We start from the raw sequence: 72089 nt of genomic DNA on the forward strand, positions 1-72089 counted from the left end.
CCGTAGATTTCTCAATATCTCTAAAAGGCACATAATTGGAGTTGCAATTCAAGATGTGTCACGTTTTCTTTATATGCCTTCAACTTGCAATTATTCACGTGATGCCCAGCGTGCGGGTGGCTGCTTGAGAAAGCTATTTTAGGCTTCCTTCTTTCCTACTCTTCACTCAAACCGCGTCGGCAGAAAGGCCTGTTATCTGCACTGTTATTCGCCAGAAGGTTTTCAACGGAGATCAGTTCAGCTGGGTGACACTTTCTCGCCCTTTCAAGTTGTAGTGTAACTTGTCCTGACGAGAAAACTACCAGTTTTGCCTATCTACATCGAGCTGAGAGTGAGATTTTAGATTTATTCACACTTCCTTTCATTACGAAGATGAATCACTCGATGCAGCGGCTGGTTGGCTTAAACAATGAGTTCCTGAGCATTTCAAAGTTTCGGGCCCTGCGTCAAGATCTGCGTGCGTCCGCAGGTAACTCGGAAGCGATAGGCGAGGAATGGTTCGTGCCACAGCGTTTTGCGTGCCACCGCAAACCGATATAAAAGCCCGGGGTGGTGGCACTGCACAATAGTTCCTTGTAGTTGTTCCCGCGTACCGACCGCAACAGAAATAGTTGGCCGCACCATTTAAATACGCGGTAAGGAAACGGCACCATATAGCTACTAGGAGGCCTGTGTCTTTTGTAAAGTAACAGCCGAGAGCTTATCGTACACAGGTGGAAACCAGGCCCGCTCCGCCACGGTTGCCGTCGGTCAACCGATGCACACTGACGCAAGCCTCAGCTTGAGTCGGGCTACGACGACCTTAGTAGGTACGCAAGTGGAACTCGACGGATCAAGGGGCCCACCCTCCACGCCAAAGCCGCCGATACAAGCCACCCCTGTCCTGTCACCACCGTCTCCTTCGTTCCATGTTGTTGGTGGCGCTCTGGAAGAATACGAGGAGCACAGCGGCGTCATCCCCGATACGAGGACATCGGAAATTCCCTGGTCCCCCGTGAGTGCTGCTATCTTTTTTTGCACTGACGCAGTCTAAATTTAACTGCACGCAGTTGGAGTGCGTCGCGAATTACGTTTAGGAGCACAGCATAGGAGCTTCGTCACAGTATTCATTCATTCTTGGTAAGGGATGAAGAACGGAAAAAGTGACCTCGACGCAAGCAGAAGCTAAAGCAGAAATTTCGAGACCGGCGCCAAATGCAACCCAACGTTTACTGTTATGAGGAAATTCGCCTTAAAGGAGAGCCAACTATAATATCGTCATAATGCCCGCAAGAACCTAGTTTTCTTTTTCACTCTTTTCGCACACGTGTGCACACACGCACATGCACACACACACACACCCACGCACATACACACGCGCACGCATGCACGCACGCACGCGCACACACAGGCACGCACACACGCACGCACACACGCGCACACACGCACACGCACGCACACCCACGCGCACACACACACGCACACACACACACACGCACGCACACACACACGCACACACACACACGCGCGCACACACACACACGCACGCACGCACACGCACATACAAACGCGCACACACGTACGCACGCACGCGCACACACACACACACGCACGCACACACACACACGCACGCACGTGCACACACACACACACACATGCTCGCACGCACACCACGAACAGCATCTAGCCTGTCGTACAGAAGAGTCTTCAGAGCTTGCCTTATATGTTTATTACTCAGTAATATCGCCAGAACTTGCTTACTAGAAAAATAACTCTAGCTGTAAAAAAACTCTTAATGAGGGTGAGGGAAGGTTGACAATGTGAGGGTGATGGTGAGAGAAGGGCAGCAAGTTTTCCGAAGGGAGGGTCAGGAAGGGCCGGATAAATTTTGCAAATGAGGGCGAGGGTGAATCAGCAAAGGCAAAAATGAGGGCATTTTTCCAGCTCTGAGGGCTATTAATGGCTCGTTTGCTGGTGGCAATAATGGTGGCCATGTTGATGTAATAACGGTCGCCCTAACCGGAGGGTGGCAACAACGAGAAAGGAGGAGGAGGAGGAGGCGGGTCACATCGACGTCACTCTTAACGCCACTAGAAAGCGGCATGGCAATGCACTCTGCTCAGTGATACCAACCGAGTGATGTCAAGTGTGACAGTCTAGTTTTTTTCCCTCATATCACCTCCTACCGCTTTGCCGACCCCCCGAAACACATGCAATGATTTCGTCTTTCAGAATTCGCCGATGGACCAACTACACCGGCTAGTCCAACACCGCGAACGCACATCTCTTGCCACTTCCCAGACCACAAGTCTAGCTGCATGGCTTCCAAGGAGTGGGAGAGCAGGGGTACCTAGAAGAACGACAAGTGGTCTTAAAAGCAAACCTGTGCGTGTCGCTCTTTAATTCTTTTCCGCAAAATATTGTGAAATGAAACTACCTCCACAGATGTCGCTGAGTCAAGTCTTTGACTGCAAAGAATTTGTAATTTATTTTGTTCTATGGACACTGGATACGCGCTAGACAGGCTCCTCTACGCGGCTTTCCTCTGGCGATAGGCCTTTTCGCATTCTTCATTCTACCAGCTCGAAGGACTCTTATCTTCAATGACCACCGAGTGGTGACCACTGATAACCGAGTGGCGGCTAACACGGAAATTAGTACGTGAGGACCCCGGTCAGATTTATCCGAGGGTAGAAGAGACGAGACGGCCTCACCTGGAAGTTTCTTGAACAGTGTAAAAAAATAAAACTTGTTGTTGGGGAAAGGAAATGACGCAGTATCTGTCTCACATCTCGGCGGACACCTGAACAGGGCCGAATGAGGATTGTAATGTTGTCAATCTTTTCTGCAGAACCAGCAGCCCTAAGCGGTCTGCACGCAAAGGTGAAACTGATTGGGTAGTGGTCACTTGATGAGACCACTGACATGTGGCCGGAGCTGAACGTTGGTTTCTTTACCAAAGCCACCAGCGTGGCGCACGAGCTTCGTGCCTCGTGCGCATCGCCTTGGGAGAGTGTGTGTGTGTAAATATTTTGATAGCTCTTTCAAATATTTTCATGCTTGCTTTTCGGAATGGTGGCCATTGACACCCGGAAACATCGTTTCCTGAAGACACGTTTCCATCCCACAATTCTTCAGGACTTGAAGATCACACCTCTTGCTCTAGGAAATACGTGACACCGGCATCGCCAGTTTTGACAACTGGATGGAACAGGAGGAGATGGAGGGCAAGAGGGCTGCCACGACTGCCAAGTGAGAGAGAGTGGGTGATAAAGTCTATATGTGGCATTCAAGCGCGGAAGTTCACCTCACCTGAAACCGTCGAGCAAAATTACGAGGGCACTTGGAACAATGCACTTGAATGCGAAAGCATTGTGACGACGTAGTTGAGAAGTTGATTAAAAATTCCTTTCTAATGACACACGCACCCAGCACCCAGTCGTAAGGAAACGCGCACACAATTTTCAGCTTAAGTCGCAAGAAACAATGCGCTTTTGTTGCCTATGGGTTGCATGCTCACCGCGCAATCTGAAGATTATTCTTTGAAATCCCTGGTCCTTCAGAAGTATATTTCTTAGCTGAGGACGTCAATATCTCAGTCTACTGCTGACGTCATAGCAGACAATGGTGATATCACTGTGCGGCTTTCGAACCGCTGATGCTGGTCAACGCGCCCAGTTTCGTTACCGGTGCGCGAAATTTCAGCGCTTTAAAATGTCATCACTCACGCTTGGAAAGTGGTAACCATCGCGACACTCAACCCACGAAAGAAGGATTTTTAGGCGTTAAACAAAACTACACAACAATCTAAAAAAAAACTGACACGCTAGCAGTGCTTGATAAACTTTGAAAATATATATTTGAGACGAACACGTATCTGCTCCTAAAACGGCAACGGCTATTGCTACTGAACCGTCCATGGCGCCACGTTAATTGCCGGCAGCGGACTTGTAACAATGGGTCGTGGAGGGAATTGCAGTGCATTGTCCGCCTCGTATACAAACACAAAATGCAACAACCAACAGCATTCTTGCTCTTCAAAAAAAAATCACACAATATATCCGCACAACATATTTTCGTAGTGCTTACCGCTGCTTGCCACTGAACGCCAAATTCGCTTAGCAAACCTTGATGTTAACCGAAGGTAGCGGAGGCTGCTCGTCCAGAAGGCGCACTGAAAAGCAGCGCGATACCAACAGCCTACTTTCTTCAAGGCAGGGCGGCTTTGAAGAGAACGCGTAATTCATGCAAATATATACACGGAACGCTAAGCCCCCCATTCAGAACACTCAATGTAGGGCTCTACAATCTGTCCGCTGGATGCTTCATATCAGCTTGTATTTTATCCTTGAAAAACTGTACTCACAAAAAGTCACAAGAGTATCCACTTTAAATGTTTGAAGGATCAGCGCAGAATAACTTCTTTCGGGCTGAAACGCTAGCCGTGTAAAGTCGCCTAAAATCCACTACAGTAAATGAAGACTGCGTCTCAAGAAACTGATAGACTACATAAACGAAAATCATGCAACTTTTGGAGAGGTCCTTCTGAGGAAGGGCTTCGAAAAAGGGCAATATTAGTCCAGGAATGTAAGCGGCGCATGAGGGAACCTACCCCAAGAAGCTATGCAAAGACGACATAAAGGCACAAACACTAGCTAAGGGATACCATGTAACCACGAGATCATGGCTAATGGTGAGTGCAGAGAGAGTTTTCTGAATAAAAGGCGCAAAGCTACCAGTCACATCCAAGCACTCACTCCTAAATGAATTGACTCAGGGCGTAGCATTTTTCAACTCCGAAGCGAGGACACAACACATCTAAGATTAATCGCACATACCGATATCTCCGATTCCCTTCCCCGCTCCCAACCTCAAACTGGCGCAGGAATATGTCGTGTATATACGTGGGAACAAAGCATCTGTAAACGTACTGGAGATTAGACGAAAACTATTCTATGCATTGCAGTTACAAAGTAGACGTGCTGATGTTTTTCGATATAAAAAAAACGATATGCGCCCACTAACATTCACTTGTCCAGCGGCGACGCCAAATCGCAGTATTCGATGGAGTATTCCGCTTTGTGGTAAGGGCAGTCGAAAGCGTTTGATAACTCTTCCATGTTGAGCAATGGGAGGAAACAGAACACTCTGGAGGCAAGGTTCTGTTGCTCGCTTCTCACGCTGCACGACAGAAGGCAGAAGCGCCGGAAGAACGTCTTAAGAGCCAAAACCCAATAACTGTCGTAGTTGGCGGCAGCCCGGCTTGGCTCGTATGCTGCTTTAAGCGCGTTGAAAGTACTTCGAACGCTTTGGGTCCAGATGTAGACGTCCCGAGGCTCCCACTTGCCAAGACGGTCGATGCTCACATTGAGGGCCGTGCGGCCAAGGACATCCAGGCACCCGTAAAAAGAGAAGAGGGCGAACCTTTCTTCCGGTGACCACACGGCCGACGCATTGATCGTAATCACTGCGCGCAGAAGAGCTCTTGCGAGCAGAACGCCAATGGTGCCCATGACATATTCCGGTGGAACGCCCTCCGCATACAAGACCGGCTCCTGGCGCATTGACGCTGGGGCGACGATGCTGTTGGACTGATCGTGATAGAGCACATCACTGCTCATAAGGAAAGCGTCGCCGATTTCGCGCTCATGAGGAGCCGAGGGTTCTTCCAGAAGGATCAGCTGCTGCCGCTTCTTCATTTGGAGGAAAAAACCCAGAAAGCTGCTAGTCTTGTACACTGCTCCGAGGTCAGCCTGGTCAAACGGAGTCTGCGAGTAGACGTTAAAAGGGTAAAGGGAGACACTCTGCAGAGTTTTGTCTGCTTTATGTCTCATGAACACTGCCATCCATGAGAACGCGCTTGGAATTGAGACGGAATCGAGCAACTTGGAGAATATCGGGTAGATGGCAGTGTCCCCGCTCGGTTCTCTGAAGAGCTGGTATGCGATGATACCCCTGGTGTTTCGCATGCCCGACTGAGTTGCCCTTAAGCATGAGGACACTATGCTTTCGGTGTCTTTAGAGCTGACTCGGCGCAGGTAGTCGAACCGAAATTCACCTAGCAGGATCTGGACGAATAAGTAGACCACTTCGTCTTTGCCGAGGACTCTGAAAAAGCTGAGCAGCAGTTGAATCAGGTCCACGCTGTCAATGGATATCATGGACTCTGTATTCACTTTGTGCTGTTGCGGCAGATCGGCATTTATAACGTCGCGCCATTCGTTAAGACGCATATCCGCAGTCAGGTGCCCCAGCATGGTAATGCTTTGGCGTTGCTCCCGACGTTCCCATGCCATGTATTTCCGCAACTTCTGCTCTATATCTAAGATGGCGGTGACATTAATGCGATGACCGAGCATACCTGGGACCTCACCCATCAGCTGTATCAAGTAGTTCTTCAGGGACAACGTGGGCTTTGCGTTCATCTTGCGCGACAACGTCTGTCCGCGCAAAAGTCGCAGAGATACAGCCTCGGGAAACTTGTTCAGGCTGATGTCCAGCACCGTTTGGATGCCTCGCGCCAGCGACAACTGCACGATGTACCTGAAAACTTGGGGAAAAGTGCTCATATTGAGTAACTTTCGGCCATAGTCGCGGAATGGGAGCAGGACCTCGCTCACAGACGCAGTTCCCATCCTCACGAAGCGCTCACAAGACTCGTAGAACTTGGCCACCTTGTAGATGGCGAATGAGACTGGCTTGGCACTGTTCATGCCACTCAGCGTGTAGTTGATATGTCGCATGAGTTCTCTTCTGTCGTAGCGAAGGAAAGTTACAGGATTTCTGCTGGATGCTGCAGTCTTCTGTTTCCAGCGGTGGCAGACGTGGCCGTAGAAGTCCGGACATGGGTCCGCGTGTGAGTTTATCAACAGGTCTAAGTCCCGGAAAGCCCGCTTGCAGGACTCGCTGGTGAAGTCGCCGATACGCGGGCCTTGGCGCGCTTGGCCGCCGTGCAAAAGCAGCAAGGCTACGATGCCGATAAAGCTTGCCGCTACGGCCAGGACGATCAGGCAAGTGATGGAATCGTCGCGGTTGAGCACAGTCTCGGTTATGGCCGAAATCTCCCGGATCATGGTGACTCCAACTGCGAAACACAAATGGCAGTAAACGGTAACTCATATGTACCAATGGGAGCCCGGTGCAGGAAAGAAATCACGCCTCAATTTTCAGCGCCTGAAAAATTTTATGGCTCTTTTTAGTGGCTGGAGGTCGTAGTACTTTTTGTGGAACATCAAGTTATGTTTCTTTTTCGGAGTGGCTTTTAAGAAAGTAGTCAAGGCAAGGGAAACGAAAGGCTCGTTATGACATACGTATCAAGAAAACAAATAGCCACCGGAATAAAGGAGCGTAGGGGAATAATAATTGGTTTTTTGGGGAAAGGAATTGGCGCAGTATCTGTCTCATATATCTTTGGACACCTGAACCGCGCCGTAAGGGAAGGGATAAAGGAGGGAGTGAAAGAAGAAAGGAAGAATAGGTGGCGTAGTGGAGGGCTCCGGATTAATTTCGACCACCTGGGGATCATTAACGTGCACTGAAATCGGACAGCACACGGGCGCCTTAGCGTTTTTCCTCCATAAAAATGCAGCCGCCGCGGTCGGGTTCGAACCCGGGCACTCCGGATCAGTAGTCGAGCGCCCTAACCACTGAGCCACCGCGGCGGGGCGGAGCGTAGGGGAATGTTTGTATTTTTTTCTTCATTTTATGTTGATCATTGGGAGATTAACAGTTTAATTATTCATCGCTCATATATCACTCATTAGAAAGCAGAAGGAAAACAGCAAGTCGGCGCCGGATGACCGGATATCGCGACCTCCGAAATTCACGTCCGATTGTTCACATTTTGCGGAGAAGCTGTCCTTCAGAGAGTATATGACATGTTTTGTTTGAGGTGGATCTTTTCGCTTCTAAATTTTTTTATTTCGGCAGACTATTTTTTTACAAAGCAGAGATCCAGTGTTGTACTTACAGTTACTTAGAGTTTACCTTTTCTGCAGTGAACCTACCAGTATATAAAAAAAATTGGTCGTTAACTGATGGTAAAGCATTTACAGCCTCACGGCTGTGTTGAAAGATTCAGAGAGAGCCGTCAGGGTTGCAAATTTAAGGGAGAGGCGGTGGTTGCTCACCGCTGTCGTTTCGTACACTTGCACTGAAGCCCGACCTGCTTGGCTCGAACCTCGTCCGAAATGGCAGCTCTAGGGTAGCCCCCTTTGACGAAGAATCCGTGGTCTGTGTGAACGCTCGTGTGTGTGTGTGTGTGTGTGTGTGTGTGTGTGTGTGTGTGTGTGTGTGTGTGTGTGTGTGTGTGTGTGTGTGTGTGTGTGTGTGTGTGTGTGTGTGTGTGTGTGTGTGTGTGTGTGTGTGTGTGTGTGTGTGTGTGTGTGTGTGTGTGTGTGTGTGTGTGTGTGTGTGTGTGTGTGTGTGTGTGTGTGTGTGTGTGTGTGTGTGTGTGTGTGTGTGTGTGTGTGTGTGTGTGTGTGTGTGTGTGTGTGTGTGTGTGTGTGTGTGTGTGTGTGTGTGTGTGTGTGTGTGTGTGTGTGTGTGTGTGTGTGTGTGTGTGTGTGTGTGTGTGTGTGTGTGTGTGTGTGTGTGTGTGTGTGTGTGTGTGTGTGTGTGTGTGTGTGTGTGTGTGTGTGTGTGTGTGTGTGTGTGTGTGTGTGTGTGTGTGTGTGTGTGTGTGTGTGTGTGTGTGTGTGTGTGTGTGTGTGTGTGTGTGTGTGTGTGTGTGTGTGTGTGTGTGTGTGTGTGTGTGTGTGTGTGTGTGTGTGTGTGTGTGTGTGTGTGTGTGTGTGTGTGTGTGTGTGTGTGTGTGTGTGTGTGTGTGTGTGTGTGTGTGTGTGTGTGTGTGTGTGTGTGTGTGTGTGTGTGTGTGTGTGTGTGTGTGTGTGTGTGTGTGTGTGTGTGTGTGTGTGTGTGTGTGTGTGTGTGTGTGTGTGTGTGTGTGTGTGTGTGTGTGTGTGTGTGTGTGTGTGTGTGTGTGTGTGTGTGTGTGTGTGTGTGTGTGTGTGTGTGAACGCGTTCACACAAACCACGGATTCTTCGAATTGAGAGGATTTTACAGATTTTATAAAACGCGCTAATGATACTGAAAAGCAGCGAAAACTTCTAGATGTTTTTTTAAGACGTTTAGTGAGTTTTTTTAGATATTCCCAATTAGCTGCTTCCTCGGTTTCCAGCCTGCATCGTTCATAAGAATCTTAGTTTTCCACAGAGTGAATTGCGTCGTAATCGCCATCAGCATTCAGTTATGTATGTAGTACTAATTATCGACAACAGTATTCAGTACGTTATCCAGGCTGACAGTCTTACACAGGTAGTCCGACGGACAGAACTTCCGTCGCAGAACTTTTCGGGATTCGCGTGGCATGCAAAAGGGACTCGATACATTCACCTCACGCTGGTGGAAAGTTTAGAAATTTCACTTCCTAACTTTATGCTTGTTACATCCAATTGAGTAGAACAAGTTTTAAAAGTGGGTGACAATTGGAAGATTTTTGTCACCTATTCATTCGGAAGAAATATGCCGTTAAATGTAGCAAACAAACTAAAAATATTTTACGTAGGCTTTCGAAGATAACTATGAGCATTTCTTTGCACTGGTTAGTTTGCTATGGGTGCAACGTGAAAAATGAGTGTGCCTTTCCGGTACCTTTTTGAAAATGCACTTCACAGAATAGAATTTATGGCCTATGCCGTGTGAAGCTCGCTTCTGTTGCTGCTTTATGACTATTCCTGCAACGTGCACTAACTGTCGAAGCCTATTTCAACTATGCGAGAGTTGAACCTCGTACACCACTCACATCGAACGGATGACCTTCTTCGGGTCGTTTCAGCGTTCACCGCCGCGTCACAGGAAGGTTGACCATCCTGGTTGAGCGAGACCTGCGAAGTATGCCAGGTAGTTCGAGGAATGATGAGGAGGCTTCGCGAGTACTGGTTTTGGACGATGTTTAACAGGGCACCCCGCTCGGTTGCTTGCGCAGTGTCCCGCGGGCTACTCGTTAGTGAAACGACCCTATGCGCGCGTTGCTTTGCATATACAGTACCCGTACATACACACAGCGGTCCCTTGTGGAGTACTTACTATAATCCATGATATACGGGTAAATTTAATGATGCTAAGAGTTTACTTACTTAAGAGATAATTTATTTGCCAGAGTTTACTGACATAAGATTTATTTTATTCGAGTGGCGAAACACGCATAAATTCAATGGCATTAGCATTATTGTCATTATTAGCGACCTACTGAGTTCGCCACAATTGATTCCACCAAGCTTTTCGTACTTTTATGCCCATTCCAGAGAAAATAATGCTAATTCGTACGTTTTACCTTCCTAACCTGGCCCTGACGGCAGCTCAGTGTCTACGGCGCTCGGCTGCTGACCGGCCATTCGTGCGTTCGATCCCGGCCGCGGCATTCGGATTTCGACGGGGGAGAAATTCCAGTGTTCCGGCTACTCTGTGATGTCAGTGCCCGTTAAATAACATCTGCTGGCAGAAATTTCTGGAGCCCTTCACTACGGCGTCCCTCGTAGCCTGAGTTGCTTTGGGATGTCAAACCCCCATAAACCATGCTTGAAGGAAGCGAAGAGTCATGGAAACCAAATAGCATAGGGGATGTTTTTTTATAGATTTTTGGTGTTGATCATTGGGAGAACATAGGTTAAATGTCTTAAATATAGGTGATAAGAAAAAGGGAAGAAAAAAAGCAGCCACATGCCACCGGTATAATCGGAATCCACGCCCTCCGAATTTCACACCAGGTGCTGTAGCAACTCAGCTACAGTGACGGCTTGCCAATCTTGTGCTTTAGGGGGTGTTTATGTGTAGTGTAACCGAAACTTGAGAGCGTTCACCAACTTCACCATCGATCCATTGCGCCGAACGCAGTACATCCTGTGTTACCGCCAGTGCCACGTAGGAAACTCATCGAATGGTGAGGGCGGAGGCTGTGCGGGAAACCTCTTATGCTACCTAAGATATCAAGGCCGCCAGAACCGAGAAACTCTATAGCAGACAAGGGAAAAGAAAAGAGAGCTTTGTTATGTCATACATGACGGAAGCCAACAGCCAGTTAAAGCAAGAAGTATACAAGATTTTTTTTTAATTTTTGTGTTTATCAATGCGATAATAATAGAGTAATTATGCTAAACGTTATAATTAGAAAAGAGATAAAACCCACAACTCCCGAAATTCGCTTCCTGTGCTCCGCAAACTGGTCTAGGACGACGGATCTTTTGCTTTCGGGGGTTTGATGTGTAGCGTGAGGAGTCAAAACACCCGCTGAGCTCCCATTAAAATGAAAAGTGCGTGCTTGGCTAATTAGGCGCCTGCAAAATGCAAAAACATTTGTCTGAGGCTGTAATATTTCAGGCAAACAGTAAATTTACTGAAAATGCAGCAGAGCCATTCCAGAGGTCGTGTTTAAATTTTACTTCCTCTTTCTAGGTTAATTCATCCTCACCTGTACACCTTTGCAGTAGGGCTGACTCGTGGCTACGTGTTACGACGAAACAAATCAATGGCCTATGGAAAGTTGGAAAGGCGTGCGCGGACGCCTTGCAAATCTTTTGCGGTTACGCTATGGAGTTCAGAGAACGTACGCCACCTGGCGCAGCACGTTGTTACGGTAAAGTTTAAGAAGGCTTCAAGGGCTTGCTCAGGGAAAGGACAGGAACCGTAGGAACAAAGTCAAGTGCCATCTCATTTTTGCTCACAAGACGCATATTCACTTAAGCACAGTCAACAGTCTTTACGCTTCCACAATGGTCAAATATAGCAGGAAAAAGGAAACCAGAGCTATGGCGGGCATTGTGAAGGTATGATGGTTGGCTGTATTTTAAAGGGAATTAGCTCCTATCAGCAAGCGATCGGTGGCGTTTGGCTCCGGTCTGGAAATTTTGGCTGGTATCCCGGTCATTTTTTTTTTGTTTGTCTCTTACCACTATTAAATGATTACGTATGACGACGCTGCTACTGATGCTGAGCACTAAAACGTGAGCCGTTCGCGACATACTCCAACTGCGTCCGCTTAGATTTAGACTCTGTCAGTGCGAAGAAGATGGAAGCACTCACAGGTGACCAGGGAATTTCCGATGTCGAGGTAGAGGGGATGACGCCGCCGGGTTCCTCGTGTTCTTCCAGGGCGCCGCCAACCACATGAAGCGAAGGAGACCGTTGCGACAGGGTTGGGGTGACTAGTGATGCCGGCGTTGGCGAGGAGGGCGGGCCCCTTGATGCGTCCAGGTCCCCTACCGAACATACTAAGGTCGTTGTGGCCTGACTGATGGTTGCACTCGGGTCTTGGTGGTCGCTCTCACCGATGGTATCCGTGGCGCTGCGGGCCTGCTTTCCGCCTCCGTCCGATGGGCTACCGGCTGCGGCATCATGAAACGAACAGTCGTCATGGTAATTATTTCGATGACCGTTTTCTGAGCGCCTATTTCAGCTGTGCAGTCAATTATTTCAATTGCTGTAAAGTATCGCACGCGTATAATTGCAAACAACTCTAATGCGACGTCTTCGCGTTGGGCTTTCATAACAGTTTTGCCTGCTGCACGTTACTGCGTAGAAGCGCAAAATGTTCCTCGCCTGTCACGTCCGTGTTACCTGGGAACGCATGAGGACCTCAACGCAGGGTTCGAGGCTCTGAACTCGTGCTCAGAAGCCCAGCGATAAAGCCAAACATACTTCAGTGAATGCTTCGCTTTCTATAAGATATAAGTTTGAATAATTATAAAATCTGATACTAAATGCATTATAGATATACCGAATCATCCTACGTTTTCCGGTCAACTCCCGAGGATGTGTTAACAATCTGTAACGTTAAACATGCCTATGCGGGTTGAAGCTATAGTACTTCCACAGATTTGAAACTTGTCGCTCATTTGGTCTCTGACGCAGCCATTCATTTGTTTTCGAATCGGAATTTGGCCTCCGTTTCGCAAGTTCGCAAACAACATCCCAATTTTCAGGAAAGGTGACAGAAATATAAATATTGCTAAGTGACGGCAAGGCGATGAAGGCAGAACATGAAGGCTGGTGATGGCATGATTTGAATGGCGCTGACAGGCTGGCACCAGTGCTCTCACACGCGCCCTGCACAGTTTGTTGCCTTCTAGACCGCCACCGGACCCGGGTCCATCGAGCGATAGACCGGATCATGAACTAGAATAATGACACGGACGATGAAACACAGCACATGGCGATGGGTGTGAAGAAAGAGATGAACAGAGAAGAGATGAAAGGCTTGCCATCACGATGAACGAGATGAGCATATGACGAGCGCAATAACTACCGATGAGATTTATTTTATTTTTTTCCTTTGGTAAAACCAATGAACATTTGCCAAACATTAGAAATCATTCCACAAATTTTGACTCGTTCAATTCTCAGTTTCGGTTCCGTTCTAAACCGCCTACGGACGTACCACTTCTTTCACAAGCTGACCATATCAGACTGTCTCTTGATACCGGTAATAATTTCCCAAAGGCGTTTCACGCTAATAATCACAGCATGCTATTTGTCAAACACGAAACATGTGGCATAACTGTTCGAGCATTAACGTTTCTGAAATGTTACTTATCCATTCAACAACAGAGGGTCATCTCGCTGGTGTCTGCTTTTTTTTTCATATTTGTATCGATGATGTTTTAGCTTATCCCATCGCGTTGTGTTTTATGATGTTGACGGCAGAATTATTTAATTGTACAATGCATCGATTGGCAACATAATATATAAATAAGTACATCACGCGAAGGTGTAATAAAGTAATGCCGCGATAAAAATTTAATATTATTGGTTAAATGATTAAGTTCATCGTTTTCAGGTCCGGTAAAAATATCTTACCTGTAAAGCCTGTTTCACGCCCAAATTGCGCGAATGGAATGCCCTCGACGCTTCGATTGTAATGCAGCCGAGAGTCCTCAAATTTTTGGAGCTTGCCGAGCTGACTACGTTGCCACAAAACTGACTAAATATTGTTCAAATGTTCGTGATATATACTGTGTTCTGTATTACTGATTACCCCGAATTTGTTTGTTCTTCTCTTGATTTAAGTACACCCATCCTTTTCATTGTACAACTGCTTACTGTTCTATAATTGTTTTATCTGGAAGTTGTGTATTTTTTGACATCCGTCCACCCCTGTAAAAACCCAGGTTGGGGTTGACAGTATGTTGAAATAAATAAATAAAAAATAAAAAATGCACTTTACTCTCTCGTGTTACCATGTGCACTTTTGTAGTATTCAACTTGACGCACATCTGAAATTTAATTCGAACATTAGTTATCTGAAGAAAAAAAAACTTTTTTATAAGCGCACTTATCAAGACGCGGGAATTTTTTTTTATAACATGCGGTATCGTCTTCCTGCTTTGCCTTAGTTCTTTGTGATCACACGTATAGGACTGTTGCTTAATCTGGCCGTATGATCACAAACATTCCTGCGCGCTCTAAGAGAAGTTCTCTTCCTCACGAAAATAATGTCTGTTCATCATTTATTCCTTCGCCATCTTCTTAGCAATCAAGTACCGTAGAAATGAATCCATCTCAACCGCTTAAGGAATCACAAGAGAGGTAGTTTTGCTACAATTAACATCTTTTTACGACCAAATTTTCACACCGATTATGACCAGTAAAGTTTCGGAGTACTTTGCGATTGCCATTGAAATCACTTCAGACTTATTAGATTGAGACAGTTGTTGAAAAAATATACTTTTGACAAGCAAAAGGTTTATGTTCTTTTTTGCGCTCTTTTGATGAATAATCCTAATGTCTCTTGTACAATTATTGAACGTGCTGTTTTGGTTGTATTTTTGTGTATTTATCCAATTGGAGCCCCAGAACAGTAAACAGACAATAAAACCCTATTCCGTATACTACTACGTATCCTTCCTTTACGTGTATTGCATAAACTGATTCGTTCGAAATACGGCAAACATTTTGTTTTCGACAAATTTTATGATGGTGAATGATGAATTTGTATTGCGCAAGGGCATCTGTAGCCAAAGAGCGCCATGGCACAGCGTATTTTTCGCCCGCACAAGGTGGCGTCCAATACCCATTTCCCAAGCATTTCACATTAGATAAAGCGAGCAGCAGACTAGAAATGGCTTCTGCGCTCTGTATCCCCGATGGGTATCCAAGGGAACTGGGGAAGGGGATGCTGCCACCACTAGGCCACCGCTGCTCTGCTTCGCCAAATTTGAGTCCTCAACTTCCCTGAAAAAGGGCAGATTTCCTCGAATGCGACATAACTGCTTTAGATGCAGCAGAAAAAGTTTCCTAACCGAGAAATTTCCCTTAGCGGGGGATGAGCTGATAGCGTAGGCTTATGACAAACCTGTCATGTTAACGAAGCCAGTACTCATCAAAGCCATGAAAGTATCTGGTAAAGTTTTTAATTTGTGGCGATGATCACTGAGAAGTTAATAATTTTAACTGAAAGAAGGTTTACAGAGTAATTCTTAAAACCATTACATGCTTCGAGTGCGTTCCGAACCTGCGACATCCGTATTTCGCATACAGTGCTCTACCAGCAGAGATATGGCGTCGGCTGTCAGCCTACTACTTTCGAGTTCATTCATGCGTTAGCATTAGATAGGTCTGTGCTTGCGGAATGGCGACGCCATCTGTCAGTAGCCAGTGCGGTGCGTACTGGGCAATATTCCTGCTTAATTCTTTTTAACTTCCCTCACTAATTTATTTCAGCAGCCAGAGTGGTAGGTAGCAACCTACCCATCGGGCCACGAACGGACTTAGTATACTATGTATGCGAACTTAGCTTCATGCATGACATTCAACCCTGAAGAGGCCGCGGAAGTTGTGTGCCATCAAAACCATATTACTTCGCCACGTATCAATCGGTCCTCTCGAAGCCTGGACGAGTCATTTATAGCTTACTTTTGACATTCAATATTTCCATTCAGAACGTGAAACAGACACTGTGGAACAATGAAGGCTGGCACGCCCCTCCATGAAACAATTATTTTCTAGCTGCGCCTGCGATTAAGACAAGAAAAGTAGCCGATGGGTGCGCTTAGTGTTCAGCCCGGTTGAGTAAGCGAGAAAAGCTTCAAGCAGATAAAGCTTGCACCGCTGATTGCAAAAGAACGCACCGCGCTGAGTGTGTTCCGAAGCTGCGCAGTTTCGGAATGAACGCGTTCTCTTTTTGGCGGACGAAAATTGCCGTACGCCTCCCGGAATAGTGCATTCCGTTCTGGATGCACCACCTGAATTCTGTCGAAAATCCTCCCAAACTGAAAAATTACAACGCGCGAAAATTTCTTCAACTAAAACTCAGTACCTTTAATTATAACTTTTTTTAGACAATTAGGCAGACGTTCGCTTATATGAAAAGTTTCAACAAGTGTCATACTTAACGAAAATGTAAACGCATATATAATTTACTGCCGGAGAATACACATAGAAACGTGAGGCAGTGTTTTACACGAGGCCTCGTTTAGATCGTGAATGTTCTTTCGCGGGTTTTTTTATAACATGTGCAATTGCTTTTTTAGCGGCGCCCCGTCTCAAAAGACCGGCTCCAGGATGGAAGCGTCTCCAGCATGGGTGGTACATTTGGCCCTCAGGCAAGCAGATTACTGTTAAAAAATCATGTTTTTTACGTGCCAATGCCTGGGGAGGAGCTGTGACTGAAAAAAGGATGGATGTTGGTAGTTATAAATCTTCTTATATGACAGCGCGAAAGCCGAGGACAACGCATATATACAATACGATAATTGTTACTTGCTTTTTGCTTCTGTGTTTCCTGTGCTTCAGACATCATCGTTGTATTGTGGTTAATAAACATCAGTTAAAAATCAGCGCTGGTGCTCTCGGCGCCTTCTCTGAACTCAGTGTTTTTAGCTATCCTATTACATGACGAGCTGGCATAAGGCAGGTGCTGGTGGAGTGCTTGGTTAGTTAAGGTTAGGCCAGGGTCGAACACACGACCTCATCTTGAGTAGCAGAATTAACGAAAGAGCTAGTGATACCCACACTGGTTTTGAGGAGTATTTGCGACGACAACCGTAAGCTACATTTTGAACAGGGTGAACTGCGTCGTATTCGTCATCAGCGTTTAGTGTGGCCTGGAACTATCATTACCGAGAAGGTTATTCAGCATGTTATCCGCACTAACGCTGTTAACCAGGTAGTCCGAGGAGGAGAACATTTAGGCTGGTGCTTGTGGGCATTGTTGTTGGTTTCGAATGGGGCTGGATACATTGGTCCCTTGCAATTCAACGAGTTGCAGATCGTGGAATGTTTGGGTATTCCAATTCCTACATTTTGCTCTGCAGCATTTTGTTCAGCAAACCTATTTTTAAATGCGAATGTGGTGCTTGAAGTGTATGGCAATTTTTATTTCTGAGAATACCTTTTGCTCAACATTCATTCTGAAGAAAACTGCCGTGTAGCTGAGGTTATAAAAGCAAACATTTCTCTAGGCTTTCAAGCATAATGCAAGAAATGCACACTACTTCAGTAAAACGATATCTCTGATCCTCAACATTGGTATCATAACAAAGGGAGCTAATCAGAGAGTGACTTTTCGAGTACCATTCTGATACTGCACAGGAGACCTTATAATGCAACTGGTGTTTTCAGCCCCCTAAAACTTCATTGTTTTTCTTCGTTGTGTCTTTCCGGGCCAGGGGTTAAGCCTGGTAGCCCGCGTCAGTTGAACCACGTGCACCACTCACATCGAACGGACGACCTTCGTTGGGTCTTGTCGGTGTTCGAAGCGGCGTCACTCGAAGGATGACCCTGCGGATTGACCGAGACCTGCGAATTACGCCAAAAAGTACGCGCAGTGAAGAAGTTCCGCGTGAGCTTCTCATGGAAGACACGCAACAGAGCGCCCCACCCTTGTTGCTTGTGCAGTGCGCCGCCCACGATTCATCATAAACAGGACTCTGCGCGTCCGGTTGTGATTGTATACAAAGCATTTACTCGTGCATATATGCAGTATTAGCTCGTGCGCAGTACTAATTTGAACAATGTGCGAATTCTCGTGGAATAGCGGCGTCGACTTGTTTAGTTTTTCTTTATTTGTCAACAGTGTAAAGAACTCTTCCTTGTCTTTTCTCGCTATCGCCTTACTGCCCCTTTTTGTTTCCTTGCGCTTCAGGCAAGGTTCTTGAAATAGTACATATCCGTTCCCGCGGCTGGCAGCGCATTTTGCTCAGATTATATATTATTTTGCTCTTGTATTATATATCCCACTAACAACAAGAAAACTTTGCAGAAACACCTCCAATACCTCGTTCGTAGGGCGACGCTGCTTCCAGAGCCAAGTCGTGTTCGATTGGAAATAAAATTGAAAAATGAGCAGTTTTTTAAAATGGATTGTGTTGTTGTAGCAAACATGAGAAAAATGTGTTTTGGACACGCCTTCCGTTTGTTGTTAACCAAAGGCGTAGTCACTGATATGCACTGGTAGTGCTGATCTTCGGGCGTTGCTCAATCCTAAACCAGAAGCTTAACTCTGATTCTACGATATGGGGGACGATGTGGGGTTTTGACTTAATGAGAGAGAGGTGGCATGGACTGTGGGAATTTAAGTTGGCATTTTAGTCGTTGGGGCAGACCGAAACAATTCACAGAAGATTGGGTAACTTAAAGGCAGATGATAACTAGGATCACGTCACAAATGCCAGAAGATGATTAGGCATATGAAAAGGCACCAGGCAAAGTGAAAAGACAGGGAAGAATTTTTGCCCGGACATCGCGTGTGATACGGTGTCGGAGACAAAAGTATGCAAAACGCGGGAACTAGGCACAAAGTGCCAGGTCGGCCAACCGGTTTCTAATTGCAATAGCGCACACAACAGAATGTGTCAGGCTTTAACCTTTACAAGAGCGCATGTGTCGAAAAACCTGCTAATAACAGAGATGTCGGCTTCGGATGCCGCTCACGCACCCTGCAGACACTTGCCCCCGACTGCGTACCGGCTTTTCACACGATGATGCAGGCACAGATCACTTCGACGTTAACATGTTGGTAAAATAAATGCAGTAGTACAATAACATATTGGTATTAATGTATTAGCAGAATAACGTATTAGTGCAAAAAATCAAGAAACGCTCTCAGAAACCGCCAATTTGGGACATTTGTCTCGTGGGGTGGAATCAATATTACATCAAATTGCGCTGCCAGGCAGAGCAGCGTTCCTGTTGGCCAGAGTAGACGGTGCAGCAACGTTCGGTTCATAGAGCATGAACGCCCATCCACCGAATCTTCATACTGTCACGTACTGTGACGTAATGCGGATGTCTTCCCGGTATTTCTAACCTCTTATCAAGCCTTCCTCTACTACAAAGAAAATCGGCCCGCGGATATTGCGTTTACGGATAATAGACAGGAACTTTACCCATCTGGTAATGCAAACTTCAGCGACAGACACGGTGGCGAGTCGTAATGCTAGATAACTCTGGGTAAACATCATGCACAGTCCAGAACCTTCCGTTACCCGCCCATATGAACATGTATGTATCCATCCATGTGGAACACAATCGAATCAAGAACGACGCCTTTGTGTTCGAGCCACTTAGTGACCGGTATTCTGCCGAGTAAGCGTGGCGCTATGCCATGCGTGACGTCACTCTCTTCCGACCAGTTGGCGTTACCCGTTACATCTGGTGTGTTGAGACGACCACAGCGACACCACACAAACAGGAAACGTGGTCTAAACACCTGTCGCTTTAAAAAAGTCGCCTCGCGAGCTTGGCGCATGATGGCCTTAGTTGCATATGTGCCATAAAACCTAACACAAAGATGTCGCCTCGCTAACTCGACCACCTCTCTTTGCAACTATTACACTGAAACCTTTATCTAGTGCGATGACTTCCTGGTCCCAAGTGGTCTACTTTGTACGAGACAATTTCGCGAACTAGACTAGAGAGGAAGGCAGCTATGAAGCTGAAAGCCGTGCGGCAGCAAGCCGAAAAAACCTACTCGAAGTATGGACGTTGTAGACTGTGTCCCGGTGGCCAATGCTGTCTATGAAGCCGATGAACAAAGACACCGAATACTTCGCCCGAAACGAAACTTAAGCGCAGCGGGTCCCCCATGTCTCATTGGTTGTCTTCTCTGGGCACCAAGCCCAAATCAAAGAAGCAGCAGCTTGGCACTAAACCCAAGAATACCATTTTGGAGCAGGCAGTTGCTGCTGCTAGACTTTCGCAACCATAGCGTCGTTGCGAGTTCTGCATTGGAACTGTCGCTCTATTCTTTCCGCTTCCACAGATTTACACTGCATTTCTACCCAGCTTAATCCGGATGTTATAATTCTGCAAGAAATGTGGCTTTCAACCGACAAACATTTTCATATGAAAAATTACCGTTCATTTCGCCTAGGCCGCCAGTCAAGAGGCGGGGGTTTACTACCTTTAGTCTCTTCAAAATTTTGCCACAGGGCTATGGTATCTTTTCAACAAATGTCTCCTGACTGAGATTTTGGCACTAGTCTTTGTACTTCCTGGGTGCTCTCCATTTTCAATAGGAAATTGTTATTTCCCTAATGGAGTCCAGGATGTTACACCTCTGGACTTGTTACTCGCTAACTGTAAAAACCCAGTTCTCGTGGCTGGGGACTTCAATTCTGACCATGTGTCGTGGAGTTTTTGGACTAATGCATGCGGCAAGCGCCTTTGTGACTTTGTTTCTGATCACAACATGATGTGCCTAAATACAGGATCGGCCACTTATCTTCGCTCACACACTCAATCTGTTTTAGATCTCACGTTCATTAGCCCTGGAATCGGCGTAACGAATTGGTCGACTGTTGATAGCGGCACCTCAAGTGAGCATATACCTATTCATTTTGATATCATATGTCGTGTTACTCCGGCGTCTTCTCAGTTGCGGTCACATGTAAATTATGACAGATTTCAGACGGCGTTGCGCTCTGCCCTTGCTTCAGTGTCTAACATCGCCGAGGCCCACCAGTCAGCAAGCATATGTCTGGCTATAGAGGGAAGCCGTAAAAAGTCGGAGTTCCTGGTGAGGCCAACAAAAGGGAATTCTTCTAACTGGTGGAATGAGGACTGTACAAGAGATTACAGGCGGAGGAAGGCAGCATGGAAAAAAGCTTCTTCATAACCAATGCCCGAATAACTCGAGTGATTATAAATTATTTGCAGCCACCTTTAAACGCACAGTTTCTCGCGCGAAGGAAAAATATAACTCAGAACACTTCGATTATCTTTCAAAGGCGGGCAACCGACGTGCACTATTCGGTTTTCTACGGTCTAGGAAACAGCTCATGTCCTCTCATTATTTTCAGTCATTAGTTATGTCACCTGTAGAAGCTATCCAGGCGGTTGAATTAATTGCCACAGGCCTGCAAAAGCGGTTCTCGTCTTTACTACCTTTGCGCCCATTGTTGTTTGCACCAGTCGTGCCAAATGATAATCCCTCACAAGTAAATCTATCAGAGCTTTCACAAGTTGTCCAGAGATTGCCAGCTGCTGCTCCTGGTTCTGATGGTGTTACTACAAAGATGCTCAAGATTCTATTTGAAGAGTCTCCCAGCTCCTTATTGCACCTTATAAACTACTCTCTCAAACACGCTTGGATACCTTCTGAGTGGAAGCTGTCCAAGGTGATCCTTTTGCTTAAAAATCAGGGTGGAGGCTATGAATTGGATAATATTAGGCCAATTTCTTTAACATCAAACGTGATAAAGTTGATAGAAAGGGTGTCACTAATTCGGGTGTCAGCCATTGTGGACCGCAATACTATACTCAGCCCGTCCCAACTCGGTTCCGGTCACGGTGTTCGATATGGAATGTACATGCTGATCTTGAGAGCAGAATTCTCCTTGCTCGTCGTCAACGCCTGGTCGCGTCTTTGGTTACGTTAGACGTCGCCAAAGCTTACGACAGTGTAGAACACTGCATCATGATACATAGGCAATTTCCAGAATAAATAGTTGCATGGATATCTGCATTTCTTTATAACAGGGAATTCTTTTGCGTCCATAATGGTGTTCATTCAGAGAGGTACAGACAAACGCGAGGTGTACCGTAAGGAGCTGTTCTTTCTCCTGTGCTCTTTAATATTCTGTTGAGCTCAATTCCTCTCCACCGCCATGTACGCACTTACGTCTATGCGGACGACATTGCGTTTTTTTTGCTGCTGCGCCCGATATACATTCTCTGTATGGTCTGTTGCAGTCATATTTGAATACACTTGAGCACTGGTTGAGCCCATTACACCTGAAGTTAAATGTTGGCAAGTGCGCCACTCTTGTTTTCCCTCTATTCACTCCTGTAGTGGTCTCTCTGACTTTCCAGTTCAAAATAATACCGCAGGTTCAATCCCTAAAATACCAAGGGGTCATATATGACAACAAACTCACCTGGCGACCTCACATTGGCCATGTCGCGGCGAAAGAGGCTCGTGCCGTGGGCATGATACGGAGATTATGCTATCACCGGTACGGCATGCGCAGAGATGCGCTATTAATGATCTATACTGTGAATGTCAGGCCAATTTTAGAATTTGGATCAGTGTTGTTTTCAGGCTCGGCTACATTTAAACTTCGCCCTCTCGTCTTTTTAGAGCGAAGAACTTCGCATGTGCCTCGGCCTTCTAAAATTTGTGGCTATCAATGTGCTATACCTTGAAGCCCGCATTCCGTCTCTCTTATCACGACTTCAATTTTAAACTGTTCAAACTTACCTCAGAATCTATGAATACCATTTCCACCGTTCCCAAAGCATTTTCTGTTCTCAGCCGACCTACTTTTTTGGTGTCCCCTGGTCTCGTTTCGATTCCCCTCAGGTAGTGTTTGTGCAAAGATTACTTCAGCCTTTAGATGTAAACATTTATGATATCCTTCCTACGCTTCGCAATGGGCCCGCTATCCACATTGTTTTCGACGACATATTCCCAAAAACTGTAAAACTTTTGCCACCGAGTATTCTAAATGGTCTTCTAGAAGATCATCTGAGGACCCTACCTACAGATATAGCAATAGCCACTGACGCATCGCAATGCAATGAAAAAGCAGGTGTCGTAATATTTTGCTCGCATTTAGACTGGTCCTTTTCACTGCGCCTTCCAGATTTCACCCCTATTTTTCAAGCAGAGTTTCTAGCAGCTGTACTTGCTCTACGCAAGCTAGACCCTTTATTACAGCAGTTGCAGTAATTACTGATTCTTTATCTTTGTGTTCGTCCCTCGCTGCACATGTTCACGGTCAAATTTTAACAACTTTCTTATCCCTACTTCCTCCGCAGTTGAGCTTGTTCATTTAGTATGGGTTCCCGGTCACAACAGTGTGACAGTAAATGAGATTGCTGATAATCTCGCAAAGGCTTCCCTGAGCGACCCCGTGTTGCCAATCATCCCGGCTACAGCCTATATTACAGCATCCAGATTTCGGTGACGTGCGTTTTTAAGCACGCAAGACACATCACTTCTTCTTCTTCTTCTCCTCAAGTAATATGGCACATACCCACGTGGGGGGGATTGGCCACATCACTTTTAACATCGGCTGATTATGAGCACCTTAAATATTATTGGAACAGGAAAATTTGTTGCTCTCGGCAGCTTGAAGTATCACTGACGAGGCTGCGCTGCCGCATCCCCCCCCCCCCTCTAAATTTCTATTTACACAAGTCGGGATTGCCGCTCTCTCCCCTTTGTGCATTTTGCCGTGAGCCTGAATCTATAGAACATTTTTGGCTGTATTGTCGCCGATTCAACTCTCTGAGAAAAAGGTTGCTGGAGGAGCCCTTGCAGCATCTTGGCCTTAGTTTGAGCAGCCCGCTCTTGCTATCATTTGGCGCCCCCACATTTGGGCTCAGGCACAGATCTGTTTGTACCGCTGTTCTAAATTTCCTGATAGAATCTCACCGACTGCCTTGCTAAGTCTTCAAACTTTTCTTTTCTATCAATTATTACATTTTGACTAAATCATTATTATTTTATCTCTCTCTTTATTAATATTCTTAAAATTTTAAAATCAAAACTCTCATCCATTTTCTGTTCATGACGAAAAATTCACCGGTGTTGCGCTCCCACGTGCTTTTCCTTTTTGTCAACTGCGTTCAGGTGAATAGCCACCCGATTCTTGGCCGATCCCCCAGTGTGGGTATGTTCCCTCTTTTGATAGGCTAACAACAACGAAACTCGTCGATTACCAGAGAGATGCTTGTTCAGAAAACGCATTCCCACTTAATCACAGGTAACGATCATCACGCTACAACTATGTTCAAGAGAGCTTGAAATATAAATCTATAGTATTGAGGGAATCGTGAAGATATGACATATCGGTGTTGATGAGGTCTAATTTTTGCTCTTATAAATGCTAGATGACGTTTGGCGCTGGTCTTAAAATTTGAGCCTGCGTCATCTTACTTTGTCCTTTACCAACAAAGCGTTACTAGCTAAGAGGAAGCTTCTGTAGATACTGCGCTCTACAACGTGATATATTTGCAACGCCCTCCAACTTTGAAAGTGTGAACACTTGGTCGAGTTTACACGGATGCATACTGTTGTGGCGCCAGGAGAACCGAGATGCAGGCAAAGAAAGCACAGAAAAGCCTATATGAGAAATGCTTTGACATCGGGATTACTTCTCAACTCGTTTTTCGGTTGCACGCGTTCTTTTTGCACATTTGTTCTTAACAGTGATGATTACAGCGCGAAGATGGGACGACCGAAAAAACACATAAGCAGAGACTGACCACTGGAATTTTTATTTCAGAAGGACATGTATATATGCCGCATCGCCGCAAAAGAGAACTCAAACCGATTCAAAGCGCACAACACTGAATGGCGAAATGGTAGGCACGGGCCTCGGTATGATCAAAACGAAAAAAAAGTGGCTGTACATTTGCTAAAAAACACAGAAAAATAAAAACAAGTGTAAATGCGTTATTCATTACGTTGCTTCCAAAACGAAAGCAGCATTTCTTGCTCATCATAGCCATGATCTGCGCAAAGCCGAGAGATGAACGTTCCTTAATCTTGGTTCGCTGTTGTCACCAGGTACACTTGTTCTAGTTTTTCTCGTTTTTGTAGCAACTGCACAGATTTTATGTTATCATATCGAGGTATGTGTCTCATTTCTGCATTCAGTGTTGTGCATCTTGAATCTGTGTGCTATTGTTTGAGGCGATGCGGTATATATAGATGTCCTATGGAAATGAAAATGCCAGTTGTCAGTCAGCGCTTGTGTCGTTGTTTTTCTGTCGTCCCGTCTTTACGCTGTTACCAACATTATCGTGGACCAACAAGCCCAACTCACCGCTCTTATGCTGTTCTCAACTTTGACTTGGACTGTGCATGTAAGGCATTTTGTATAAAATTGGCAGTGGCTTAGCTCGGCTATGCCAGGATATACGCAGCGAAAGCTAAGGCATAGGCATAGCTTGGTTAGCCTTGGTTCATCTTGATTGCAAATCCAGTTTAGTCTGGCTGTCTTGTTAGTTGTCACGTGGCTCTTTACGTGACCAGTCACGTGGTTGGTCACGTGATGCGGTGCGACCACGGCGGGAATGCGAGCAAGGCCAAACGGCGAGTTCGTGGCCAACGTAGCTTTCTCTACAATACTGAGCCCTACAATAAAATTTTTATTTTGTACTGAGCGCTTGTACTGTCCTTCCTTCGCCTGCGTCTCCGTTGGCGTGGTGCCACTCCAACTGCGCTTTTCTCTGTCTTGCTCATCGTCAGTGCCCAAAACATGGCAGCACTCACAGGGGACCAAGGAATTTCTGATGTCCCGGCAGTCGGGACGACGTTGCCGGGCTCCGCTTTGTGTTCTTCCAGAGCGCCGCCAGCCACATGGAACGAAGGAGACGGTGGCGACAGGACAGGGGCGACTGGTGACAGCGGCATTGGCGAGGAGAGCGGCCATATTGATTCGTCGAGTTCTGCTTGCGAAGCCACTAAGGTCGTCTTGGCCTGACTGATGCTGGAACTTGGGTCCGTGTGCTTCGGTTGACTGATTGCATCCGTGGCGCTGCAGTCCTGCTTTCCTCCTGTGCACGATAGGCTGTCCACTGCGAAATCATGAAACGCAGATGCCTCGTTGTAGTTATTGCGACGACTGCTTTCTTGGCGCGTATTTGAACTCTGCGGCCAACTATTACGATTATGGTAAACAACTCTGCGGCCAACTATTACGATTATAGTAAACAACTCTGCGGCCAACTATTTTGATTTCGGTCAAGTAGTGCACGTGCAATTACTAGCAGCTATGACGCGGTGTCACCGGGCTGCTCTTTATTATCGGTTTGCCTGGAGCATGTAACACGCTGTGGCACAAAATCTTCCTCGCCTATGCGTTTCGGGTGTCCTACGAAAGCATAGGGATCTTGGCGCAGGGCTCCAAGGTTTGAACTCGTGCTCAGGAGCTTAACGTTAATGCCAACGAGCCATTGAAACGAGTGCTTCGTTTTCTAGTGGCCATAGTGATGAAATGTACTATCTCGATCTCAGTGCGCTATAGATATACCAAACTGCTAGATCCTTCGTCAGGACAAGTCACTACAGCTTGAAAGGCTGAAAATATTGCGCGAAGCTAAACTGATCTATTTTCAAAACATGCGTAGAAGCCTCAAAGCACGAAGTTCTATTTGCCGAATAAAGCTGCCGACGCTGTTTCTCAGCAGAGTGAGAAGGAAGGAAGCCTAAAGCAGCTTTTTCAGGCACTCACACGCAAGATGGCCAGCATGTGCATAATTCCCTGTTAACGGTAATGAATAAAAATGCGACACATCTTGAGGGTAACTCCAACTATGTTCCCTTTAGACATATCTAAAAATGCCATTCCTGCTCTACGGTCCCCATGTCCGAGCACTCGGAACCAACCGTGCCGCTCACCCTGTTCAACTGGTTTCAGGAAGCATGAACTGTCGGCGGTGGTCGCAGTGCAGACGCTTGACGTGCGCCTGCGGCGGTGGTCCTTGGAGTGGCGCCTCTTTCGGGGAGCGGCCTTCTTCCGGTTTGCTTTGGCCACCGCAGGACGTCCTCCGCCTACAGCCTGCTGAGAACCCTGCTGGACAGTCTCCTGGTCATTCGGGCCAGCGACGTGCGGACGAAATTTGAAGCTGTCCATGCGGGATGACCGCGTCGCCGACCTGCGATTCTAAAAGGGTCTTCTTCTTCTGCCCAGTCTCGTGGAGAGAGTTTCAGATCCGTGGCGCTGTCCCGTGCTTTCTATTCTTCTCCAGTCGAAGGCAACGGCACGTAGCTACGCATTGCCCAGATTTTCAAATGAGTCAGCAGAGCGTAGCACCAGCACTGAGAACCTACTGGCTGCGAAGTGGACGCTGAAAGGGTGCGAAGAGCAGCGTTCCTCTTGACCAATTCATTGTCCTGATAACATTCGTATCAATTCAAGTCAAATAATTCATCTTAAGTAATTTAAGGGAGGCAATTAAGGATAGGGCAGTTAATCAATGTCAAAGGCTTGAGTCAGCGACATTTGTGGAGGTAGTTTCATTTAGCGATATATAGCAGCAAAGAATTTGAGGACGAGATGCATACGTGTGCTTTTAAGGCCACTTTTAATTTTTCGGGCACGTAGAATTTCTAGGTAGCACTGCTCTCCCAGTCCTTGATAGCCACGAAGCAAGTCTTGTGGTCTGGGAAGTGGCAAGAGATGTGCTCGCGGTGTTGGGCCGGTAGCGAATTCTGAAAGACGAGGTCGTTGTATGTGTTTTGAGAGGTCGGCGCAGCTGTGGGAGGAGTTATGAGAGGAAAAACTAGACTGTCACACGTGACATCACTCGGTCGGGACTAGTGTGCAGGGTGCATAGCCACGGTGCTTTCCGGTGACGTCAACAGTTACGTCGGTGTAAGTTGCCTCCTCCTTCTCCTTTCTCGTTGTTACCACCCTCCGGTTACTGCGGCCGTTATTACAACTACTCCGCCACCACTAGTGCCACCGCGATGCTAAACCCAGGCTAAATGATGCTAAACGCGGCCTATCTGCAGCGTGATTACATGCCTATCTTCGTAGTGAAGATGAAGACGCCGTATTGAACGGAAGTCTGTCGTGTCCTTGCTGGCTGCTTCTATTCGTTTCTTCTTCTAATGGTTCCGGCTTGTTCATCATTAGTTAGGCTGTTCTACGTGGGGGAGGGGGGTGTTGACCAAGGCTTATGTTAAGACGCAGTTCTTGTGTACCTGAGGGTACTTTTTGCCTCCTGAGGTAGAGGGTTCACAGCCTGGTTTGCCAGCTTGACAGCTCAAAGCCTGCCCCTAGAGCCCTTCCAAAAAATGGAATTAATGGAATTCCGGTGGCTCTCGTCAGAATCGGTGAGGGTGCGATCAAAATGAAAACCCCACAACTAATTAAACAGAAGCTATGATCATTGACTCCCCACTATCTGCAGATCTCTGAAGTGCGTCCATTTGGCCGTAGAAGCTTTGTCTGCATGTCCTCATATATTGCGTGTGTCGCAGACTTGCTTCAGTAAAAAAAAATCAGCTCACTGCCGGTGAAAGGAATCATTCCCGAACAGCTTGCATATGCCAGCTGTTCGGGAAGAGTATTGCGCGTAGTGTCGACCCAGTATCTTCCCCGCAGGAGGTTCTAGAAGAATTGTGCTTCTAGTCTATCGCTGCAGCAGAGAGGTAAACCGCTCGCGTGTTGCTACTGAGTCTGTAATAACAACTTTTGCTGACTCTTCCGGGGCTGGTGAACTAAATGTTTGGCCGATTGAATACCGTGTGGACACTCTGCAACCCCGCCCTCTTCAATGCACCAACTGCTGGTGGTTTGGGAATAGCGGCAACGCATGCAAGTCGGAGACCCGCTGCCGTTTATGTGGAGAAGGTTATTCTGCTGGTAGCTGCACCTCAGTGCAGCCTCATTGTTGCCTCTGGAGCAACAACCACTCAGCTGATGATTCTGATTCCGCAAAACGCAGTGAAGAGCGTAGCTTGTTAGATGTCATCAAAGAGAAGCGATGCTCAAGAGCCGAAGCATATGCTGTTCTTAACAGGAAAAAAAAGATCCTACGGTAGCCGTGTGCGCGCTTCTGTTGGGGACATTGACTCCAATTTGAATGCCTGAGTTGGGAGAAGTGTAGAAAAAGCCCTTAATATTGAGGTCGTGCGAATGCTGAACACTTTTTTTGAGGCGTTGGTTTAGCTTGTAGCAATTCAATCTTTGTCACCATCAACATGAGTTTGGCAGCAACGTCTGCATCTGTTTCAGCTTGTGCTAGCCGCTCAACATCACCTCCTGATGCTCCCCAGGTACCACCTAACATCTTTGTTCTTAGCAGTGCATGTCGCGCCGATATCTGCAGAATAGATGTCGAAATGTCGTTCCCTACGCAGAAGCGCCCTGCTTCCTCGTCGCCGTATAAATCTAGTTTCCCCCAGATGAAAGTTAAAAAAGGACCATCCAAACTTCTTCCCCAGATTGATATCCTCAAGTAAGCGGTTCCTGCCTCTTCAATTGGTCAATAATCCTGGCAGGTGTCAAACTGTTACATTGGAATTCCCGCTCCGTACTGTCTTCTCTTCCAGATCTAGAACTTCTTATTCACCATCATAATCCTGATGTTGTGCTTTTACAAGAAAAGTGGTTACCACCTTATAGATCATTTTCAATGATAAAGTTTCGAGTTTTCAGCTGTCTACACATATAGGGCATCACGAAGAAAATTCTTGTCCATGACGGTGAGCTTCTAGCGATCAAGATTTCAATTTTTCATTGTGCTATATTACAATTGTAATGTCTATTTTCCTTTAGGTGTATGCAGAACAGACTGTTTAACAGCTTGGTGACTGGCGCAAGCAGTGTAGTCATCGCAGGAGATTTTAATTCGCACCATAGTGACTGGTGAAGTCGTACTGATTCCTGCGGCCAGCCTCTCAGGTCGTGGCTGTCTGCAAACGCTGTACGCTGCTGCAATTCCAGAGAAATAACCTTTATGCGAGAGGTTGCTCACTTAGCGATTTACTTACCAATATCAGCAGGTAGGCTAGAGGTGACTCATTGGTCGACAGAGGACTCGGCTACATCTATAGACCATTTTCCCATAATTTTCACTATCCGGTTACCGCTGCTCAAAATTGCTGTGTAACCCATAAATTTGTCAACCGCAACATTTATACAAATTTGTTGTCCGCCTCACTTGCCTATATGGTTATTACAAGCCGAGTTGACAGTGCTGAGCAGATGGTTTTATTTTTGCAAAACGTAGCAGACCACTCAATATTCATGGTGCCCGCAGCATCCTCTAATAAAGAGCCGTCTCCGTGGTGGAGAAAAGAATGTAAGAAGGCCTGTCGTCGTAGAAAAGCGGCCTGGAAGAGGCTATCCTGCAACCTGAGTCCTGCTAATTGGTTAAATTACAAATTCTTCTCTGCATCTTCCAAAAGAACAATTGCAGAGGACAAGGAGTAGTATAGCCAAACTTTAAACACATATCATTCAAATCCTCGTAATCGAAAAACCGTGTGTAGCTCATAGAAGCCAGCAAGAGCTATTCCTTCCCTCACCTGACTACTTGAACTGTGTTATCCCCATAAAAGGCTCAGAAAACCCTGAAGCGTATTGCTCAGGGAATGGCGTTACGTTTCCAGACGCAGAAAAACGTCCCTTTGTGAACAATCTCTCACTCTTCTGATTATACCGAGGTTGACGTATAAGAGCTCCTCTCAGTCCTGGCAATGTTGCATCCTGCAGATCCTGGACAAGATAATGTCACTGTTGGTGTGATTAAAATTTTAGCCTAGGATTTTGTAAGCGACCCCTTAGATATTGTCAATGCTTCGTAGGAAAACGTATAAAATCCAAGCATTTGGAATAAACTGAAAATTATTTTACTGATGAAAGATGCAGGGAAGGATAGGTCTCGGATAATATTCGGCCGATTGCGCTAACTTCAAGTTTTGTCTAAATATTACAAAGAATAGCGCATAGTCGCTTCACAAAACATGTTCATGACAACTGTCTCAGGTCAGCTCAGATTGGCTTTCGTCGCGAACGCTCTATATGGTCCGCGCATGTGGATCAAGAGAGTAGTATCCGGCTCTCGCTATGCAGAAGGGAAGTTTCAGCCTTGGTAACTCCCGATGTAGCAAAGGCATATGGCAGTGTAGAACATTTTATTTTACTTAACACACTTACTCAGTTACATCCTCCAACCTGCATCTACGGGTGGATATCTTAATTTCTGAAGGACAGATACATTTACTCCATAGAGGGAACCCTATGTCCTAATACATATTATATATCAAGAGGTGTGCCGCAAGGATCGGTGCTATCCCGGCTGCGTTTTAATATTTTTGTCAGTCGCATCCTCATTCGTCCTGATATCGCAGTTTTTGTGTATGCAGAGGACGTAGCTTTTTTCGCCTCGGCCAGGGGTATCCACTCTCTTTTCCAGATTCGGCAGGGATATTTGGATGCTCTGGGAGTATGGCTGTACCGTATTAATTTATCCCTGAATGTTAACAAATACGGCGTATTGATATTTCCTCCAGGCATGACTTTGCACATATCTTTAGCTTATCGTTCTAACCAGTATCCACAAGTGGATTTCGGTAAATATCTAGGTGTTGCTTATTACCCAGCATTAGGTTGGAGCGTTCATGTAAAGAACAATGTGTTTAAAGGAGAACGCGCTCTAATTCGGCTGACATGAATCCCAAAAAAAAGTTTGGGATGCGCCACGGCTCATCCTTGTTCCAATACAAAGCCGATTTAAAACCTATACCTGAATTTTGTTGCTTTCTGTTCTCTGGTAGCGCAAACTACAAGATTCAACCCTTCATCTTTTTGGCAAGGCGCGCTCTACGTCTCTGCCTTGGCCTCCGAAAATCAGTTTCAAACGCCCTGCTTTATCTGGAAACCCGTATCCGTGATCTAAATTCCCGCTTTCAAATACTCACGGTGCGAACTTTCCTCAGGTCGTTGGACCCGGTGACTGATGTCAGCACTCCTATTTCTTTGTCTCAGCCGGCTTTATTCTTTTCTCAACATTGGCCACGGTGTCACATGCCACGAATTATGTTAACTCGGCACCTTTTAACACCGATTGGTGTTGATCTCAGTTCTGTGCAGTGGGTTGATGATACGCCGGCAGCAGTGGAATTCCATTTTGACCACGTCTTCCTACCTCATGCGAAACACACGCCCGCAATTATTTTAAACCTTCGTCTTTCTTATCACATAGAAGAATACCCCCATCACACTATGCTTTCTATCGATGCTTCCATCAGATGCCGAAAAGCTGCAGTTGACAGCTTTTCGTAGGATTTGGCATGGAGCTATTGTGTCTGCATCCAAGATTATATTACTATATTCTTAGCGAATTTTTTTGCTCTTGGAATAGCCCTGCAGAAAATTCCATGTCATGTGTCACACGTTATTATCCTGGCTGATTGTTTGTCAGTTTTAATCTCCCTTGAAACTTCACAAAAGGAGTTTTTGAGCCGTTTGCGGTGATGTTTTGTCCCATGCACTTAGAAGGAGGTCGGTTTTGTCTGGGTCCCTGGCCATGCAGGTATTCATTCAAATGAGGTGGCTGATTACTTAGCAAGGTCGGCTCTTGACGGGTCAGTGACACATCTCGTCCCGAATTCCATTTTGCTGGATATTTCCAGGTTTCAGTGATTCGAACACATATCATACAGGTTACGCGATCCCTTAGTAAATACCACTGATTATTAGCAATTAGCATATAATTGGAACGTCCGTTCCTCTAAAACCAGACTGTGTGAGGTATCAATGACGCGGTTGCGGTGCAGGCTTCCCAGTTTGAATTTGTATCTATGCAGATGTGGGTGGACACCTAGAAATCTTTGTGATTCATAAGTTGGTCTGTAGACCACTATCTCCTCTACTGTCCAAAGTTTGCACTTCGGAGAAATATTTACCTGGAAGTCCCTTTCTCCAGGTTAGGGCTCCCATTATCTCTACCAGTGTTATCGCTTTTTGCGAGCGCCAAAGGATTTGCATTCGGTTGAATTCATGGGATTCTTCATGATTACATAATTTCAAATGGTAGGTTGACTGGCAAAATTTTTTTAAAATGTTTCGAGCTGTTATTTTTTCACCAAAATGCTGCTTGTTATTTTACTTTACACATTAGTCTGTTGTTTTTCATCAATGCGTTTCTCAAAATTCATGCTTGGCGCTAATATTTTATCGTAATCTCCTATCGAAATTTCCTTGTTTATGCCACTACAACTTGGCCAATCCCGCCATGTGGGTGTGTGCCATCTTTTAAGAGGAAGACGAAGAAGAAGCTCGAGACCCCGCAAGTTCGAACACGCATGATGTTAAGATTTCTGCCAAATGATTGGTCATCTGAGTGAAGCGTATAAACCGAGCGACTTTAAACTTAACGAATCGGTCCGACCTGGTCGTGACTCAGAGGCTAAAGAACATCCGCCTTGGTGCAGAATCCAGCCTCTTTGAGAGCGGGAGGCATATATTTCGATTTTTGGCGGGTTCTGGCCTGATTCTGCAATGTCCAACTTCTAGTTTGTGTGTTAGACTTGAATAGTCACAGGCTGACGGGGATCCCGCTTGCTGTGGATTCCGGCTTGCTTGAGAGTTTGAGTTTGTAGCTTTTACTAGAAGCACCTACCGACAACTTTGTAATATAACTTTAAATAAACGGGTGCAGTGGAAGAAAGTGTAGTGTACTGAGGAGAACCTTTGGTTTCGGGCGGATTGAGTTGAGGGCTCAACTCATTTCACGATATAGACGATAGCTACTGCCCTCAGTCACCCCTGATGAAGGAGCGGAGTCGGCTTCGAAAAGTTGGATTAAAATTAGTTTTTGGTTGGAGATGTGCAGTCTATTATAAGTCTTTAAACCCAACCAGACAGTCAAATCGGTCAAAATGTTCAGTTTTCAAGAAAATCGGAGGACGCTCGCTTACACAAAGCGAAGACGACCACATAAGCAGCGTATAAACGCACAATTTTACCTTGTCGCCTCGCAAATGTTCTGTTTCATGATAAAAAATAATTTTTCTTAAGACCCTGCGCACTTACTGCGGAGACTAGACGCAATCAGCCGGGCCAAGATGTTTCAAAAATCCGCGATGAGTGCAAGCGAAGCAAATTAGAAGTCACCAAAGAATATCTTTTCAGTGAGGATCGAACGTTGTAGCTTCACAGATAGGTTAACAATATGCCCTAAGCAGTGGGTGTTACTATTATAATTACTTTTAAGAGAAAACTTCAACCGGGGCCTACATTCAGCAACGTAGGGAGAGAAAACGACGAGTCTCGGCTCTCTGTATCTTAGACGGTCTAGTAGAATAAAAGATGATTGATTCGTGCAACAATAAGAACATTGATGCGACAATGAGCACAAGAAGACTCGTTCTTTTACAAATAAGCAATGCAAGCTATCAAACTCTCGAGCCTCCAGAGGCACGAAGAACCGTTAAACAGGATGCACAGCACAAGAATCCTTCATTGCTGTTCTTGGGTGCCATCTTTGCTTTCTGGACGTGCGGATGAGGTCCGGCCGTTTCTCGCGGAGCGGACCTTTTCTCTCCCGAAGTTATCCCGATGGCGCCACCGGGGAAGACCGATCTCCGGTTAGCACCAGCCCGAAGAACGTTAAGTCTCTTCGCACTGTTCCGCTCCCTCTAGGTAACAAACACACAAACAACCGCACAAGGGGAAATAAAGGTGACGAGAGGCGGTAGACCTGAGTAAAGATCACACCAGTAAGAGTCGTTCGACGAAGACGGACTTTTGTAACACGCGTGGTAATGTTAATGATGAGCGCTAGTTATGGAGACAAAAGCACGTTTCAATTCCGTTGTTCATCGCCGATGCCACTCATTAAGAACTTCTGCGGTATTATTCCACGTTTCATAGCCGCGGAGAGTCCTAGATCCGCCTAATCCAGTGCGAGGGGAGGAGAAAACAAGGGCAGAGGTAAAAGCTGCGAAATTCTACTTTCGACTCCTCCCTCCTGAAGCCCCCGTGCAGCTGCCAGCCCATGGGTACCGCTACATTTCAGCACGGTGTAAGGTAATATGCATGGGCACTCACACGAAGTCGCAAGGCTGCGGCCACTTCGAAGAGAAGAAGGTGTTCCAGCCCGGCGGCTCGCTGCTGGGTGGGTGGTCATTAAGAGGGTCGTCTATCGTAAGCCTTCATTCACCAAGTGTGTCGACTGTTCTATGACTTTCGTTCCCGTATCTTCGCTGTTTCTTGCGTTTTTCTTTTCCCACCGAAGAACGACTGTATCTGTCCGTGCGCTCCTCCTTTGTTTTCTTATACGACCTGGCCATAGCGACGGAGAAGGCGTGCGTCTCCATGTCCTTTGTGTTCGCCTTTTGCACCTCCTGACTGCAGAAACTACGTCCTGACTGCATAAACCTTCGCCTTAGTAAATGGCGGGAATTCATAACGAGCTGCACAAACAAGAAACGTTCGCCAGGAGTGCTAACCAGGAGTGCTAACCCTCGCCCTCAGAGCGCGCCTCTTGCCCTCCCTCGCCCTCACCTCATCATGTCTTCTCCTTCTCGCCTTAATCTCTTCATGTCTTCCCTCCCTCACCCTTGTCCTTATGAATTTTCATGCGCCGATCCTCCCTCACTGCAGGAAATCGTCATTAGATGAGGACGCCCTCATGAGGGCTCGGCCTCGTGAGGATGGCTAGGTCTGATAGCTCTTGCTGTAAAATGAAGCTAACTGGACGAGGCTACCAGCAACTAGAAAGGTGAGGCTGGAGAGGAAAAAAACTGAACTGAAGACACATACCTTACGCGCACACGGAACGACATGTTTTTCGGAAAATGTACACAAAAGCCTCTCCCCCTTCCCCCGCCTCTCTCCCCACTCGAAAACAAATCTTATTTGCGTACCTGCTGTCATGTTAGAAGTGCACATATCTGTTCCAAATACGTCAAGAACTGCAAACCTGACGTAGCCGGTCCAAAAGGAGCCACCAAGTGCAACAAGCAGCGCTGAAATAAGACGTCCAAGCCGTCGAATGTACCAGGGCTGACAAGCGACTTTTCACAAAAATCTGATAGGAATAAGCTACAAAAGCTTGATTATCGTTTTTACGAAAACGTAGGATTCCTATGGCTAATGCTTCCCAGAAGAGTAGGAGCCGTATGGTGCAGCGGGAATATAATTTTTCGCGTTCTCCTAGGTTGCACTGTGCCCTGTGGCACAGAGAAGTACTGTGTGATGCGAGCATCCACCAGGCCGTTCGAGAGGCAAACTTCGAAAACCACTTAACCCGAGGATCGCGGCCCAACTTGGCTTTGGTTATCGTAGATTGCTCTGCGCCCTCTGGCCCAGACGGTGAGTATGCGTTAGTATAAGAATAAGACTTCGAAGAAGAGGCAAGCACTGCAGACCCTATATGCTAAGTGGCTTTTCCAGAGCTCCATCACGCCGTCCTAGAAGCAACAGCTGATTGGCAAACCGTCGGTGCGAAAAAATCCCGTGATGCGGCCGTGATTTAACCGAAGCGTATGAAGAAGCCTCTCTTCAGGAGCAGGCGAGCACGTTGTCTTGTAGTCGTTGCTGGAAGCGCCTTCAACCGACACAAGTGAGGCAAAGTCACATGAACTCGAGGATTCACAACATATAGTTAAGCTACTCGTTTCACTGGCGCCTCTTGAGAACTACGGCTTGTTGCAGCATCGCTCTTCCAAACGGAAGGAAAGCTTCAGCTGATGCATTTTACGCTTGAAGCGCTGATGTCCCTATTGATCCAATTCTGGAAGAGTGCGTCATCTCTATCGTACTTACAATGTGAACAATAAATGTTTAGTGAGCTTTTCAGTATGAAGGCGAAAGTGTTCTATTTTTATTGGCAACCACTGAAACATCGGAAGGTAGAATGACGATACAAGCATCTTCGATACTCCCATGTCTGGCGATTGTCCGTGGTCAACTTTTCGCAGCATTTTGGCGCAGCAGTTCAGCTCGCGCAATGAAATCTACAGCGTACATTGGAATGTTGTTTCTGCCACAACGATGAGCCGATTTCCTCGCTTTTTCTGTCACCGAGTGGCAGAATGGCTGCAGCTATATCGTCTGTCAAGCTACGAACCTCGGAAGAAAGACGACTCGCCGGTCCAACAGCCCTGGCATCATCTCTTCCTAATCCCTCCCTTTTTACTCTGCGCTACCGCCTGAGCGAGCGCCACAGGCCAAACACTGGCGCACAGCGGCCTCAAGATCTGGGACACACTTCTTTTTTGAGTAACGAGCATACTTGAAATACACGATACTCAATTTTTTTTCCATTGCGATACTCGCATAATTGTATTTTTGACTAACGACACAATACAGATACACAAAATCTATTGGAAGGTATCTATCTATCCCGCAATCTATCCCGAAAATCTATCCCGCAATGAAATCTGTAGCGTACATTGGGGTTCAACCGTGGTGATGTAGCGGACAGATTTGTCGGCAACGTAACATAACATAATGTAATGTATAGCGTTGTTTAGTTTATGGGGGTTTAACGTCCCAAAGCCACTCAGGCTAAGGAGCGCCGTAGTGAGGGGTTGCGGAAATTTCGACCATTTGTGGTCTTTAGCAGGCACAGACATCGCACAGTACACGGGCCTCTAGAATTCCTCCACCATCGAAATTCGACCGCCAAGGCCGAGATCGAACTCACTTGCGTCGGTTCAGCAGCAGAGCACCATAACCACTGAGCCATAGTGTCATGTGTCATGTCCCAAACACTGTGTTCGGCAGGAAGGTGTAGCAGTGCTGAGTTGAGGCGTTTAGTGAGGCCAGTGATCTAAACTTAGGATGTGGTCAGATTAGGTGGGACACGAACGGAGAATGTCACCAACAACTTTTGACATTGTAGCTGGGTAATTGTCGCGTAGCCCAACGGTGAATGATAACGTGTTCATACAAAAAATCTTCAAATTCGGTACCGCAACTTGTGGCTAACGCTAACGGGCGGACTATAGAGACCCTGACCGCATATTAACTGGCAACTGCGATCCGCTTGTCATCTCTGCACGACGCCGGGAAATGACCCTGCATATCGTGAACGCTGCGATGAAAGATTAAGGGGGAATATGAATAGGTTAAACGGGACCAATATGCTGCGCATACGCGGCTTTTCCCTACACTGATAGAGGTCTCTGGAGCAAGCAGTACGGTGCTGTAGGATCTGGGATTAGAAATAGCAGTGTATGAAGTCGCAGGCGCGCAACTCTAAGTTGGCTGGTGGTCGTCACATCATGAAATCTCCTCAGGACAGCCGAACAGAACTGTTGGCGAACCGCAAGGAGCAACTCTGCTTTGTCAGAGTGGTGAGTGCGGCGATACACAGTGCCATTCTCGAAGAACAAGTAATCGTAGGCAAGCATCAAATGCTTTTTTAAATCCAATGGAACTGAACCAAAACGAAGAGTCGAACCCTCTCTTTAGTTTAACAATCGAACGAACCTATCACAGACAGAACAACGGGTCTTTAGGAGAATGAAGTGCGTTGTCCATTTCATATGCAAGAAGAAAATGCAATGACTACCATCAGTATTCTTGCTCCTCAAAAATTGGCGCACAACATATCCCCCTACGCTTAGCAAACCGTCAGGTGGAGACAACGTGGTCGAGGTGGCTCGTCCACAGAGTCTAATAAAGAGCCACTTGCGATACCCTGACAGCCTACTTTGTCCGAGCTAGAGCGGCTTTGAAGAGAGCATGTAATTTTAAAAATAATACCCAGAGAATGCTTCGTCCCCATTTACAACGATCAGTGGACGAGTCTCAAACCAGAGCGGTGAAGACATCTTTTGTTGCACATATATTACCTCCCCACACCGTACAAACATGATTGCCATTCTTATCAGGCCCGAACAGTGTTTCCACAGAAGACGTAGCAGTTTCAGTGCAGAATAATTGTTTTCGCGTTGAAACGTCAGCCGTGTAAATTCGCCGAAAATCCACTACAGTAAACGAAGACTGCTGCTCAGGCACATTGATAGCGTTCTTAATAAAAAATCATGCAACGTTTGCAGAGGTTCTTCCGAAGAAGGGCTTCAGAAAAAGGCAATATTAGGACGAGAACGTGTGCTTGGCTTGATGTAACCTGCCCCAAGAAGCTATGCTGGGTGAAAGGTATGAAAAAATTACGCGAAAGCACCAGAAATGCACTAACACAGCTACGGGATACCATATGTGACCATGAGATCATTCCTAATGCTCAACATAGCGAGTTTTCTGAATAAAAGGCCCAAAGTTATCACATTTAAACATTCCGACATTCAGTAGCATAGGGCGGAGCATCGTTTAACTAAAAAACGAGGACAAACCACATATGATGTTAATCGGACGTATACGTATACGTCAAATCAACCCCCCTCACTTCCCTACCCCGAACAGGCGCAGGAATATCCAATATATTGTTACGGGGATGTTACGGCGGTAAGTCTATATGGCGGCTGCTCTGAGAAGGCCAGCACTCAGCTCAGAACCGAGCGCCCAGCTACCAACTGTCAACGTCGTCGTCGTTCCGCGCACCGCCACTTCTTCGTTCATGATTCGTCCACTTGTAACACTATCCCCCTCGGCTGAAGGCAACGTCCCGGTGCGTGTTAGGCGTGCGATGTCGATGGTGGGTGATAGGGCTTGAGGCGAGCTACATGAACGACTTCGGACTTCAGTGGTGCGGACGTCGACTTTGGGTGCAGCGGCATGATTTCATACGTTACGTCGGTCACTGCCCGTAATACACGATAAGGACCTGTGTATAGCGGCAGAAGTTTTTCACATAAACCCACACGACGGGATGGGAGCCACAGCAGGACGACAGATCCGGCAGCGTATCGCACATCACGGTGCAGGCCATCGTAGCGGTGTTTTTGAGCCTCTTGGGAGGCGGAGAGCTTGTGTCGAGCAACCTGGCGGGCGGCGTCTGCTCGGGCGATAGCGTCACGCGCATATGTAGTGACAGGGCCAGCTGTGGGCAGCAGAGTGTCGAAGGGCAGTAAGGGGTCTCGTCCAAAGAGAAGATAGAAGGGCGAGTAACCAGCGGTATCATGGCGCGAAGAGTTGTAGGCGAAGGTGACAAAAGGCAAGCTTATGTCCCAGTCCCGGTGGTCGTCGGATACGTACATGGCGAGCATGTCTGTCAGCGTGCGGTTGAGACGCTCCGTAAGGCCGTTCGTCTGAGGATGATAAGCAGTGGTGAACTTGTGACGAACGGAGCACGAACGAAGGATTTCGTCAACAACTCGGGAAAGGAAGCAGCGGCCACGGTCGGTAAGGAGTTGACGGGGAGCGCCATGGTGTAATATGACGTCGTGCAGAAGGAAGTCAGCGATGTCAGTGGCGCAGCTGGTTGGAATGGCACGAGTGATCACGTACCGCGTGGCATAATCGGTGGCGACGGCAATCCACTTGTTCCCCGTGGAGGACTCCGGGAAGGGCCCAAGTAAATCTAGCCCATCACGAGAAAACGGGTCGGTCGGGATGGGGATCGGCTGCAGGTGTCCAGACGGCAGGACAGCGGGCTTCTTTCGGCGCTGACAGACGTCGCAAGCGGCGACGTAGCGTTGGACGGAGCGGTACAGACCAGGCCAGAAGAAACGCCGGCGCACGCGGTCGTACGTACGGGAGACACCAAGATGACCAGCCGTAGGTGCGTCATGTAGTTGTTCGAGGATAGTGGACCGTAGGTGGCGGGGAACAACGAGCAAGTGCTCAGCGCCATCAGGTCGCATGTTGCGGCGGTACAGCGTGTTCCCGTCCAGCAAAAACCGGGCCAGAGAAGTGTCGCGGCGGTCGGTGCTGAGGCGGTCGATGAGAGAGGTGAGGGTGGGGTCCAAGCGCTGTTCGTCGGCAATGTGAGAGAGGTCGGAGATGGAGAGGACACAGGCATCCGACTCACAGTCTGTAGAAGGAGGATCGACGGGATAGCGGGACAGGCAGTCTGCATCTTGATGGAGGCGACCGGACTTGTGAACCACGGAAAAGGTGTATTCTTGCAATCGCAATGCCCACCGGCCAAGACGGCCAGTAGGGTCCTTGAGAGATGAGAGCCAACACAGGGCGTGGTGGTCGGTTAAAACAGTGAATGGGCGGCCGAACAAGTATGTGCAGAATTTTCCAATGGCCCAAACAAGAGCCAGGCACTCGCGTTCTGTGATGGAGTAATTCTTCTCGGCGGAAGAAAGAAGACGGCTGGCGTACGCAATCACGCAGTGCTGGCCGCGTTGTCGCTGAGCAAGGATGGCGCCAATTCCGTGACCACTGGCATCGGTGCGAAGTTCAGTCGGGGCAGACGGGTTGAAATGGGCCAATACAGGAGGGTTGGTGAGGACGGCGATAAGGCTGGAGAATGCAGTAGCCTGCTCTGGGCCCCAGGAAAAAGGAACGCCTTTCTGCAACAGATTGGTGAGAGGGCGAGCGACGGCTGCGAAGTTCGGGACGAACCGGCGAAAGTAGGAACAGAGACCGATGAAGCTGCGGACATCACTGGGCGAGCGGGGACAGGGAAAAGCACTGACGGCACGATCTTTATCAGGGTCAGGTTGTATGCCACTCGCATTCACCAAATGGCCGAGGACTTTGAGTTCGCGGCGGCCGAAAGTACATTTTTTTTAGTTGAGTTGAAGACCTGCGCGGCGGAAAAGTGCCAAGATGGACGAAAGGCGAAGCAGGTGGGTTTCAAAAGAGGGCGAGAAAACCATTACATCATCTAAGTAACAAAGGCAGGTCGTCCACTTGAAGCCCCGGAGTAACGAGTCCATCATCCGTTCAAATGTGGCAGGGGCGGTACAAAGGCCGAAGGGCATGACCTTAAAATGGTAAAGGCCATCAGGGGTGACGAAAGCTGTTTTCTCGCGGTCTCTTGCGTCAACAGAGATTTGTCAATACCCGCTACGAAGGTCGATGGAAGAAAAGTAGCGGGCGCCATGTAAACAGTCCAGGGCATCATCTATGCGCGGAAGGGGATAGACGTCTTTCTTCGTGACCTTGTTGAGATGTCGATAGTCGACGCAAAACCGCCAAGTTTGGTCTTTCTTTTTCCCGAGCACGACAGGAGATGCCCAAGGGCTGTTTGAAGGCTCGATGATATCGTTGGCCAACATCTTGTCCACCTCCCGCTGGATGATCTGGCGCTCTGGTAGCGACACACGATAAGGCCTCCGGTGTATAGGTCTGGCATCGCCGGTGTCAATGCGGTGAGTCACTACCGACGTTTGACCCAGAGGAGCAGAAGCGAAGTCAAAAATGTCGGAGTAGGACACCAAAAGGTTGTGAAGATCCTGTGCATGCTCGGGGCTCAGGTCAGAAGCAATCATCGCAGAAATGGATTGCGGAACGTTGGCCGGGATGTCGGCCGCTTGAGAGACAGTAGAAGGCGGTCCAGGTGAGAGAGCAGTGACGGTACAGTCGGTGAGAGAAGACAAAGTAGCAAGTGATATGCCTGCAGGAAGAACTTGTGGTGACAAGCTGAAGTTGAGGACAGGAAGGGAGGTGCTATTCTTTGTGACGGTCACGATGAGGTGCGGAAGAACAACATTGCGGGATAGAACGACATCGGCGAGTGGACAGGCAAGATAATCCCCATCAGGAACCGCAGGAAATGGGGACATAGGCAGATAAACGGTAGAGTCGGGGGGGCAGGCGAGCGTACTCGGAGGAGCGAAGGCGGGGCGTGGAGCTTGAGGGTGTGTCGGCTGAGCTGAGAGGCAGGTCCAATCGTAGAAGGCCGCTGGAGCAGTCGATAAGGGCAGAGTGAGCGGTTAGAAAGTCTAGACCAAGGATCACATTGTGAGGGCAGTGTTCGAGGACGGTGAACAAAACTGGGATGTGACGATCGGCAAGAGTGACGCGGGCAGTGCACAGGCCAGTGACGGCAGCAGTGCTGCCATCGGCAACGCGAACGGTGGGCGAAGCGGCAGGGGTCTGAACTTTTTTGAGGCGACGGCAAAAGGATGAGCTAAGAACCGAGACTTGGGCACCAGTGTCAATGAGGGCAGAGCAGGAACACCGTCCACAAAAACGTCGAGCAGATTACAGGGCGAAGGCTGGGTCAGTAGAGGATTTTCAGGTCGGGGCACCAATGCAGCATCACCTCCGGGAGCTGCACTGGCTAGTTTTCCGCGAAGCGGCCTGCAGAGGACGGTGAGTAACTGCGGTGCGGAAGAGGTGAGCGGGAACGGTGGGCCGTTGGGGAGGGAGAGCGGCTGGTTCTACGAGGAGGCGGTGTGGACTCGGCGCTGGGTGGGTCATTCCGAGGCGTGAAGCGGCGGGGTCCATAGTCATAACGGCGGTCGATGTAGGGCAAAGGTCGGGGAGGTGCGGACCAACGGCTGCGGCAGTGGCGGGAGATGTGGCCTACGCGCGAGCACGTAAAGCAGATCGGCCGGTCGTCAGGGGTACGCCACCAATCCGGATTGCGATGCCTTGTGTAACGTGGGACGAAGGTGTTGCGGGCCGTAGCAGTAGCGACCACGGGAGAGATGGGGCTCGCACTCCGAGGTTCGACGGGACGATGGCTGGAGGGCATGCCCAAGTTGGCGACCTCCTGGCGGACGACAGCTTGAATAAGGGATATTGTGGCCAGGGTGTTGTCCGACAAGGGCGCGTTGGGTGTAACAGGAGCCAGCGCCTCCAGTTCACGGCGCACGATGCGAGTCACGTTGTCGGGGTTGGAAGGCTGCCTTAGTGTCGGCAGATCCTCGCACGTGGAACTGGCAGCTGTGTTAGGCAGGCGGTCGAAGCGGTGTGCAATGCGCCGGTGCTTGGCCTGCTCGAAGCGTCGACACACCTGCAGAACGGAGTCAACCGTAGAGCAGTCCCGGCATAGAAGAAGGTGGAAGGCATCGTCGGCAATGCCTTTAAGAATGTGGCCTACTTTATCGTCTTCGGTCATGTTGGGATCGACCTTTCGGCACAGTGCCAAGACGTCCTGAATGTATGTAATATATGATTCAGTGGCCGTTTGGGCGTGAGCTGCAAGTTCTTTTTTGGCAGCAAGCTGACGGCCAACTGGTTTTCCAAACAGGTCGCGGAGCTTTTGCTTGCAGACATCCCACGTGGCAATCTCTTCTTCGTGGGTTTCGAACCAGACGCGTGCGGTGCCGGCGAGATAAAATATTACATTGGCCAGCATCAGCGTGGCGTCCCACCTGTTGTGCTGGCTAACACGCTCATAAAGCGAGAGCCAGTCCTCGACGTCCACGCCATCTGTACCGCAGAATGTGCCCGGGTCGCGAGGGTGGGCTACGACGACAGTTGGCGTGGCAGGCGCAGACGGAGGGGCCGGGTCGGTAGTCATCTCGCCGGTTCGGCCCGTCGTCTCGTCGGCTCGAACCCGCGACCTCCACCAAAAGATGTTACGGGGATGTTACGGCGGTAAGTCTATATGGCGGCTGCTCTGAGAAGGCCAGCACTCAGCTCAGAACCAAGCGCCCAGCTAGCAACTGTCAACGTCGTCGTCGTTCCGCGCACCGCCACTTCTTCGTTCATGATTCGTCCACTTGTAACAATATATATATATATATATATATATATATATCCCACCGGCGGCATGGTTGTTTTTTCTGTTAATTTATAAGTAATTTTCTTTAAGCGATAGATTAATCTAAGTATTATTATCCCACTGATTAGCAATACACATTAAAAAAAATTAACACTCCCCTATGCGCCTGGGTTTCGGTGACTGTTGGCTCCCTTCATAAGTTTATATATATATATATATATATATATATATATATATATATATATATATATATACATATACATATATATATATATATATATATATATATATATATATTTATATATTTATATATATATATATATAAACTTATATATATCTATATATATATATATATAAACTTATATATATATAAACTTAAACTTAACCTTTCGCCAACCTATGAAGGGAGCGCGAACAGTCACCGAAACCAAGGTGCATAGGGGAACGTTATTTTTTTAATGTGTTGTGCTTTTCAGTCGGATAATATTACTTAGATTAATAAATCGCTTAAAGAAAATTATTTACAAAGCAGCAGAAAAATAACTATGCCGACGGTGGGATCCGAACCCACGACCTCCGAATATCGCGTCCGGTGCTCTTACCAACTGAGCTACTGCGACGGTTGTCCAATCTGCTGCTCTCGTGGGTATTTATGTTTATTTGGTGTACGCGAACCTTGAGAGTGTCCACCAGCGCCACCCTCGACCATAGCGGCGGATGTAGCAAGTCCTGTAATACCGCGAGCGTGACGTGGAACGTTAACTAACGGCGAGGGCGGAAACTGTGCGAGAGCCCTCTTAAGCAACCTGTGGCATCAAGACTGCCATAACCGAGTACCTCGCTAAGCTATTAGCAGACAAGGTAAAGTAAATGAGGGGCCCGTTTGACAAACTTATGAAGGGAGCCAACAGTCACCGAAACCAAGGTGCATAGGGGAACGTTATTTTTTTTTTGATGTGTCGTGCTTATCAGTGGGATAATAGTACTTAGATTAATAAATAGCTTAAAGAAAATTACTTATAAAGCAGCAGAAAAAACAACCATGCCGCCGGTGGGATCCGAACCCACGACCTCCGAATATCGCGTCCGGTGCTCTTACCAACTGAGCTACTGCGACGGTTGTCCAATCTGCTGCTCTCGTGGGTATTTATGTTTATTTGGTGTACGCGAACCTTGAGAGTGTTCACCAGCGCCACCCTCGACCATAGCGGCGGACGTAGCACGTCCTATAGTACAGCGAGCGTGACGTAGAACGTCATCCAACGGCGAGGGCGGAAACAGTGCGAGAGCCCTCTTATGCTACCTATGGCATCAAGACTGCCAGAACCGAGACCCTCGTTAAGCTATATATATATATATATATATATATATATATATATATATATATATATATATATATATATATATATATACGAACGTAGGTTGCTTTGGCTCCGCAGAATGAAGATCTAAGAGAAGGGAGCACTTCTACAGAGACACAATTATTATCAACGTTTCGACCGCGGTGCGGTCTTCAGGACTGTAGTGGTCTAACGTCAGATGGACGTTTTAATTTTGTGAACTTCAGAGGAGGGAGAAAGGAATGTAACAAGCACATAGCAACAACAGTTCAAAAAATTGAACAAAAAATAAATAAAACAAAGATATGGGTTGCGGGGAGCTGACAGGGACAATATTCGGGGAGGATGCAAAAAATAGAAAGAAAAAAGGGGAAAAACTAGTATAGTAAGGAAGGATGGGGTACAAAAGGAGATGGCGAAACGAGAGAAAGGGAGAGGAAGACGGTGCGGGGGACATGGGCAGCGCGGCAGCCACAGGCGTACGAAAGCAAAACGTGCAAACAAAACACACAAACGAAATGCACAAACACAAAGGGCGCCACTGCAGATGCGTGGCCAAAGAGGCGCCGCTACGCAAATGACACTGGCAGCGACAAACAGGCCAAACCAGGCGCCTTTTGGGGGTCTCACTAATTTCCGATGAGCCGAGGGCTAGAACGTTAAGGAAGGAGTTGGCTACGTTAACGAGCTCATGTGTAAGAACTTACTCAGGGGGTCTGGGTTTCACTGAACGGTGTACCCCTCTCCCTGGGCGGGTCGTTCAACCGACTTCGCCGGTAATACTTGTTCGTAGAGGAGGAGGGCTCGGCTAGCTGTGTACAAAGATTTGAAATTGTCAGGAAATGTAAGGAAAGAACGTCAAAGCTTATCAATACTGCACGAGGCAGGATAGTGTAAGTAAGGAGGGGTATGATTGCCTGGGATATACATTAGGAGTTATAAAGGGTATATCTGAGTTACCCAATTAACGAGAAGAGTAGTATCATTTTCTTTGGAGGTCGTGAATAAAAGAAAGGGTACCAGGCTTTTCGTTAAGACTTTCTTGAATAGTATTAAACTTGTGGATAAAATAGGATTCAAGTTGTTCATGTTCTCGCCTGTTTTTGAAGCCCCCTTGAATAATTGTTACTTTTAGTTGGTCAAATGGGTGTCCTTCTGCGTTTACATGCTTGGATAGGGGAAGGTTTGGGAGAGACTTGGTGTGTGCGCGGCGATTGTTAAATCGAATGCGGAATGCAGTGTTTGTCTGTCCTATGTATTGCTGGTTACACGCAGTGTATTCAAGAAGGTAAATGATGTTAGATGAGTAGCAGTCAAAGTTAACGTTGATTGAATGCTGGAAAACTGACCTCGTACTAGTTTCGGAACACGTAGTCTGCATGTGCTTGCAAACTTTGCAGCGACCTTTACCACAGGGCTGGCATCCATATTTTGGGGTATCGTGTTCCTTGGAGAGGCCCTGAACAGAGAGGTTCGTCGTGCCGTCTACGAGACACTTGCTGTGCATGTTGACCAGCAGATTGTAGTGTCGCAGGAAATCATCTCCGAGGATTGGGTAACGTACGTCCGAGACGAGGAAAACCCATCGGAATACACGCCGGAGGCCCAAATTGAGTGTGAGAGCATGTTCGCCGTACATAGCGATGGGGTTGAGGTTTGCGGCTTGTAGCGATGGGCCAGTGCGGTGAGAAAGTGAAGACGTAATGCTGCAGGGGAGGACGCTCAGCTCTGCTCCGGTGTCGACGAGAAAACGGAGGCCCGAGATGTGGTCGCGAATGAATAATAAGTGGCTGCTCTCCGAGGTGACACCACTTGCCGCTTCTAGTCGTGTCGTGGGAAGTTTCCCTGGATGCGACAGGGAGGGGTACACCGACGCGCAGCTTCACCAAAGGTGCGGTGATACCAGCACTCGCTGGTTTGAAGAGGTGGGGTAGCACTACGTCGGCAATGTGAGGCCTGGCGATGGGAAGGCGATAGAGAGAGGGAGGTCGACGGTGCGGCGATTTGGTCGGAGAGACGTGTGATCTGAGCGTGGAAGTCATCACGAGGCTCTGAAGGTCCACGCGGGAGGGAAGAGATGATGTCGGAGTGGGAGGCTGGGATACTGCGCCGAGAGAAATTGTGGAGTAGGAAACGTCCGTGACGGAATCCGCCAGCTGAGCACACTCCTCCAAAGACAACCCCTGGGCGGGCACAAGCAACAGGCGAACCGACCACGGCATGCGCTGAACGAAAAACTCACGCAGGAAGGCTTGGTCGAAGATGGCAGCCTTGTCGCCCAGGAGCTGCTGGAGCCGCCGCAGCAACTGTGTTAGTTTGCGGTCCCCCAGTTCTTCGGAGCAGATGAGCTCTTTCGAGACGGCTGTTCGCTTGATGAGCTCAGCAGCCAACGTGTCAAACGGGGCCGAGGCGGGCGGAGTTATGAGGAGGTCGCGGACTTCGGCGGCAATCTCAGGTGGTAGCGACGCAGCTAGCGACGTGATGAAACTGCTGTGCCTGGGTGGTGATGCGGTAAATAGTGAACCGGCTGTTGACTTGAGCGAGCCAGAGTTGAGGATCGGCCGGCGAGGACTGGGGAAGGCGAAGGGACCGCGCAGAGACTGCACTGGAGGGTCCGTCACCGAGCATGGCGGAGGCGTTGTCGCCGGCGTTGGCTATGGTGGAGGCGGGTGTTCGTGCGGACGTCCGGGTCACCAATTTGTCGCGCCAATCAGTATGATGCCTGCACGATGAAGGAAATCATTGATTTACTGGCTGAAGTGCTGCAGCGTCTAATGCCGGGGAGCCGAGCGGCGCGTGACGCCGGCATGAGGAGCGAGCTCAATTCCACCGCACTTCGGCGTCATCATCTTCGATGGCTGGTGCTGCTCATCCTCCGTTAAGCCACTGCTGCTGCTACAAGCCAACGCCTCAGAAAAAGTGTTAAAATTTCGCTCAATTGCATTATTAAGGGTTTTTTCTACTGAAGTCACAATTGAGGCAGTCAAGTTGGACTCAATCTCCCCAACACAAGCGCGCACACGGCTAGCGTATGAGCCTTATTTTCTGTTCAGAACAGCGTAAGCATCGGCTCTTGAGCATCGCTGCTCTCTGATGACACCCCACCAGCTGCGCTCTTCACTCGTTTTGCGGAATCGGAACCATCAGTTGTTGCTCCAGAGGCAACAATGAGGCTGCTCTGAGGTGAAGTTATCAGCAGAATGACCTTCTCTTCATAGACGGCAGCGGGTCTTCGACTTGCATGCTTTGCCGCTATACCCAAATTGCCAGCAGTTGGCGCATTGAATAGGGTGGGGTTGCAGACTGTCCACACGGTATACAATCGGCCAAAAAGTTTGTTCACCAGGCCAGGAAGAGCCAGCAAATTTTGTTATTACAGACTCAGTAGTAACACGTGAGCTGTTTATCTTTCTACTGCAGCGGTAGACTGGAAGAACCCCAACTCCGGCAACCTGAAATTCTTCTATCCTGCGGGGAAGACACTGGGTCGACACTACGTACAATACCCTTGACATATTCAAGCTGTTCGGGAATGATTGATTTCACTGGCAGTCAGCTGGAATTTTTTTACTGAAGCAAGTCTGCTACACAAGCGATATCTGAGGACATGCAGACAAAGCCTCTACGGCCAAATGGACGCACTTCCGAGATCTGCAGATAGTGGGCTGTCAATGATCTTAGCTCCTTAGAAGGAGGAGGCGATTTACACTGACGTAATGGTTAACGTCACTGGAAAGCGCCGTGGCAATGTACCCTTCTCAGTAGTCCCAACCGAATGATGTCACATGTGACAGTCTAGTTTTTTCCCCTCATAACTCCTCCCACAGCTGTGCCGACCTCCCAAAACACATACAACGTTATCTTCTTTCATAATTCGCTACTGGTCCAACGTCGCGAGTACATCTCTTGCCACTTCCCAGACCATAAGGCTTGCTTCATGGCTATCAAGGACTGGGAGAGCAGTGCTACGTAGAAAAACTAGTATGTGCCAGAAAAATTAAAAGTGGCCTTAAAAGCACATGTATGCATCTCGTCCTCAAATTATTTGCCGCAATATATCGCTAAATGAAACTACCTCCACAGATGTCGCTGACTCAAGCCTTTGACATTGATTAACCGCCCTATCCTTATTTCCCTCCCTTAAAATACTTAAGATGTATTGTTGGACATGAATTGATAAGAATATTATCAGGACAAAGAATTCGTCAAGAGCAACGCAGCTCTTCGGAACCTTTCACCGTCCAGTTCGCAGCCAGTAGGTTCTCAGTGCTGGTACTACGTTCTGCTGATTCATTGAAAAGTCTGGGCAATGCGTTGCTACGTGCCGTTGCCTTCCACTGGAGAAGAAGAGTAGAACGCACGGGACACGCGCCACGCATCTGGAACTCTCTCCACGAGACTGGGCAGAAGAAGAAGGCTCTTTTCGAATCGCAGGTCGGCGACGAGATCATCCCGCATGGAAGACATTTTCAAATTTCGTCCACACGTCACTGGCCCGAAGGACCAGGAGACTGTCCAGCAGGGTTCTCAGCAGGCTGTAGGCGGAAGAAGTCCTGCGGTGGCCAAAGCAAACCGGAAGCAGAAGGCCGCTCCCCGAAAGAGGCGCCACTCCAAGGACCACCGCCGCAGGCGCACGTCAAGCGTCTGCACTGCGACCACCGCCGACAGTTCATGCTTCCTGAAACCAGTTGAACAGGGTGAGCGGCACGGTTGGTTCCGAGTGCTCGGACATGGGGACCGTAGAGCAGGAATGGCATTTTTAGATATGTCTAAAGGGAACATAGTTGGAGTTACCCTCAAGATGTGTCGCATTTTTATTCATTACCGTTAACAGGGAATTATGCACATGCTGGCCATCTTTCGTGTGAGTGTCTGAAAAAGCTGTTTTCGAGACTTCCCACCTTCTCACTCTGCTGAGCAACCGCTTCGGCAGCTTTATTCGAGAGATAGATCGTCATGCTTTGAGGCTTCTAGGTCTGTTATGAAAAGAGATCAGTTTAGCTTCGTGACATATTTTCGGCCTTTCAAGCTGTAGTGTAACTTGTCTTGACAAAGAATCTAGCAGTTTGGTATATTGCGCTCGGACACGAAAAGGTCTTCTAAAAGAACTGTTTATTGGGCTGGCTTGCACCCAAAATGGACTGAATCACTCGGCGGCGGCGAAGCGACAAGCGTGCTCGGCGGTCGTCGAACAGAATGCCGGCCGCTGTCGGCCGTGCTCAATTCAAAGCTGATAGCGAACTTTCGAGATAAAGAGCGCAAAGTTACTAGAACATTCCGGAACAACGTAGAATCAGCTCTGCCTGGCTGCGATCAATCGAGATAAATCTAGTCGCGTCTTGCGTCGCAAACAAAGCGATAAGGTGATGTGGCGGCAGATTTGAAAAACGAACAAACACTGCAAATATTCGCGGCATTACTCCCCTCTCAAAGAAGCATCGACCCGATGCATTAAAAGAAATAATGCGACTATTAAGGAAAACAAACGGATCTTGCGAAAATAGAGCATGGAAATGCAGCGGCCTTTAGCGCGCATAATACGGCTTCAAACGGACTACACGGACAATTTCTGGTCGTACGCGGCGTCGCTGGGATGCAGTCATTGCGTCAGAGATGACTTCACAATCCAGTTCTCCCAGCCGACGAAGAACCTTGTACGGGCCGAAATATCGGCGCAAAAGCTTTTCACTCAATCCATGGCGGCGAATGGGCGTTCACACCCAGACTTGGTCTCCTGGCTTGTATTCCGCGTTCCGTCTTCGTAGGTTGTAGCGTCTGGCGTCGGACCGCTGCTGATCTTTGATCCGTAATCGGAAAGCCTTCGAGCTTCTTCTGCGCGTTGAAGGTAGGCGGCAACGTCGACGTTCTCTTCTTCTGTAACGTTGGGCAGGATGGCGTCTAGCGTGGTCGTGGCCTCCCTGCCTTAGACGAGACTAAAAGGCGTCATCTCGGTGGTCTCCTGCACTGCGGTGTTGTAGGCGAAGACGACGTAAGGCAGGATGACATACCAGGTTTTGTGTTCGGCATCGACATACATAGCGAGCATATCGGCGATGGTGTTGTTGAGGCGCTCGGTCAGTCCGTTGGTCTGCGGATGGTATGCAGTTGTCCTCCTGTGGCTGGTTTGGCTGTAGCGCAGGATGGCTTGCGTTAGTTCCGCCGTGAATGCTGTTCCTCTGTCCGTGAGGAGCACTTAGTGGCACAGGCAGGGGCATATTGGTTTACATTCTTTTTCTGGCTGCCCCAACATACATTTTGTCCGTGAGGAGCACATCGGCAGCGCCGTGTCGAAGAAGAATGCACTCCACGAAAAATTTGGTGACTTCTGCTGCTGATCCGTTCGGTAGGGCTTTCGCCTCAGCGTAGCGGGTCAGGTAGTCGGTCGCTATGATGATCCACTTATTTCCAGATGTTGACGTTGGAAAAGTGCCAAGCAAGTCCTAGCCAATCTGCTGAAAGGACCTTGAGGGAGGTTCAATGGGGCTCAGAAATCCTGCTGGTCGTGTGGGAGGAGTCTTTCGTCGCTGACAATCTCGGCAGGTTTTCACATAGTGTGCGACATCGGCAGACAGTCGGGGCCAGTAATACTTGTCTTGAATGCGGCGGAGGGTGCGAGTAAACCAGAGATGTCCAGCTGTCGGCTCGTCGTGTGAAGCCTGTAGAACTTCTTCGCGGAGACAAGTAGGTACAACAAGGAGGTAGGTTGTTTTGTTCGCTGTAAAGTTCTTCTCCACAAGGACCTCATTCTGCACACAGAAGGAAGACAGTCCTGGCTTGAATGAAGCGGCGGGTGAAGAAACCTTGCCTTCCAGGTACTTTATGAGGCCTTTTAGGTCGGGGTCCGAGCGTTGCTGCTGAGCAAAAGAGCTGGGGCTGATGGGTCCCAGGAAGGCGTCCTCATCGTCGTCCGGCGGCGGTGCATCTACAGGGGCTCGTGAGAGGCAATCGGCGTCAGAGTGCTTGCGTCCGGACTTGTAAACGACGGTGACGTCAAACTCCTGGAGACGCAGACTCCATCGAGCGAGTCGGCCAGAGGGGTCCTTCAAATTGGCAAGCCAGCAGAGCGCGTGGTGGTCGCTGACCACCTTAAACGGCCGTCCGTAGAGGTAGGGGCGGAATTTTGACGTAGCCCAGATGATGGCAAGGCACTCCTTCTCAGTTGTCGAATAGTTAGCCTCGGCCTTGGAAAGAGAACGGCTAGCGTATGCGATGACTTTCTCCAGCCTGTCACTTTTTTGAACGAGGACGGCGCCTAGTCCCACGCTGCTTGCGTCGGTATGAACTTCAGTATCGGCGTTTTCATCAAAATGCGCAAGGATCGGTGGGGAGTGTAATCGACGCTGAAGTTCTTAAAGGCTTCTGCTTGCGGCGCTTCCCGTTTAAACGACACGTCTGCCTTCGTCAGTTGGGTGAGGGGCTCGGCGATGCGCGACGTTTTTCACAAATCGTCGGTAGTATGCGCACAGTCCGAGAAATCTGCGCACTGCTTTCTTATCGGCCGGCGGTGGAAACTTTTCAATAGCAGCTGTTTTCTGCGGGTCTGGGCGTACTCCTTCCTTGCTAACGATGTTGCCTAGAAACAGCAGCTCTTCGTAAGCAAAGTGGCATTTCTCTGCTTTCAAGGTTAGGCCAGATGACTTGATTGCGTCTAGTACTGTTCGAAGTCTTTTGAGGTGCTCTTCAAAGTTCGAGACGAAGACAACGACGTGATCTAAATATACCAGACAAATTTGCCACTTCAGGCCTGCCAGCACTGTATCCATTACTCGCTGAAATGTCGCTGGGGTGGAACAGAGACCAAATGGCATCACCTTGAACTCAAACAGCCTATCCGGAGTGATTAATTCTGTCTTCTCGCGATCTCTTTCGTCGACCTCAATTTGCCAGTAGCTGCTCTTGAGGTCCATCGATGAGGAATATTTGTCGTTGCAGAGGCGGTCCAGTGTGTCGTCGATGCGGGGGAGGGGATAGACGTCCTTTTTTGTTATGTTGTTCAAGCGGCGGTAATCCACGAAGAATCGAAGTGCACCGTCTTTCTTTTTCACTAGAACAACCGGTGCCGCTCATGGGATGTTTGAAGGCTGGATGACGTCGTCGCGAAGCATTTCTTCGACTTGGTCCCGGATGGCTTGTCGTTCTCGCACCGAGATCGACACCGAGCGCACTGAGATCGATATAGTATATGTGTTCACTGTTATGTCCACTAGAAAGTGAAGAACTCGTTGCAATGGCTCGTTGGATTTAACGTTGAGCTCCTGAGCACGAGTTCAAACCTTGGAGCCCTGCGCCAAGATCAAAATGCATTCGCAGGACACCCGGATTGATTTTGTGCCACAGCGTGTTGCGTGCTACAGGCAAACCGATAATAAATAGCAGCCCGATGACACCGCGTCATAGCTGCTAGTAACTATACGTGCACTACTTTACCGTAATCAAAAGAGTTCGCCGCAGACCTCTTTACCATAATCGTAATAGTTGGCCGCAGAGTTCTAATACGCGCCAAGAAAGCAGTCGTCGCAATAACTACAACGAGGCATCTGCGTTTCATGATTTCGCAGTGGACAGCCTATCGCGCACAGGAGGAAAGCAGGACCGCAGCGCCACGGATGCAATCAGTCAACCGAAGCACACGGACCCAAGTTCCAGCATCAGTCAGGCCAAGACGACCTTGGAGGCTTCGCAGGTGGAACTCGACGAATCAATGTGCCCGCTCTCCTCGCCAATGCCGCTGCCACCAGTCACCCCTGTCCTGTCACCACAGTCTCCTTCGTTCCATGTGGCTGGCGGCGCTCTGGAAGAACACAAAGCGGAGCCCGGAGACGACGTCCCGACTTCCGGGACTTCGGAAATTCCTTGGTCCCCTGTGAGTGTTGCATCTTTTGGGCACTGACGATGAGCTAGACAGAGAAAAGCGCAGTTGGAGTGGCACCACGCGAACGAAGACGCAGCCTATGGAAGTACAGTACAAGCGGTCATTACAAAATAAAAATTTTATTGTAATAACAATAAATTGTTTTTAGATTAAGGAAATAGCGCAGTATCTGTCTCATATATCGTTCGACACCTGAACAGCGCCGTAAGGGAAGGAATAAAGGAGGGTTTGAAAGAAGAAAGGAAGGAAGAGGTGCCGTAGTGGAGGGCTCCGGAATAATTTCGACCACCTGGGGATCTTTAACGTGCACTGCCATCGCGCAGCACACGGGCGCCTTAGCGTTTTTCCCCCATAAAAACGCACCCGCCGCGGCCCTGTTCGAACCCGGGAACTCCGGATCAGTAGTCGAGTGCCTGCGTGCAAGCTTCGTCACGAGTTGGTGTCCGTAAAGGACAAGCTAAAAAAGGAAAAGTTTCCCGGAGTAATTTATAAAATCCCCAGCTCAGACTGCGATCACTCCTACATAGGTGAAAGCGGAAACTTTGAAAGACGGCTGAATGAGCACAAGAATGATGTCAAGAAAAAGAAGGCTTGTTCCAACGCACTGGCTGAACACGTTGAAAACACGAAGCATGATATCGCTTGGAAAGAAGCGGCAATTATCGGCCGTGAGAAAAACTGGATATCACGCCAATATCTGCATGGAGTCTTTGTTTATCCAGACAACAGATCAGACGCTCAACCGTAACATCGGCAATCTACCGCCCTCGTACGCTAGATGCCTGCGACGATTAGCACAACGTACTTAAGCTTTGTGTGCGAAATGTTTCCATCATTGAACAAGACTTCCGTGTGGAAGTCGAAACGTCCTTCCATCTTGACAACACCTTTTGGTCGGCGCTTCGTTATTTTCGCCAATGTATTCACCCGACCAGACGAGGTTTCGTCGAACCTTAGATTTCATTTCAGCTGTTAAGACTATGTTTCCTCTTTGTTCGGCGTCGGTTTGGTTATCTCAACACACTAGATGCAACGGGTCACGCCAACTGGTCGTGAGGGAGTGACGTCACGCATGGCATAGCGCCACGCTTACTCGGAAGAATGCCGGTCACTAAGTGGCTCGAACACAAAGGCGTCGTTCTTGATTCGATTGTGTTCCACATGGATGGATATATACATGTTCATATGGGTGGGTAAGGGAAAGGTCTGGACTGTGCATGCTATTTACCCAGAGTTATCAAACATTACGACGCGCCGCCGTGTCTGTCGCTGAAGTTTGCATTACCAGATGGGTAAAGTTCCTGTCTTTTATCCGTAAAAGCAATATCCGCGAGCCGATTTCCTTTGTTGTTGAGGAGGGCTTGATAAGAGGTTGGAAAGACCGGGACGACATCCGCATTACGTCACAGTATTGACAGTATGAAGATTCCGTGGATGGGCGTTCATGCTTTATGAACCGAACGTTGCTGCACCGTCTACTCTGGCCAACAAGAACGCTGCTCTGCCTGGCAGCGCAATTTGATGTAATATTGATTCCACCCCACGAGACAAACGTCCCGAATTGGGGGTTTCTGAGAGCGTTTCTTGATTTTCTGTATTATTACGTTATTCGGCTTACACATTAATACTAATACGTTATTGTACTAATGCATTGTTTACTATGTTAACGTCGAAGTGATCTGTGCGTGTAAAATCGTGTTTAAAAGCCGCTATGCAGTCGGGGACAAAAGTCTGCAGGGTGCGTGAGCGGCAACCGAAGCCGACATCTCTGTTATTAGCAGGTGTTTCGAGACATACGCTCTTGTGAAGGTTAAAGCCTGACACATTCTGTAGTGCGCGCTATTGAAATTAGAAACCGGTTGGCCGACCCGGCACGTTGTGCCTAGTTCGCGCGTTTGGCATAGTTTTGTCTCCGACACCGTGTCACGCGCGATGTCCCGGCAAAAATTTTTCCCTGTCTTTTCACTTTGCCTGCTGCCTTTTCATATGCCTAATCACCTTCTGGCATGCGCTACATATGCATTTGTGGCGTAATCCTAGTTATCATCTGCCTTTAAATTTCACATCTTCTGTGAATTGTTTCGGTCTGCCCCAACGACTCAAATGCCAACTTAAATTACCACAGTCCATGCCACCTCCTTCTCTATTAAGTCCAAACCCCACATCGTCCCCCACATCGTTGAATCAGAGTTAAGCTTCTCGTTTAAGATTAAGCAACGCCCGAAGATAGCACTTCCAGTGCATATCAATGACTACGCCTTTGGCGAACAGCAAAAGGAAGCCGTGTCCAAACCACATTTTTCTCATGTTTCCTACAACAACACAACCCATTGTAAAAACTGGTCACTTTTTCTATTATATTTACAATCGAACACGGCATGGCTCTGGAAGCAGCGTCGCTCTACGAACGAGGTATTGGAGGTTTTTCTGCAAAGTTTTCTTGCTGTTAGTGGCATAATACATGAGCAAAATAATATAAAGTGGGAGGAAAATGCACTGCCAGCCGCGGTAACCGCTATGTACTATTTCAAGCACCTTGCCTGCAGCGCAAGGAAATAAAAAGGGGCAGTAAGGCGATAGCGATTAAAGAAAAGGAAGAGTTCTTTACACTGTTCACAAATATATAAGAAGTAAACATGTTGACGGCGCTATTCCACGAGAATTCGCCCATTGTTCAAATTAGTACTGCGCACGAGCTAATACAGCATATATGCACGAGTAAATGCTGTGTATACAAACACAACCGGACGCGCAGAGTCCTGTTTATGATGAATCGTGGGCGGCGCACTGCACAAGCAACAAGGGTGGGGCGCTCTGTTGCGTGTCTTCCATGACAAGCTCACGCGGAACTTCGTCACTGCGCGTACTTTTTGGCGTATTTCGCAGGTCTCGGTCAATCCGCAAGGTCATCCTTCGAGTGACGCCGCGTCGCACACCGACAAGACCCAACGAAGGTCGTCCATCAGATGTGAGTGGTGCACGTGGTTCAACTGACACGGGCTACCAGGCTATTTCCACCTTGCGCGAAAAGACACAACTGTGTAAAACAATGGAGTTTTAGGGGGCTGAAAACACCAGTTGCATCATAAGGTCTCCTGTGCAGTATCAGAACGGTACTGGAAAAGTCAGTCTGATTAGCTCCCTTTGTTACGACACCAAAGTTGATGATCAGAGATATTGTTTTACTGAAATAGTGTGCATTACTTGCATTACAATACTAGTAATTACGTTTGAAAGCCCAGAGAAATGTTTGCCTTTATAACCTCAGCTACACGGCAGTTCTGTTCAGAATGAATGTTTAACAAAAGGTATTATCAGAAATAAAAATTTCCACACACTTCCAGCGCCATATTCGCATTTAAAAATAGGTTTGCTACACAAAATGCTGCAGGGCAAAAGGAAATACCCAATACCCAAACTGCAATTTCCACGAGCTGCAACTCGTTGAATTGCGAGGGACCAATGTATCCAGCCCCATTCCCAACCAACGACAATGCCCACAAGCATCAGAATAAATGTTCTCCTCCTCGGACTACCTGGGTAGCAGCGTTAGTCTGGATAACATGCTGAATAACCTTCTCGGTAATGATATTTCCAGGCCACACTAAACGCTGACGAAGAATACGACGCTGTTCACCCTGTGCAAAATGTAGCGTACGGTGGTCGTCGCAAAAACTCCTCAAAACCAGTGCGGGTATCACTAGCTCTTTCGTTATTTCTGCTACTCAAGATGAGGTCGTGGGTTTGACCCTGGCCTAACCTTACCTAACCGAGCACTCCACCAGCACCTGCCTTATGCCAGGTCGTCATGTAACAGGATGGCAAAAAACACGGAGTTCACAGAAGGCGCACATAGCACCCGCGCTGATTCTTAACTGATGTTTATTAACCACAATGCAACGATGATGTCTGAAGCAAGGAAACACACATGCAAAAAACAAGCAACAAGTATCGTCTTGTATATATGGGTTGTCCTTGACTTTCGCGCTTCCAGATAAGAAGATTTATAACTCCCAACATCCATCCTCTTTCAGTCAAAGCTCCTCCCCAGGCATTGGCACGTAAAAATACCTGATTTATTAACAGTAATCTGCTTGCCTGAGGGCCAAATCTACCAGCCATGCTGCTGACGCTTCCAACCTGCAGCCGGTCTTTTGTGAGGGGGTGCCGCTAAAAAAACATGTGCACATGTTATAAAAAAAAAACCCGCGAAAGACCTTCACGATCTAAACGAGGCCTCGAGTAAACACTAAGTCACGTTTCTACGTGTATTCTCCTGCAGTAAATTATTTATGCGTTTACATTTTCGTTAAGGATGACACTTGTTGAAACCTTTCATAGAAGCTAACGTCTGCCTAATTCTCTGCAAGAAAGTTACTATAATTAAAGGTAATAAGTTTTAGTTGAAAAAATTTTAACGGGTTGTAAATTTTTAGTTTGGGGGGATTTTCGACAGAATTCAGGTGGTGCATCCCGATCGGAATGCACTATTCCGGGAGACGCACGGCAATTTTCGTCCGCAAAAAGAACGCTTTAATTTCGAAACTGTGCAGCTACGCAACGCTCTCAGCGCCGTGCATTCTTTTGCGAAAGCGTGGCAAGCTTTATCTGTTTCAAGCTGTTCTCGCTTACGCAACCGGATTGAACACTAAGCGCACCCATCGGCTACTTTTCTCTCCTTAATCGTAGGCACAGCTAGAAAATAATTTCTTTTCATGGAGGGACGTGCTAGCCTTCATTGTTCCACAGTGTGTGCTTCACGTTCTGAATGGATATATTGAATGTCAAAAGTAAGCTATAAATGAGTCGTCCAGGCTTCGAGAGGACCGATTGATACGTGGCGAAGTAATATGGTCTTGCGAGCAGACAATTTCCGCGGCGTCTTCAGGGTTGAACGTCACGCATGAAGCTAAGTTCGCATACACAGTATACCAAGTTCGTTCGTGGCCTGATGGGTAGGTTGATACCTACCACTCTGGCTACTGAAATAAATTGGTGAGGGAAGTTAAAAAGAAATAAGAAAGAACATTGCCCAGTACGCACCGCACTGCCTAGTGAGAGATGGCGTCGCCATTCAGCTTGCACAGACCTTTCTAATGCTAACGCATGAATGAACTCGAAAGTAGAAGGCCGGACAGCCGACGCCATATCTCTGCTGGTAGAGCACTGTATGCGCCATACGGATGTCGCAGCTTCGGATTGTACTCGAAGCATGGAATGGATTTAAGAATTACTCTGTAAACCTTCTTTCAGTTAAAATATTACACTGTCAACTTCTCATTGATCATCGCGGCAAATTAAAAAAAGAACTTTCCCCGGTATTTTCATGGCTTTGATGAGTATTGGCTTCCTTCACATGACAGGTTTGTCATAAGCCTACGCTATCAGCTCATCCCCCGCTAAGGGAAATTTCTCGGTTAGGAAACTTTTTCTACTGCATCTAAAGCAGTTATGTCGCATTCGAGGAAATCTGCCCTTCTTCAGGAAGTTTGAGGACTCAAATTTGGCGAAGCAGCGCAGCGGTGGCCTAGTGGTGGCAGCATCCCCTTCCCCAGTTCCGTTGGATACCCACCGGGGATACAGAGCGCACAAGCCATTTCTAGTCTGCTGCTCGGTTTATCTAATGTGAAATGCTTGGGAAATGGGTATTGGATACCACCTTGTGCAGGCGAAAAATACGCTGTGCCATGGCGCTCTTTCGCTACAGATACCATTGCTCAATACAAATTCATTTTTCCCCATCATCAAAATTGTCGAAAACAAAATGTTTGCCGTATTTGGAACGAATCAGTTTATGTAATACACGTAAAGAAAGTATACGTAATAATATACAGAATAGGGTCTTATTGTCCGCTTACGCTACTGGGGCTCCAATTGGATAATATACGCAAAAATACAACCAAAACAGCACGTTTACTAATTGTACAGGAGACATTAGGACTATTCATTAAAAGGGCGCAAAAAGAACATAAACCTTTTGCGTGTCAAAAGTATAATTTTTCAATAACAGTCTCAATCTAATAAAAGACTGACGTGGTTTCAATGGCAATCGCAAAGTACTCCGAAACTTCACTGGTCATAATCGGTGTGAACATCTGGTCGTAGAAAGATGTTAACTATAGGAAACCTACCGCTATTGTGATTCCTTAAGCGGTTGTGATCGGCTACTTTCTACGGTACTTGATTGTTAAGAAGATGATGGAGAAGTGAAAGATGAACAGACATTATTTTCGTGAGTACTTCTCTTAGAGCGCGAAGGAATGTTTGTGATCATACGGCCAGATTAAGCAACAGTCCTATACGTGTGATCACAAAGAACTAAGGCAAAGCAGGAAGACGATTCAGCATCTTATAAAAAAAAATCCCGCGCCTTAATAAGTGTGCTTATAAAAAAGTCATTTTTTCAGATAAGTAATGTTCGAATTAAATTTGAGATGTGTGTCAAGTTGAATACTGCAAAAGTACACATGGTAACACGAGAGAGTAAAGTGTAATTTGGTCGAGAAACAGGATTTACAGTTAAGATTTTTTTTACCGGGCCTAAAACGGTGAACTTAGTGTGTTAAGGAAAATATTAAATTATTATCGCGACCTGACTTTATTACTTCTTCGCGTGATGTACTTATTTGTAAATTATGTTGCCAATCGATGTATTGTACAATGAAATAATTCTGCCGTCAACCTCATAAAACACAATGCGATGGGATAAGCTGGAACATCATCGATACAAATATGAAAAAAATGCAGAAACCACCAAAACGAACCCTCTGTTTTTGATTTGAAAAGTAACAGTTCAGAAACGTTAACGCTGGACGAGTTAGGCCATATGTTTCGTGTTTGCAAATAGGATGCTGAGATTATTAGCGTGAAACGCCTTTTGGAAATGATTTCCAGTATTAAGAGACAGTCTGATATGGTAAGCTAGTTAAAAAAGTGCTACGTCCGTAGGCGGTTTGGAACGGAACCGGAACTGGGAATTGAACAACTCGAAATTAGCGGAATGATTTCCAATGTTTGCCAAATAAATGCTTATTGATTTTACTAAAAGAATAAAAAATTAAAACTCATCGGTAGTTCCTGTGCTCGTTATCTGCTCATCTCTTTGATCTTGATGGCAAGCCTTTCTTCTCTCCTCTGTTAATCTCTTTTATAACACCCATCGCCACGTACTGTGTTTCATCGTCTGTGTCATTATTCTAGTTCGTGATCCGGTCGATAGCTCGATAGCCCCGGGTCGTGTGGTGGTCTAGAAGACAACAAACTGTGCAGGGTGCGTGTGGGAGCACTCGTGCCAGCCGGTCAGCGCCATTCAAAGCATGTCATCGCCATCCTTCATGTTCCGCCTTCATCGCCTTGCCGTCACTTAGCAATATTTAGTTTTCTGTCACCTTTCCTGTAAATTGGGATGTTCTTTGCGAACTTCCGAAACGGAGGCCAAGTTCAGATTCGAAAACAAATGAATCGCAGCGTCAGAGACCAAATGTGCGACAAGTTTCAAATCTGTGGAAGTACTATAACTTCAACCCGGATCGGAAGTTTAACATTACAGATTGTTAACACATCCTCGGGAGTTGACGAGAAAACGTAGGAGGATTCGGTATATCTATAATACATTAAGTATCAGATTGTAGAATTTTTCAAAAATATCTTATAGAAAGCGAAGCATTCGCTGAAGTGGAAGTTTGGCTTTATCGCTGGGCTTCTGAGCACGTGTTCAAAGCCTCGAGCCCTGAGTTGAGATCCTCATGCATTCCCAGGTAACACGGACGTGACAGGCGAGGAACATTTTGCGCTACTACGCAGTAACGTGCAGCAGGCAAAACTTATATGAAAGCCTAACGCGAAGACATCGCATTAGAGTTGTTTGCAATTATACGTGCGCGCTCCTTTACAGCAATCATAATAACTGGCTGCACAGTTGAAATAGGCGCTCAGAAAACGGTTATCGAAATAATCACCATGACGACTCTTCGTTTCATGATGCCGCAGCCGGCAGCCCATCGGGCATAGGCGTAAAGCAGGCCCGCAGCGCCACTGATACGATCGGCGAGAGCGACCACCAAGACCCAAGTGCAACCGTCAGTCAGGCCACGACGACCTTAGTATGTTCGGTCGGGGACCTGGACGCATCAAAGGGCCCTCCCTCCTCGCCAACGCCGGCATCACTAGTCACCCCAACCCTGTCGCAACGGTCTCCTTCGCTTCATGTGGTTGGCGGCGCCCTGGAAGAACAGAAGGAGCCCGGCGGCGTCATCCCCTCTACCTCGACATCGGAATTTCCCTGGTCACCTGTGAGTGCTGCCATCTTTTTCGCACTGACAGAGTCTAAATATAAGCGGACGCAGTTGGAATGTGTCGCGAACGGCTCAGGTTTTAGTGCCCAGCATCAGTAGCAGCGTCGTCATACGCAATCATTTAATAGTGGTAAGGGACAAACGAACAAAATGACCTGGATACCAGCCCAAGTTTCCAGACCGGCGCCAAACGCCACCGATCGCTTGCTGATAGGAGCTAATTCGCTTTAAAATACAGCCATCATACCTTCACAATGCCCGCCATAACTCCACTTTCCTTTTTCCTGCTATATTTGACCATTGTTGTAGCGTAAAGACTGTTGACTGTGCTTAAGTGAAAATGCGTCTTGTGAGCAAATATGAAGTTTTCTTAAACTTTGGTGAAACAACGTGGTGCGCCAGGTGGCGTACGTTGTCTGAACTCCATAGCGTAACTGCGAAAGATTTGCAAGGCGTCAGCGCACTCCTTTACAAGGTTCCATAGGCCATTGATTTGTTTCGCCGTGAAACATTGCCACGTCTCAGGCCTATTGCAAAGGTGTACAGGTGAGGATGATTTAACCTACAAAGAGCAAGTAAAATTTAAACCCGCCCTCTGGAACGGCTCTGCTGCATTTTCAGTAAATGTTATGTTTTCCTGAAATATTACAACCTCAGACAAATGTTTTTGCATTTTGCAGGCGTTTAATTATCAAGCACGCACTTTTCTCTTTCAATTGGAGCATAACGGGTGTTTTGACACTTCACGCTAAACATCAATACCCCCGAAAGCAAAAGATATGAGAACCGTCGCCCCAGATCAGTTGGCGGAGCACCGGAGGCGAAATTCGGGGGTCGTGGATTGCTTTTTTTCTTTCTAAATAATGTTTAGCATAATTACTCTATTATGATCGGATTGATAATCACAAAAATTTTAAAAAAAATCCACTGTACTCCTTGCTTTAAGCGGCGGTTGGCTTCCGTCACGTATGACATAACAAAAGTCTGCTCAACAGCTAAGGATTTTCTCGATTCTGGCAGTCTTGATGCCTTAGGAAGCATAAGAGGGTTGCCGCACAGCCTCCGCCCTCACCATTCGATGACGTTCCTACGTGGCACTGGCGGTAACACAGGATGTACAGCGTTCGCGCAATGGATCGAGGGTGAAGTTGCTGAACGCTCTCAAGATTCGGTTACACTACACATACACCCCCTAAAGCACAAGATTGGCAAGCCGTCACTGAAGCTGAGTTACTACAGCACCTGGTGTGAAATTGGGAGGGCGTGGGTTCCGATCGCACCGGTGTCATGTGGCTGTTTTTTTTCTTTCCTTTTCTTATCGCTAATCCTTAAGACATTTAACCTATTGTTCTCGAAATGACGAACACCAAAAATCTAGAAAACCATTCCCTATGCTTCCTGGATTCCATGACTCTTCGCTTCCTTCAAGCATGGTTAATGGGGTTAAACGTCCCAAAGCAACTCAGGCTACGAGAGACGCCGTATTGAAGGGCTCCAGAAATTTCGGCCAGCTGGTGTTCTTTAACGTGCACTGACATCACAGAGTAGACGGATCTCTGGAATTTCGCCCCTGTCAAAATCCGAACGCCGCGGCCGGCATCGAACGCACGTATTGCCGGTCAGGAGCCCAGCGCCGTAAACACTGAGCCACCGTGAGGGCCACTTTTTGTCATGTACATCGTAACAAGCCGCTCGTTTCATTTGTCTTGTCTCCCAGTCTAATATTGGTTAGGGAGTTGTTACGTACGAAGTTGTATTATTTTCCTTGGAATGGGCACAAAAGTGCGCAAAGCTTGGTGGAATCCATTGTGGCTAACTCAGTAAGTCGCTAATGACAATAAAACTAATGCCATTGAATTTATGCCTGTTTCGCCATGCGAATAAAATTAACTCTTAAGTCAGTAAACTCTTAACATCATTAAATGTTCCCGTATATCATGGATATTAGAGTAAGTACTGCACAGGGGTTCGCTCTATATATATACGGGTACTGTATATGCAAAGTAACGCGCGCATAGTGTCATTTCACTAACCATTCGCCAGCGGGGCACCGCGCAAACAACCGAGCGGGGTGCCCTGTTAAACATCGTCCAAAACCAGTACGCGCGAAGCGTCGTCATCATTCAGCGAACTACCTGGCATACTTCACAGGTCTCGCTCCACCCAGAGGGTCAACCTTCCTGTGACGCGGCGGTGAACATTGAAACGACCCGAAGAAGGTCGTCCGTTCGATGTGAGTGCTGTACGAGGTTCAACTCTGGCATAGTTGAAATAGGCTTCGACAGTTAGTGCACGTTGCAGGAATAGTCATAAAGCAGCAAGGGAAACAAGCTTCACACGGCTGAGGCCATGAGTTCTATTCTGTGAAATGTATTATCTAAAAGGTGCCGAAAAGGCAGACTCATTTTCACGTTGCGCACATAATCAAGTAGCCAGTGAAAATAAGTACACACAATTTTAAACAATTATTTTCGTAAGCCTTCATAAAAGTATTTTGAGTTTTATCGGCATATTTCTTCCGAATGAATTCGTAACAAAAATCTTCCAAATGTCACCCACTTTTAAAAATTGTTCTACTCCATTGGATGTAACAGGCATAAAGTTAGGAAGTGAAATTTCTAAACTTTCCACCAGCGTGAGGTGAATGTACCGATTCCCTTTCGCATGCCACGCGAATCCCGAAAAGTTCTGCGACGGAAGTTCTGTCCGTCGGACTACCCGTGCAAGACTGTCAGCCTGGAAAACGTACTGAATACTGTTGTCAATAATTAATACCTCATACTACACTTAATGCTGATGGTGATTACGACGCAATTCACTCTGTAAAAAAGTAAAGTTCCTATGAACGATGCAGGCTGGAATCCGAGGAAGCAGCTAACTAATTGGGAATATCTAAAAAGACTCACTAAATGTCTTAAAAAAACATGTAGAAGTTTTCGCTGCTTTTCAGTATCATTAGCGCGTTTACTAAAATCTGTATATTCTTCTCAATTCGAAGCCGTGGTCTGTGATAACGCTTTCTCAAACACACACACACACACACACACACACACACACACACACACACACACACACACACACACACACACACACACACACACACACACACACACACACACACACACACACACACACACACACACACACACACACACACACACACACACACACACACACACACACACACACACACACACACACACACACACACACACACACACACACACACACACACACACACACACACACACACACACACACACACACACACACACACACACACACACACACACACACACACACACACACACACACACACACACACACACACACACACACACACACACACACACACACACACACACACACACACACACACACACACACACACACACACACACACACACACACACACACACACACACACACACACACACACACACACACACACACACACACACACACACACACACACACACACACACACACACACACACACACACACACACACACACACACACACACACACACACACACACACACACACACACACACACACACACACACACACACACACACACACACACACACACACACACACACACACACACACACACACACACACACACACACACACACACACACACACACACACACACACACACACACACACACACACACACACACACACACACACACACACACACACACACACACACACACACACACACACACACACACACACACACACACACACACACACACACACACACACACACACACACACACACACACACACACACACACACACACACACACACACACACACACACACACCACGGCTACTTCGTCAAAGGGGGCTATCCTAGAGCTGCCATCTCGGACGAGGTTCGTGCTAAGCAGGTCGGGCTTCAGTGCAAATATATGAAGCGACAGCGGTGAGCAAGCGCCGCCTCTCTCTGAAATTTGCGCCCGCCCCTGGCGGCTCTCTCTGAATCTTTCAACACAGCCGTGATGCTGTAAATGCTTTACCATCAGTTAACGACCATTTATGTTTTATATACTGGTAGGTTTACTGCAGAAAAGGTTAACTCTAAGTGCATCCAAGTACAACACTGGATTTGGGCTTAGTAAAAAAATAGACTGCCGAAATAAAAAAATTTAGAAGCAAAAAGATCCACCTCAAACAAAACATGTCATATACTCTCTGAAGGACAGCTTCTCCGCAAAATGAGAACAACCGGACGCGACTATTGGAGATCATGATTTCCTGTGAACCGGCGCCGACTTGTTGTTTTCCTTCTGCTTTCTAATCAGTGATATTTGAGCGATGAAAAATTACACTGTTAACCTCCCAATAATCAACACAAATTGAAGAAAAAAATAGAAACATTCCCCTATGCTCCTTTATTCCGGTGGCTATTTGTTTCCTTGATACGTATGTCATAACGAGCCCTTCGTTTCCCTTGCCTTGACTACTTTCTAAAAAGCTACTCCGAACAAGAAACTTGTAAGTTGATATTACACAAAAATTACTACCGCCGGTTGCCACTAAAAAGAGCCATAAAGTTTTTCAGGCACTGAAAATTGAGGCGTGATTCCATTCCTGCACCGGGCTCCCTTTGATACATATGAGTTACCGTTTACTGCCATTTGTATTTCGCAGTTGGAGCCACCAAGATCCGGGAGATTCCGGCCATACCCGAGACTGTGCTCAACCGCGACGATTCCATCACTTGCCTGATCGTCCTGGCCGCAGCGGCCAGCTTTATCGGCATCGTAGCCTCTCTGCTCTTGCACGGTGGCCAAGCTCGCCAAGGCCCGCGTATCGGCGACTGCACCAGCGAGTCCTGCAAGCCGGCTTTCCGGGACTTGGACCTGCTGATCAACCCACACGCGGACCCATGTCAGGACTTCTACGGCCACGTCTGCCACCGCTGGCAACAGAAGACTGCAGCATCCAGCGGAAGTCCTGTAACCTTCCTTCGCTACGGGACCAGAGAACTCATGCGACATATCAACTACACGCTGAGCGGCATGAACAGTGCCAAGCCAGCCTCACTCGTCCTCTACAAAGTGGCCAAGTTCTACGAGTCTTGTGAGCGCTTCGTGAGGCTGGGAACTGCGTCAGTGAGCGAGGCCCTGCTCCCCTTCCGGGACTATGGCAGAAAGTTGCTCAATATGAGCACTTTTCCCCAAGTTGTCAGGTACATCGTGCAGTTGTCGCTGGCGCGAGGCATCCAAACTGTGCTGGACATCAGCCTGAACAAGTTTCCCGAGGCTGTATCTCTGCGACTTTTGCGCGGACAGACGTTGTCGCGCAAGATGAACGCAAAGCCCACGTTGTCCCTGAAGAACTACTTGATACAGCTGATGGGTGAGGTCTCAGGCATGCTCGGCCATCGCTTTAATGCTACCGCCATCTTAGATATAGAGGAGAAGTTGCGGAAATACATGGCATGGGAACGTCGGGAGCAACGCCAAAGCATTGCCATCCTGTGGGACCTGACTGCGGATATGCGTCTTAACGAATGGCTCGACGTTATAAATGCCGATCTGCCACAACAGCACAAAGTGAATACAGAGTCCATGATATCCATTGACAGCGTGGACCTGATTCAACTGCTGCTCAGCTTTTTCAGAGTCATCGGCAAAGACGGAGTGGTCTACTTATTCGTCCAGATCCTGCTAGATGGATTTCGGTTTGACTACCTGCGCCGAGTCAGCTCTAACGACACCGAAAGCATAGTCTCGTCATGCTTACGGGCAACTCAGTCGGTCATGCGAAACACCAGGGGTACCATCGCATCCCAGCTCTTCAGAGAACCGAGCGGGGACACTGCCATCTACCAGATATTCTCCAAGGTGCTCGACTCCGTCTCAATTCCAAGCGTGTTCTCATGGATGACGGTGTTCAATAGACATAAAGCTGACAAAACTCTCCAGAGTGTCTCCCTTTACCCTTTTAACGTTTACTCGCAGACTCCGTTTGACGAGGCCGACCTCGGAGCAGTGTCCAAGACTAGCAGCTTTCCGGGTTTCTTCCTCCAAATGAAGAAGCGGCAACAGCTGATCCTTCTGGAAGAACCCCCGGCTCCTCATGAGCGCGAAATCGATGACGATTTCCTCATGAGCAGCGATGTGCTCTATTACGATCAGTCCAACAGCATCGTCGCCCCAGCGTCAATGCGCCAGGAGCCGGTCTTGTATGCGGAGGGCGTTCCGCCGGAATATATCATGGGCACCCTTGGCGTTCTGCTCGCAAGAGCTCTTCTGCGCGCAGTGATTCCGATCAATGCGTCCGCCGTATGGTCACCGGAAGAAAGGGTTGCCCTCTTCTCTTTTTACGAGTGCCTGGATGTCCTTGGCCGCACGGCCCTTAATGTGAGCATCGACCGTCTTGGCAAGTGGGAGCCTCGGGACGTCTACATCTGGACCCAAAGCGTTCGCAGTGCTTTCAACGCGCTCAAAGCAGCATACGAGCCGAGCCGGGCTGCCGCCAACTACGACAGTTATTGGGTTCAGGCTCAGAAGACGTTCTTCCGGCGCTTCTGCCTTCTCTCGTTCAGCGTGAGAAGCGAGCAACAGAACCTTGCCTCCAGGGTGTTCTGTTTCCTCCCATTGCTCAACATGGAAGAGTTTTCAAACGCTTTCGACTGCCCTTACCACAAAGCAGAATACTCCATCGAATACTGCGATGTGGCGTCGGCGCTGGACAAGTGAATGTTAGTGGGCGCATATCGTTTTTTATATCTAAAAAAATCAGCATGTCTAATTTCTAACTGCAATGCGTAGAATAGTTTTCGTCTAATCTCCAGTATATCTGCAGATTCTTTGTTCCCACGTATATATACGACACATTCCTGCGCCAGTTTGAGGTTGGGAGAGGGGGAGGGAATCCGAGATATATAAGCTTAAGTGCGATTAATCTTAAATGTGTTCTGTCCTCGCTTCGGAGTTGAAAAATGGTACGCCCTGTACGAATTCATTTAGGAGTGCTTGGATGTGGCTAATAGCTTTGCGTCTTTTATTCAGAAAACTCTCTCCGCACTCACCATTAGCCATGATCTCGTGGTTACATGGTATCCCTTAGCTAGTGTCTGCGCCTTTGTCGTCTTTGCATAGCTTCTTGGGGTAAGTTCCCTCTTGCGCCGGATACCTTCGTGGACTAATATTGCCCTTTATCGAAGCATTTCCTCGGAAGGACCTCACCACAAGTTGCATGATTTTCGTTTATGCTGTCTATCAGTTTCTTGAGACGCAGTCTTCATTTACTGTTCTGGATTTCTGGCGACTTTACACGGCTAGCGTTTCAACACGAAAGAAGTTATTCTGCGCTGTACCTTGAACGTTTAAAGTGAATACTCTTGTGGCCTTTTGTGAATACAGTTTTTCAAGGATAAAAGATAAGCTGATATGAAGCGTTCCGTCTTGTACAGATGGCTTCGCTGTTCCGATTGTAGAGGTGAATGTTAGTGGGCGCATATCGTTTTTTATATCGAAAAACATCAGCATGTCTAATTTGTAACTGCAATGCATACAATAGTTTTCATCTAATCTCAAGGACATGGTACAGATGCTTTGTTCCCACGTATATATACGACATATTCCTGCGTATTGCCTATTGCCGCCCTGTCTTGAAGAAAGTAGCCTGTTGGAGTATCGCGCTGCTTTTCAGTGCGCGCTCAGGACAAGCCGCATCCGCTACCTTCGGTCAACCTGAAGGTTTGCTAAGCGAATTTGGCGTTCAGTGGCAAGTAGAGGTAAGCCTACGGAAATAATTTGTGCGGATATATTGTGTGGGGATTTTTTTTTGAAGAGCAAGAATGCTGTTGGTTATTGCATTTTGTGTTTGTATACGAGGCGGACAATGCACTACAATTCCGTCCACGACCCATTGTTACAATTCCGCTGCCGGCAATTAACGTGACGCCATGGACGCTTCAGTAGCAATAGCCGTTGCCGTTTTAGAAGCAGATACGTGTTCGTCTCAAATATATCTTCTCAATGTTTATCAAGCACTGCTAGCGCGAGTGTCAGTTTATTTCGAGATTGTTGTGTAGTTTTGCTTCACGCCTAAAAATCCTCCTTCCGAGGGTTGAGTGTCGCGATGGTTACCGCTTTCCAAGGCGCTAACATTTGGCGCACCGGTAACGAAAGTGGGCGCGTTGGCCAGCATCAGCGGTCCGAAAGCTGCACAGTGACATCACCATTGTCTGGCATAACGTCAGCAGTAGACTAAGATATTGGTTTATGGTTTATGGGGGTTTAACGTCCCAAGGCGACTCCGGCTATGAGAGATGCGAAAACTATCCCGTTACGGGACCACTTGTAAGATATTGACGTCTTCTGCTAAGAAATATACTTCTGAAGGTGCGCGGATTTAAAAGAATGATCTTCAGATTGCGCTGCGAGCATGCAACCCATAGGCCATAAAAACGCATTGTTCTTTTTTGGCGAATTAAGCTGAAAATTGCGTGTGCGTTTCCTTACGACTGGGTGCTGGGTACGTGTGTCCTTAGAAAGGAAGGAATTTTGAATCAACTTCGCAACTACGGTGAGGCAATGCTATCGCATTCAAGTGTATAGTTCCAAGTGCCCTCGTAATTTTTCTCGATGCTTTCAGGTGAGGAGAACTTCCACGCTTGAATGTCACATCTATACTTTATCACCAGCTCTCTCCCACTTGGCAGTCGTGGCAGCCCTCTTGCCCTCCATCTCCTCCTGTTTCATCCAGTTGTCAAAACTGGCGATGCCGGTGTCACTTACTTCCTAGAGCGAGAGTTGGGATCTTCAAGTCCTGAAGAATTGTGGGATGGAAAGGTGTCTGCAGTAAACGATGTCTCCTGGTGTGAATGGCCACCATTCCGAAAAGTGAGCATGAAAATATTTGAAAGAGCTATCAAAATATTTACACACGCACTCTCTCTTAAGGCGATGCGCACGAGGCACGAAGCTCGTGCGCCACGCTGGTGGCTTTGGTAAAGAAACCAACGTTCAGCTCCGGCCACAAGTCAGTGCTCAGTGGTCTCATCAAGTGACGACTACCCAATCAGTTTCACCATTGCGTGCAGTCCGCATAGGGCTGCTGGTTCTGCACAAACGATTGACAACATTACAATCCTCATTCGGCCCTGTTCAGGTGTCCGCCGAGA

At 47.6% G+C, this 72089-nt stretch overlaps 1 protein-coding gene across 1 annotated transcript; it reads left to right on the forward strand.

The window, feature by feature from the left end:
- The first annotated feature begins 50212 nt into the window (after positions 1 to 50212).
- Positions 50213 to 54720, forward strand: LOC144123242 (uncharacterized). The gene is made up of 2 exons (XM_077656103.1): positions 50213 to 50465; positions 54327 to 54720. The coding sequence occupies exons 1-2, from the start codon at positions 50225 to 50227 to the stop codon at positions 54656 to 54658; spliced, it is 573 nt and encodes a 190-aa protein (XP_077512229.1). The 5' UTR covers positions 50213 to 50224; the 3' UTR covers positions 54659 to 54720.
- The last annotated feature ends 17369 nt before the right edge of the window (positions 54721 to 72089 follow it).

Source organism: Amblyomma americanum, chromosome 3 (genome assembly GCF_052857255.1).
Source record: "Amblyomma americanum isolate KBUSLIRL-KWMA chromosome 3, ASM5285725v1, whole genome shotgun sequence".
Classification (NCBI taxonomy): domain Eukaryota; kingdom Metazoa; phylum Arthropoda; class Arachnida; order Ixodida; family Ixodidae; genus Amblyomma; species Amblyomma americanum.

Bases quoted from the DNA above. Each gene is read 5' to 3' on its own strand.
- LOC144123242 (XM_077656103.1), top strand. From the start codon at position 50,225: ATGGAAGACATTTTCAAATTTCGTCCACACGTCACTGGCCCGAAGGAC. The intron at 50,466-54,326 runs GTGAGCGGCACG...ATGATTTCGCAG, and splicing joins CCTGAAACCAGTTGAACAGG to TGGACAGCCTATCGCGCACA.